The sequence below is a fragment of the Rutidosis leptorrhynchoides genome, chromosome 1 (assembly GCF_046630445.1).
Source record: "Rutidosis leptorrhynchoides isolate AG116_Rl617_1_P2 chromosome 1, CSIRO_AGI_Rlap_v1, whole genome shotgun sequence".
Lineage (NCBI taxonomy): Eukaryota > Viridiplantae > Streptophyta > Magnoliopsida > Asterales > Asteraceae > Rutidosis > Rutidosis leptorrhynchoides.
In genome coordinates, this window is record NC_092333.1 from 413,245,924 (window position 1) to 413,318,012 (window position 72,089).

General features: G+C 32.6%; 1 protein-coding gene across 1 annotated transcript; it reads left to right on the forward strand.

The window, feature by feature from the left end:
• The first annotated feature begins 37,643 nt into the window (after window positions 1-37,643).
• LOC139871868 (uncharacterized) lies at window positions 37,644-44,468 on the forward strand. The gene is made up of 3 exons (XM_071859615.1): window positions 37,644-38,167; window positions 42,863-43,003; window positions 44,000-44,468. The coding sequence occupies exons 1-3, from the start codon at window positions 37,644-37,646 to the stop codon at window positions 44,466-44,468; spliced, it is 1,134 nt and encodes a 377-aa protein (XP_071715716.1).
• Window positions 44,469-72,089: the final 27,621 nt, after the last annotated feature.

Below are 72,089 nucleotides of genomic sequence, written 5' to 3' on the forward strand. Positions count from 1 at the left end.
ACATGAGTTGTAATAGTAATATTAAGCTACAAACTTGAAAGTAAACTAAATAAATAAGATCTTAAGTTGTAGAACTTAGATCTTAGCTAGATCTTAAATATCCTAGACTAGAAAGTCAAGATCTAGTGTTCTTAAGTTGGATCCTTAGTTATAGAACTTGGATCTTCACTTTAATGAAACATAAGTTATGAAACTTAGATTTTCATCTTGTAAAATGTATGTAAGCTTGTAAGCTCTTATTTACAACAAAATTAGAAGACCATAAGCTATATAAACTTAGATCCAACATAAGTGTTTGAAGTTATAACTAGAAAGTTATACTTCCATGTTCTTGAACTTATAAAGTTAACTTTAGTTTCAAGAAATATGAGATCAAGATTAACTAGTAATACTTGACCAAATTTAACAATATTACAACTTTAAAGTACTTACAAAAGAAAGAAATAAACTAAAGTTACAAGTATTATGTTCATGTTTGTTTCATACTTAAGAAGATTCAAATCAAAGTTTGGATCTTAGGATTTAAGTCTACAAAACATGAACACAAGTATGATTATAAAGTTTATGAACTTTAAATCTTATAACATTTAAGTGTAGAACCATAAACTAGTAAGTTTAGATCCTTGTTCTTGGTTCTTCATCATACAAAAGATGGAAGTAACCAAGATTACATGAAGATACAAGTTAGAAAACTTGATCTTTAACATAAACAAGAAACAACAAGTAACAACAAACTACAACTAGTAAATGATGATGATGGATGGCGGTTTTAAGGAAGAAAAAGAAGAGAAAGTAAAGCTTGTTACTTACAAGTTAGAGAGAAAAAGATGAGAGAAAGAAATTGCAAGTAAGTTGTGTGTGTAAAAATGAAATGATACTTGCAAATAAGTAACCAAAAAATAAATTTGAACTCTCCCTCCACTCCTTGATGGCCGACGGTTTTCCAAGCACCAAAGGGGAAAGGTCAAGTGCTACTTTCATGCATGGGAGCTTGGTGTAAGCTTAGAATAGATAAAGTTAGATGTATGGGAAATAGTTACTAGCATGCTTGTAAGGTTTTGTCTCCAACTTAGCTTAATTAATCTATGTTTAGTCTTAATAAGTCTGTGACGACCCGGAAATTTTCGACTAAATTTAAACTTTATCTTTATATTATTCTGACACGATAAGCAATGTTTGTTAAGTTAAATCTCAAGGATTTTAAACTATGTTTATACATTCATTTAAACCTCGACCAAATTCCAATGATTCACGAACCATTAAATGAACATATATGAATATGTATATATATGTGTATATGTTATAAATTGAAAATGTCAACAAAGTATTTAAAAGTATAATGCTTTATATGAATGTATTTGTTTCAATATGATTATCGACGAAATTAAAAAATATATATATTAAATGATTGAATTATCAGAAACATTGAATTATGATTACAAGTCTCTGTTGAGAGGTCCACTATGATTTGAGAAATCTATTCCTCTTAACGATATTTGGAATAATTTGTAAAGCTATTTATAAATAAAAATAAAAAGTGTCATTTACGAAAGTTAGACAAAAGCTATTGGAGAATTGGTTTCCATAATATTCTATTAATCTATTTTCAAACGTACAAAAACGTTTTCAGTTTAAAAAGAACTTTATTATTAAAACGTATATAACTTTTATAAATATCTAGAATCACTTTTGACAACTCATTACTTAACCAGTATAATAAATATAACGATATTTATATTTTATTTCATTAAATATATATAACGATTTAAATTAATATTATATATATTTATACACGTATTATACATACATAGTTTTTATATTTTTACTATACTTTAACTTTACCTTTACTTTACTTTATCTTTACTTTAACTTTAATAATTCACTTTAATAATTCATACTTTAATAATTCATACTTTAATAATTCACTTTAATAATTCATACTTTAATAATTCACTTTAATAATTCATACTTTAATAATTCACTTTAATAATTCATACTTTAATAATTCACTTTAATAATTCATACTTTAATAATTCACTTTAATAATTCATACTTTAATAATTCACTTTAATAATTCATACTTTAATAATTCACTTTAATAATTCATACTTTAATAATTCACTTTAATAATTCAAAAATCTATTATAAATAGAATTCAATAGGTTTCATTATTTCATACAAACTTGAAAATATATTTCTCTAAACTCTCTCAATCGATTTACATATATATATATATATATATATATTTGCTCTATATTATTTCAAGATATTATTAGTATACATAAAATATTACGACGGAGTGATGTCCGAGTGATTTCAAAATAGTTTTTTGAATGAGTCGAAGCTAAGGAAATTATGGGTTATAGCCATGGAGGTGATGGGTATGGTTCATGGGTATGCTCGTGAGGTCAATCTAGTTTTTATCATCTCCGTTGCGTCTACGTACTTTCCTGCAATATTGAATCTCAATATTGATACGTGAGAACTCATAACTTAACTTTTATATATCAATAGTGTATCCCTGACTAGTGCTCGAGTATATAGGATTATGCATGCTTGTACATTCGATATTGTCCTTAGATAGGTTTGTTGAATCCTGAATTAGATACATATGCTACTGAGATAGGGTATATGATATGCATGTCATTGGAAAGCTAGTAAAAAATTAAGAACTTTTCATTTAGATATCGAATGGTTTCGATGAACGGATTTGAAGTTATAGTCAACTGAATTTTAGTATTATTGTTAAAATGATTATTATTACTATCGTCGTTATTATTTTAATAGAAATATCATTGTTATTATAAAATATCATTATTACTATTATGTTAGTATTATCATTTTATCATAATAACATTTTTAGTAAATATAAATATTGTTATTTTTTTATAGAATAATAATAATTATTATTACAAAATAATACAACTTTTACTTATTATTATTATGATCAATATTATTTTATCAAATAAATAGGGGATACAAAGATATTTTTCACCACGCGTAATATAATTACATTAATAATACTTACCACTATAGTTTTATGATATTAAGTGAACTTTATAAATTTTACTACTTAAGATATATAAACGTATATTTTATCATATATAAACGTTAATATAAATTTTTATTAATAAATGACTTTTATTATTATAAAATCTAATAAATATATTTAAATATATAAAACGACTATAGCTAAGTTATATCATAAACACGTATAAATTTTAGAAGTCATTTTGGGTCAAGTTGACTTTTGCATATTAGTCTCGAGCATTAGGATTGTGGTACACTATGACTTGACCAAAAATTGTTAGACAAATATTGACCAACATATAAATATATATATTTAATATAGGTTCGTGAATCCGAGGCCAACCTTGCACTTGTTAAATGACGTTATATGTATTTTTACTACGAAATACAGTATGGTGAGTTTCATTTGCTCCCTTTTATATATATTTTTGGGACTGAGAATACATGCGCTGTTTTTATAAATGTTTTACGAAATAGTCACAAGTACTAAAACTAATTCTACGTGGGTTTAAACCAGAAATATACCCTTAGCTTGGTAACATTAAACTACTTGTCTATGTACGGTAGGCGAATCCTAAAGATAGATCTATTGGGCCTGACAAACCCCATCCTGACTATGGGATGCTTTAGTACTTCGAGGTTATTTTAAACACACCTGATCTGATGTACTTCGGAGGGTAAAACATGAACGTTAAGGCTTGTTACCGGGTGCCTACAACTTATAGAATACTTTTATACACTTGCGAGTGTACATATATTTATAAACGGAAATCTTGTGGTCTATTAATATATTGAAATGATTATTATGATAAACCTATGAACTTACCAACCTTTTGGTTGACACTTTAAAGCATGTTTATTCTCAGGTATTAAAGAAATCTTCCGCTGTGCATTAGCTCATTTTAAGGATATTACTTGGAGTCATTCATGGCATATTTTGAAAGACGTTGCATTCGAGTCATTGAGTTCATCAAGATTATTATTATGTCAATTATAGTTGGATGTATTATGAAATGGTGTGCATTCCGTCAACTTTCATTGTAAAGAAAGTTTGTCTTTTAAAAACGAATGCAATGTTTGTAAAATGTATCATATAGAGGTCAAAATACCTCGCGACGTAATCAACTATTGTGAATCGTTTATAATGTATATGAACGGGTCCTTTCAGTTGGTATCAGAGCGGTGGTCTTAGCGAACCAGGTCTGCATTAGTGTGTCTGACTGATAGTCGTTAGGATGCATTAATGAGCCTGGACTTCGACCGTGTCTGCATGTCAAAAGTTTTGCTTATCATTTTTGTCGGAAATTGCCTGCTTATCATTCTTAGTCTAGACACGTCTTACTGCATTGATTGCATGAATAGTGTATAGACAAAATTCATATCTTAGCGTATCTGCTAATCCATATCTTAGCGTATCTGTTACTGTAAACTTTGCCTGACATATCCCGTAATTTCCTCCGTAATCTACGAAATCTTTTGCGCTATATATATAGATATTCTATGTAATTAGAATACCACCCGACAGCCGAAAAATCATTTCATATCGAAAAATTCTTTATTCAATCGAACAAAATGGAATTCGTCATTAGTTCAAGTCCCTCGAATTCCGATATGGAATCCCACTCAAGCTCCAAAAGCAGTGTGACCGGAATGGATCAACCAATTAGCCATCATCTATTATGAATGAATTGGGGATAGGTTTGTAGCCTCCTCAATAATTGGAGACAAGAAGAAGGTGATCCCTTCCATCCACCACATTGCCCTCTTGGCGATGAACCTGAAGCACTTACCAGCGAACCGGTCTGAAACACCATTTTCTCTCTCATTTTCAGAGTATCTCGTCACGATTATATACTACATCAAATTCTAGATTTTATTTATCCGCTCGTCCGAACCGACAATCACCCCGATGTAATAGAAGAAGTCAACGAGCTTCGCGCTCGAGTAGTGGCTTTAGAGAATATGGTGCAAGGGTTACAAACACCAACAAATAACGAAGTATTAATTCATAATTTCAATTTTATTGAATAAATACTCCGTAAAAGTTATGTAATTTCTAAAGTCTTTAGGGATTATTCAGTTCTAGTTTCAACCGTAAATCAAATGAGTTTAATTTAATATTAACTCATTAAATCTATGTTACATCTGAAGAAAATATGCACATATATATTTTCATAAAGACTGTAATAAAATTCTGTTGTACAAAATATTAATTGTGAAATTTTTTTTTTAACGGGTAGGTAATACCCGAGAGATATATAAATTCACAATTAATATATTACATTTTTCGAATCTGATTAAGCAAATCATCAACTATACTCTCAAAATCTCACAACAATATACATTCTTGTATAGAAATCAAAACAACCATTCTCACCCAAATTTGATTACGCATTCTGATTTTGACAAATCAAAATCCAAGTCATGATTTAACAGAAGACATCACTCTTAGATTCCTACATCTTTCAAAGCTATACTTTGACTTCAAAATCGTGTTAGAACATCATATGTATATTAACGATTACAAACTGTGTTCAAACTCTCCGAATTTTTCGAAGACACTTCAAACAATGAACAATTGAGATGATGATCCAATCACATATTACCCACATTTATGTACCTAAAAAGCTCTCGAAGCCAAAGTCATAGTTCGACGCGTATCTGTGTCAGACCCTTTGGCATTTATTAGCTAAAATGACTTTTCAATTCCTTTTCAAAGTAGACAGTTTTGTCACAGCTCCAGCAAGTCAACTTCGACTTTTCAGTCGGACTAGTCTTATTATAACCTCTATAGATACGTTGCCCTTTCGTCATCGTTACTGGGGACCTTTCATATCTCGCCACCTTAGTAATAAACTTACCAACAACTTCAATTATCTTTGACTTTTCGAAAAATCATTATATTTATTGAAATCACATCATTTACTCATTCGTATCTTGTAACGAGAATTTTCATACGAATCATCAAAAAACAGTAACCAGTATTTTGAAATCTCGCAGCATGTCTACGCCAACAGTTATATGTGTACGTAAAACGTCTATCTCCTGGACTTACATACTTTGAATGTGAAGTTCTGAAAAATATTCTGAACTGCAAACTAGTTCTTGAAATGCTGACGAAGCATCAAAAACTGTAAACGATCTTAACAGTAAAAAGTTTGATGACAAAGAATAGTAAGGTGGTAAAGCTGAGAAAAAGAGAAGGTTTGGAACTGGAAAACGGATTGAACAGACTATGAAGGAGGCTGTGGACAAATCACAAAGACTAAATATGCCTTCAAAGAATCCAAATGATTCAGTGCCTGCTAAAGTCATTAACGAATACCTTACTCTTTATTCTAAACCTTTACAGACAAATCTTCATCATCATCCATCAATATTAGAAATTCTAAGATATTATCATATCTTTCATTATAAATATCCGCGATATTTCTGAAGATATTTTCACAACTAATCTTATCTGAAGTCATTTATCTCTTTGCGCTATCAGTGTTACATCATATAAGAAACTATTAGTTTCTATATTCTATAAACTTTCGAGTTTAAATTATGAATGTTTTGAAGTAGTGTTGGGAACTGAAGCATGAGTTAGTATAATATAATGACACTTGATCAACGTGATTATATTACAGTAAGTCATGCTGAGTTTCTAATGGGACATGATGATTCACAGACCATGCCGTCATCATGTTCCATGTTACACGACTCTTGTATTCTATTTAATCTCTAAAAATATCAAGAATATATTTTCTTGATGATTCGGTCTTTTCAGGGTATTCTGGTAAATTAACAAATCAAGATCGTGCCATTACCATTTCCTTCTTAGAACATTAACTATGTTCATTCTAAAATTCATATCTGCGAATACTTGACCATTACAAACGTTGCTTAATCGCAAGAAGAAGAAACGAAAGGACAAAACTCCAAAATAGAAATTGGAGTATAAATCGCAGCAAATAGAAGGGAGCATTAACTTAGATGTCAATGATTATAGAAGACAAAAGCAGGGGCTTTGAAATATAAGGGAAGATATAAAACCCAACAACCACCCAAAAATTATAAACCGTATATATCGATGCATATAGCAATATAAAGACACGGAAGAACTAAAAACACTATAAAACCGAGAATATAGTAGAAGTAAATAGATTCTTCCGGAGGCAGATGAAAAAGAAGAATGACAGATATGAAAGTGAGGAGTATATCGAGAATCAGTACTGGATGAAGCATATTGACAAATACTTTAAAATATGAGTTGAGGGAGAAAGAATAGAAGGTGTGAGTTGTAAGGAAACGAAGGAGGTGGATTTATAGTGAAATACCCGACAGAGAAATCAAGATGGATTATCGTATTAATTCGAAGAGAAACATAATCTCCTTAATCACCGAAGCATCAAATCCAACATAGATTACAAAGATTTTCTTTAAATTCAGAGATCAATTGTGATGACGTCAAAAGATATGACGAATCACTATAATCTTATTTCCTTCATTTACGATAACTTCCCTCTACGCTTTGAGTAATCGAATTATTTTATCCATACTTCTTAGACATGATAAAACTTCATAATCGTCATAATAACATTCTCATTGTTAGCCATAATGACCTCTATCAAATTTCGGGGACGAAATTTCTTTAACGGGTAGGTACTGTGACGACCCGGAAATTTTCGACTAAATTTAAACTTTATCTTTATATTATTCTGACACGATAAGCAATGTTTGTTAAGTTAAATCTCAAGGATTTTAAACTATGTTTATACATTCATTTAAACCTCGACCAAATTCCAATGATTCACGAACCATTAAATGAACATATATGAATATGTATGTATATGTGTATATGTTATAAATTGAAAATGTCAACAAGGTATTTAAAAGTATAATGCTTTATATGAATGTATTTGTTTCAATATGATTATCGACGAAATTAAAAATATATATATTAAATGATTGAATTATCAGAAACATTGAATTATGATTACAAGTCTCTGTTGAGAGGTCCACTATGATTTGAGAAATCTATTCCTCTTAACGATATTTGGAATAATTTGTAAAGCTATTTATAAATAAAAATAAAAAGTGTCATTTACGAAAGTTAGACAAAAGCTATTGGAGAATTGATTTCCATAATATTCTATTAATCTATTTTCAAACGTACAAAAACGTTTTCAGTTTAAAAAGAACTTTATTATTAAAACGTATATAACTTTTATAAATATCTAGAATCACTTTTGATAACTCATTACTTAACCAGTATAATAAATATAACGATATTTATATTTTATTTCATTAAATATATATAACGATTTAAATTAATATTATATATATTTATACACGTATTATACATACATAGTTTTTATATTTTTACTATACTTTAACTTTACCTTTACTTTAACTTTAATAATTCACTTTAATAATTCATACTTTAATAATTCATACTTTAATAATTCACTTTAATAATTCATACTTTAATAATTCACTTTAATAATTCATACTTTAATAATTCACTTTAATAATTCATACTTTAATAATTCACTTTAATAATTCATACTTTAATAATTCACTTTAATAATTCATACTTTAATAATTCACTTTAATAATTCAAAAATCTATTATAAATAGAATTCAATAGGTTTCATTATTTCATACAAACTTAAAAATATATTTCTCTAAACTCTCTCAATCGATTTACATATATATATATATATATATATATATATATATATATATATATATATATATATATTTGCTCTATATTATTTCAAGATATTATTAGTATACATAAAATATTACGACGGAGTGATGTCCGAGTGATTTCAAAATAGTTTTTTGAATGAGTCGAAGCTAAGGAAATTATGGGTTATAGCTATGGAGGTGATGGGTATGGTTCATGGGTATGCTCGTGAGGTCAATCTAGTTTTTATCATCTCCGTTGCGTCTACGTACTTTCCTGCAATATTGAATCTCAATATTGATACGTGAGCACTCATAACTTAACTTTTATATATCAATAGTGTATCCCTGACTAGTGCTCGAGTATATAGGATTATGCATGCTTGTACATTCGATATTGTCCTTAGATAGGTTTGTTAAATCCTGAATTAGATACATATGCTACTGAGATAGGGTATATGATATGCATGTCATTGGAAAGCTAGCGAAAAATTAAGAACTTTTCATTTAGATATCGAATGGTTTCGATGAACGGATTTGAAGTTATAGTCAATTGAATTTTAGTATTATTGTTAAAATAATTATTATTACTATCGTCGTTATTATTTTAATAGAAATATCATTGTTATTATAAAATATCATTATTACTATTATGTTAGTATTATCATTTTATCATAATAACATTTTTAGTAAATATAAATATTGTTATTTTTTTATAGAATAATAATAATTATTATTACAAAATAATACAACTTTTACTTATTATTATTATGATCAATATTATTTTATCAAATAAATAGGGGATACAAAGATATTTTTCACCACGCGTAATATAATTACATTAATAATACTTACCACTATAGTTTTATGATATTAAGTGAACTTTATAAATTTTACTACTTAAGATATATAAAAGTATATTTTATCATATATAAACGTTAATATAAATTTTTATTAATAAATGACTTTTATTATTATAAAATCTAATAAATATATTTAAATATATAAAACGACTATAGCTAAGTTATATAATAAACACGTATAAATTTTAGAAGTCATTTTGGGTCAAGTTGACTTTTGCATATTAGTCTCGAGCATTAGGATTGTGGTACACTATGACTTGACCAAAAATTGTTAGACAAATATTGACCAACATATAAATATATATAATTAATATAGGTTCGTGAATCCGAGGCCAACCTTGCACTTGTTAAATGACGTTATATGTATTTTTACTACGAAATACAGTATGGTGAGTTTCATTTGCTCCCTTTTATATATATTTTTGGGACTGAGAATACATGCGCTGTTTTTATAAATGTTTTACGAAATAGGCACAAGTACTAAAACTAATTCTACGTGGGTTTAAACCAGAAATATACCCTTAGCTTGGTAACATTAAACTACTTGTATATGTACGGTAGGCGCGAATCCTAAAGATAGATCTATTGGGCCTGACAAACCCCATCCTGACTATGGGATGCTTTAGTACTTCGAGGTTATTTTAAACACACCTGATCTGATGTACTTCAGAGGGTAAAACATGAATGTTAAGGCTTGTTACCGGGTGCCTACAACTTATAGAATACTTTTATACACTTGCGAGTGTACATATATTTATAAACGGAAATCTTTGTGGTCTATTAATATATTGAAATGATTATTATGATAAACCTATGAACTCACCAACCTTTTGGTTGACACTTTAAAGCATGTTTATTCTCAGGTATTAAAGAAATCTTCCGCTGTGCATTAGCTCATTTTAAGGATATTACTTGGAGTCATTCATGGCATATTTTGAAAGACGTTGCATTCGAGTCATTGAGTTCATCAAGATTATTATTATGTCAATTATATTTGGATGTATTATGAAATGGTGTGCATTCCGTCAACTTTCATTGTAAAGAAAGTTTGTCTTTTAAAAACGAATGCAATGTTTGTAAAATGTATCATATAGAGGTCAAAATACCTCGCGACGTAATCAACTATTGTGAATCGTTTATAATGTATATGAACGGGTCCTTTCAGTTGGTATCAGAGCGGTGGTCTTAGCGAACCAGGTCTGCATTAGTGTGTCTGACTGATAGTCGTTAGGATGCATTAATGAGCCTGGACTTCGACCGTGTCTGCATGTCAAAAGTTTTGCTTATCATTTTTGTCGGAAATTGCCTGCTTATCATTCTTAGTCTAGACACGTCTTACTACATTGATTGCATGAATAGTGTATAGACAAAATTCATATCTTAGCGTATCTGCTAATCCATATCTTAGCGTATCTGTTACTGTAAACTTTGCCTGACATATCCCGTAATTTCCTCCGTAATCTACGAAATCTTTTGCGCTATATATATAGATATTCTATGTAATTAGAATACCACCCGACAGCCGAAAAATCATTTCATATCGAAAAATTCTTTATTCAATCGAACAAAATGGAATTCGTCATTAGTTCAAGTCCCTCGAATTCCGATATGGAATCCCACTCAAGCTCCGAAAGCAGTGTGACCGGAATGGATCAACCAATTAGCCATCATCTATTATGAATGAATTGGGGATAGGTTTGTAGCCTCCTCAATAATTGGAGACAAGAAGAAGGTGATCCCTTCCATCCACCACATTGCCCTCTTGGCGATGAACCTGAAGCACTTACCAGCGAACCGGTCTGAAACACCATTTTCTCTCTCATTTTCAGAGTATCTCGTCACGATTATATACTACATCAAATTCTAGATTTTATTTATCCGCTCGTCCGAACCGATAATCACCCCGATGTAATAGAAGAAGTCAACGAGCTTCGTGCTCGAATAGTGGCTTTAGAGAATATGGTGCAAGGGTTACAAACACCAACAAATAACGAAGTATTAATTCATAATTTCAATTTTATTGAATAAATACTCCGTAAAACTTATGTAATTTCTAAAGTCTTTAGGGATTATTCAGTTCTAGTTTTAACCGTAAATCAAATGAGTTTAATTTAATATTAACTCATTAAATCTATGTTACATCTGAAGAAAATATGCACATATATATTTACATAAAGACTGTAATAAAATTCTGTTGTACAAAATATTAATTGTGAAATTTTTTTTTTAACGGGTAGGTAATACCCGAGAGATATATAAATTCACAATTAATATATTACAATTTTCGAATCTGATTAAGCAAATCATCAACTATACTCTCAAAATCTCACAACAATATACATTCTTGTATAGAAATCAAAACAACCATTCTCACCCAAATTTGATTACGCATTCTGATTTTGACAAATCAAAATCCAAGTCATGATTTAACAGAAGACATCACTCTTAGATTCCTACATCTTTCAAAGCTATACTTTGACTTCAAAACCGTGTTAGAACATCATATGTATATTAACGATTACAAACTGTGTTCAAACTCTCCGAAGTTTTCGAAGACACTTCAAACAATGAACAATCGAGATGATGATCCAATCATATATTACCCACATTTATGTACCTAAAAAGCTCTCGAAGCCAAAGTCATAGTTCGACGCGTATCCGTGTCAGACCCTTTGGATTTATTAGCTAAAATGACTTTTCAATTCCTTTTCAAAGTAGTCAGCTTTGTCACAGCTCCAGCAAGTCAACTTTGACTTTTCAGTCGGACTAGTCTTATTATAACCTCTATAGATACGTTGCCCTTTCGTCATCGTTACTGGGGACCTTTCATATCTCGCCACCTTAGTAATAAACTTACCAACAACTTCAATTATCTTTGACTTTTCGAAAGATCATTATATTTATTGAAATCACATCATTTACTCATTCGCATCTTGTAACGAGAATTTTCATACGAATCATCAAAAAACAGTAACCAGTATTTTGAAATCTCGCAGCATGTCTACGCCAACAGTTATATGTGTACGTAAAACGTCTATCTCCTGGACTTACATACTTTGAATGTGAAGTTCTGAAAAATATTCTGAACTGCAAACTAGTTCTTGAAATGCTGACGAAGCATCAAAAACTGTAAACGATCTTAACAGTAAAAAGTTTGATGACAAAGAATAGTAAGGTGGTAAAGCTGAGAAAAAGAGAAGGTTTGGAACTGGAAAACGGATTGAACAGACCATGAAGGAGGCTGTGGACAAATCACAAAGACTAAATCTGCCTTCAAAGAATCCAAATGATTCAGTGCCTGCTAAAGTCATTAACGAATACCTTACTCTTTATTCTAAACCTTTACAGACAAATCTTCATCATCATCCATCAATATTAGAAATTCTAAGATATTATCATATCTTTCATTATAAATATCCGCAATATTTCTGAAGATATTTTCACAACTAATCTTATCTGAAGTCATTTATCTCTTTGCGCTATCAGTGTTACATCATATAAGAAACTATTAGTTTCTATATTCTATAAACTTTCGAGTTTAAATTATGAATGTTTTGAAGTAGTGTTGGGAACTGAAGCATGAGTTAGTATAATATAATGACACTTGATCAACGTGATTATATTACAGTAAGTCATGCTGAGTTTCTAATGGGACATGATGATTCACAGACCATGCCGTCATCATGTTCCATGTTACACGACTCTTGTATTCTATTTAATCTCTAAAAATATCAAGAATATATTTTCTTGATGATTCGGTCTTTTCAGGGTATTCTGGTAAATTAACAAATCAAGATCGTGCCATTACCATTTCCTTCTTAGAACATTAACTATGTTCATTCTGAAATTCATATCTGCGAATACTTGACCATTACAAACGTTGCTTAATCGCAAGAAGAAGAAACGAAAGGGCAAAACTCCAAAATAGAAATTGGAGTATAAATCGCAGCAAATAGAAGGGAGCATTAACTTGGATGTCAATGATTATAGAAGACAAAAGCAGGGGCTTTGAAATATAAGGGAAGATATAAAACCCAACAACCACCCAAAAATTATAAACCGTATATATCGATGCATATAGCAATATAAAGACACGGAAGAACTAAAAACACTATAAAATCGAGAATATAGTAGAAGTAAATAGATTCTTCCGGAGGCAGATGAAAAAGAAGAATGACAGATATGAAAGTGAGGAGTATATCGAGAATCTGTACTGGATGAAGCATATTGACAAATACTTTAAAATATGAGTTGAGGGAGAAAGAATAGAAGGTGTGAGTTGTAAGGAAACGAAGGAGGTGGATTTATAGTGAAATACCCGACAGAGAAATCAAGATGGATTATCGTATTAATTCGAAGAGAAACATAATCTCCTTAATCACCGAAGCATCAAATCCAACATAGATTACAAAGATTTTCTTTAAATTCGGAGATCAATTGTGATGACGTCAAAAGATATGACGAATCACTATAATCTTATTTCCTTCATTTACGATAACTTCCCTCATACGCTTTGAGTAATCGAATTATTTTATCCATACTTTTTAGACATGATAAAACTTCATAATCGTCATAATAACATTCTCATTGTTAGCCATAACGACCTCTATCAAATTTCGGGGACGAAATTTCTTTAACGGGTAGGTACTGTGACGACCCGGAAATTTTCGACTAAATTTAAACTTTATCTTTATATTATTCTGACACGATAAGCAATGTTTGTTAAGTTAAATCTCAAGGATTTTAAACTATGTTTATACATTCATTTAAACCTCGACCAAATTCCAATGATTCACGAACCATTAAATGAACATATATGAATATGTATGTATATGTGTATATGTTATAAATTGAAAATGTCAACAAAGTATTTAAAAGTATAATGCTTTATATGAATGTATTTGTTTCAATATGATTATCGACGAAATTAAAAAAATATATATTAAATGATTGAATTATCAGAAACATTGAATTATGATTACAAGTCTCTGTTGAGAGGTCCACTATGATTTGAGAAATCTATTCCTCTTAACGATATTTGGAATAATTTGTAAAGCTATTTATAAATAAAAATAAAAAGTGTCATTTACGAAAGTTAGACAAAAGCTATTGGAGAATTGGTTTCCATAATATTCTATTAATCTATTTTCAAACGTACAAAAACGTTTTCAGTTTAAAAAGAACTTTATTATTAAAACGTATATAACTTTTATAAATATCTAGAATCACTTTTGACAACTCATTACTTAACCAGTATAATAAATATAACGATATTTATATTTTATTTCATTAAATATATATAACGATTTAAATTAATATTATATATATTTATACACGTATTATACATACATAGTTTTTATATTTTTACTATACTTTAACTTTACCTTTACTTTACTTTACCTTTACTTTAACTTTAATAATTCACTTTAATAATTCATACTTTAATAATTCATACTTTAATAATTCACTTTAATAATTCATACTTTAATAATTCACTTTAATAATTCAATTTAATAATTCATACTTTAATAATTCACTTTAATAATTCATACTTTAATAATTCACTTTAATAATTCATACTTTAATAATTCACTTTAATAATTCATACTTTAATAATTCACTTTAATAATTCATACTTTAATAATTCACTTTAATAATTCATACTTTAATAATTCACTTTAATAATTCAAAAATCTATTATAAATAGAATTTAATAGGTTTCATTATTTCATACAAACTTGAAAATATATTTCTCTAAACTCTCTCAATCGATTTACATATATATATATATATATATATATATATATATATATATATATATATATATATATATATATATATATATATATATATATATATATATATATATATATATATATATATATATTTGCTCTATATTATTTCAAGATATTATTAGTATACATAAAATATTACGACGGAGTGATGTCCGAGTGATTTCAAAATAGTTTTTTGAATGAGTCGAAGCTAAGGAAATTATGGGTTATAGCTATGGAGGTGATGGGTATGGTGTAGTGACCCGAACTTTTCCATGTTTATATATATTAATTGAGATTGATATTTACATGATTAAATGTTTTCAACATGTTAAGCAATCAAACTTGTTAAGACTTGATTAATTGAAATATGTTTCATATAGACAATTGACCACCCAAGTTGACCGGCGATTCACGAACGTTAAAACTTGTAAAAATGACATGATGATATATATATGGATATACATATGGTTAACATGAGATTATGATAAGTAAGTATCTCCATAAGTATATTAACAATGAGTTATATACATATAAACAAGACTACTAACTTAAGGATTTCGAAACGAGACATATATGTAACGATTATCGTTGTAACGACATTTAAATGTATATATATCATATTAAGATATATTAATATATCATAATATCATGATAATATAATAATTTAACATCTCATTAGATATAATAAACAATGGGTTAACAATATTAATTGAGATCGTTAACTTAAAGATTTCAAAACAACACTTACATGTAACGACTAACGATGACTTAACGACTCCGTTAAAATGTATATACATGTAGTGTATTTAGATGTATTAAAATACTTTTGGAAGACTTCAAGACATATATCAAAACACTCATACTTAACGAAAATGGTTACAGTTACTTTCCCATTCTTTTCTTTCATCAAGAATTCTAGTCGTATTCTTACCCGTATTATACACAGCTTCAAAACGTACTTACTATGGGTATATACCAATAGGAACTAGCATGGGATTCCACTCTTGATTATGTCATGTATGACTAATCAATTTTAACTTCTACCATGAGCTAGTCAACTAACTAGAACTCCTTTTAACCCCACTCACCACTCACCAATTAACACTCATCATTCACTCCATTTCACTTCCAAATCTCTTTCTAATTCTCTCTCAACACACCCACACTATTATGAACGTATTTTTCCAGTAGTTAATCATCATCTTCATCAAAAATCACTTCAAGAATCAAGCTATAATCATCATAGGAAGAACACTTCAAGAATACTTCAAAAATCCCTTCAAGTTTACTAATTTACTTCCAAGCTTTCTAATCCATTCCAAGTAATCATCTAAGATCAAGAAACCTTTGTTATATACAGTAGGTTATCTTTCTTATTCAAGGTAATATTCATATTCAAACTTTGATTCAATTTCTATAACTATAAACTATCTTAATTCGAGCAAAAATCTTACTTGAACTTGTTTTTGTGTCATGATCCTACTTCAAGAACTTTCAAGCCATCCAAGATCCTTTGAAGCTAGATCATTTCTTGTCACTTCCAGTAGGTTTACCTACTAAACTTGAGGTAGTAATGATGTTCATAACATCATTCGATTCATATATATAAAACTATCTTATTCGAAGGTTTAAACTCGTAATCACTAGAACATAGTTTAGTTAATTCTAAACTTGTTCGCAAACAAAAGTTAATCCTTCTAAATTGACTTTTAAAATTAACTAAACACATGTTCTATATCTATATGATATGCTAAATTAATGATTTAAAACCTGGAAACACGAAAAACACCGTAAAACTGGATTTACGCCGTCGTAGTAACACCGCGGGCTGTTTTGGGTTAGTTAATTAAAAACTATGATAAACTTTGATTTAAAAGTTGTTATTCTGAGAAAATGATTTTTATTATGAACATGAAACTATATCTAAAAATTATGGTTAAACTCAAAGTGGAAGTATGTTTTCTAAAATGGTCATCTAGACGTCGTTCTTTCGACTGAAATGACTACCTTTACAAAAACGACTTGTAACTTATTTTTCCGACTATAAACCTATACTTTTTCTGTTTAGATTCATAAAATACAGTTCAATATGAAACCATAGCAATTTGATTCATTCAAAACGGATTTAAAATGAAGAAGTTATGGGTAAAACAAGATTGGATAATTTTTCTCATTTTAGCTACGTGAAAATTGGTAACAAATCTATTCCAACCATAACTTAATCAACTTGTATTGTATATTATGTAATCTTGAGATACCATAGACACGTATACAATGTTTCGACCTATCATGTCGACACATCTATATATATTTCGGAACAACCATAGACACTCTATATGTGAATGTTGGAGTTAGCTATACAGGGTTGAGGTTGATTCCAAAATATATATAGTTTGAGTTGTGATTAATACTGAGATACGTATACACTGGGTCGTGGATTGATTCAAGATAATATTTATTGATTTATTTCTGTACATCTAACTGTGGACAACTAGTTGTAGGTTACTAACGAGGACAGCTGACTTAATAAACTTAAAACATCAAAATATATTAAAAGTGTTGTAAATATATTTTGAACATACTTTAATATATATGTATATATTGTTATAGGTTCGTGAATCAACCAGTGGCCAAGTCTTACTTCCCGACGAAGTAAAAATCTGTGAAAGTGAGTTATAGTCCCACTTTTAAAATCTAATATTTTTGGGATGAGAATACATGCAGGTTTTATAAATGATTTACAAAATAGACACAAGTACGTGAAACTACATTCTATGGTTGAATTATCGAAATCGAATATGCCCCTTTTTATTAAGTCTGGTAATCTAAGAATTAGGGAACAGACACCCTAATTGACGCGAATCCTAAAGATAGATCTATTGGGCCTAACAAACCCCATCCAAAGTACCGGATGCTTTAGTACTTCGAAATTTATATCATATCCGAAGGGTGTCCCGAAATGATGGGGATATTCTTATATATGCATCTTGTTATTGTCGGTTACCAGGTGTTCACCATATGAATGATTTTTATCTCTATGTATGGGATGTGTATTGAAATATGAAATCTTGTGGTCTATTGTTACGATTTGATATATATAGGTTAAACCTATAACTCACCAACATTTTTGTTGACGTTTAAAGCATGTTTATTCTCAGGTGAATATTAAGAGCTTCCGCTGTTGCATACTAAAATAAGGACAAGATTTGGAGTCCATGTTTGTATGATATTGTGTAAAAACTGCATTCAAGAAACTGATTTCGATGTAACATATTTGTATTGTAAACCATTATGTAATGGTCGTGTGTAAGCAGGATATTTTAGATTATCATTATTTGATAATCTACGTAAAGCTTTTTAAACCTTTATTTATGAAATAAAGGTTATGGTTTGTTTTAAAAATGAATGCAGTCTTTGAAAAACGTCTCATATAGAGGTCAAAACCTCGCAACGAAATCAATTAATATGGAACGTTTTTAATCAATAAGAACGGGACATTCCAGTTGGTATCCGAGCGTTGGTCTTAGAGAACCAGAAAATTTGCATTAGTGTGTCTTATCGAGTTTGTTAGGATGCATTAGTGAGTCTGGACTTCGACCGTGTTTACTTGAAAAATGATTGCTTAACAAATTTTGTTGGAAACTATATATTTTTAACATGTGAATATTATGTGATATAGTAATCTCTTAACGCGTTTGATATTATGTGATAGATGTCTACCTCTAGAACAAGTCCCATTGACTCACCTAATAATAATGAAGAGTCAAATGTAAATTGGAATGATTCGTGGACTGATTCACAAGTTCCCGAAGAGGAACCGGAAGAAGAGTCGGAACCAGAAGAAGAATCGGAACCAGAAGAAGAATCGGAACCGGATGAAGAAATAGAACCGGTGGGGGAAATAATAAAACGATTAAGTAAAAGAAAATCCTCAACCAACCGACCAAGGTTAATTATGGTCAATGGTGTTTCCGCTAAGGAAGAAAAATATTGGGAGGATTACCAATTCTCCGATGAATCGGATTCCGACGAGAATTCCGATGATGTTATAGAAATTACCCCAACTGAATTTAAAAAGGCAAAAGAAAATAATAAGGGAAAGGGCATAAAAATAGAGAAATCTAATTCCAACCCCGATGAACTTTATATGTATCGTCAACCCCCGAAGTCCTTAAGTTGTAACAATGACCCGGGAACCTCTAAACCACCAGGTTTTTCTAAACCAATGTGGAAAATAACGGCTCGTATTAGGGGAACATCATATATCCCTAGAAACTTGGGAAAACGAACCAAAACCAAAGAAGAAGAAACAAGCGAGTCGGAATAAGATAGTTGTATTCGTGTGGTGTAATATATGTAATATAGTGTGCTTATGCTTTATGATATATGTAAAAAAATTGCTTGTATTAATAAGTATTTTTTTATGAATCTAACTCTTGTCTATTTTACAGTATAAAAACACAAAATGGATAGACAACCCAATATTTTAAGAGACCTACCCGGAGACATGATTGATGAAATCTTGTCTAGAGTTGGTCAGAATTCTTCGGCACAACTATTTAAGGCGAGATCAGTTTGTAAGACATTCGAAGAACGTTCCAAGAATACCTTGGTTTATAAAAGGCTTTCGTTCGAAATATGGGGGATATCACATTGGGAAATCCATAAGTTACGATGTGTTTACTTTGACGCATATATTACGGGGAACCCAAATGCTATTTTACGCAATGGGTTAAGAAATTATTTTGACTCAATATATCCGAATATTGGACTTCGTGATTTAGAAAAAGTGGCTAACATGCAACATAAAGAAGCATGTTATGCTTACGGATTAGTAATGTTCGCTTCTCACCAAAGTGAGAACAAGAACATCGGGCTACAACTATTAAACAAAACGTTTCCACAAGTGACGGAGTCGGTAATTGGGGTAAGAAATGAGGTTTTTAGATTGTTACGGGACTGTTGGACATTACGTAACCCTCGTCCCTTTGACGACGTTACAACACGCTGTCTTATCAACGGCCATAACGGTTATGTTCCACAAGACCAAGGATGGGAAGTAATCCTAGTAAAACCAGAATGCATGACTTGTTTCTGGACGTATGAATTACGTGTCTTTATTGCCTTTGCTGAACGACTTGTGTACTAGCTAGAATTATCTTCACAACCATCTTGTATCAAATTTATTGTGTGCTATATTTCATGCTATATGTAAAATAAGCGGTATTGTAAGTTTGTAAAATATTGTGTAAAAGTTTGAACGCGAAATATTATTATAATCAGTTTTTCATATAGAATTGTAGTAGTTGAATTGTATATTAGCTACTAAGTATGAACTTAACGGGTAGGTACTACCCGAATTTAAACTTATAAAATGCTAATATGAAGAAAAAGCTTTTATAAATGAGTTCATATTATGCTACGAAATACTATTAACTACTCTTAATATTCTGTATGATTAACTTGTTCCATTTAACTATTTTGAAGGAAATGGCACCGACTACTCGACACACCGTGAATATGAATGAAGAGGAATTCCGTACTTTTCTAGCTTCAAACATAGCAGCAGTACAGGCTGCGCTACATACCAACAATAACCTTGGATCTAGCAGTACAGGAAATCGTGTAGGATGCACCTACAAAGAATTCACTGCCTGCAAACCTTTGGAATTTGATGGAACCGAAGGACCGATCGGATTGAAACGGTGGACCGAGAAGGTCGAATCGGTGTTTGCCATAAGTAAGTGTACTGAAGAGGACAAAGTGAAGTACGCTACGCATACCTTCACAGGTTCTGCGTTAACATGGTGGAATACCTATCTAGAGCAAGTGGGACAAGACGATGCGTACGCACTACCGTGGTCAGCATTCAAGCACTTGATGAACGAGAAGTACCGTCCCAGAACCGAGGTCAATAAGCTCAAGACAGAACTTAGAGGGTTACGAACCCAAGGATTTGATATTACCACGTATGAAAGACGATTCACAGAATTGTGCCTATTGTGTCCGGGAGCATTCGAAGATGAGGAAGAGAAGATCGACGCGTTTGTGAAAGGATTACCGGAAAGAATCCAAGAAGATATAAGTTCACACGAGCCCGCCTCCATACAACAGGCATGTAGAATGGCTCACAAACTAGTGAACCAGATTGAAGAAAGAATTAAAGAACAGACTGCTGAAGAGGCCAATGTGAAGCAAGTCAAAAGAAAGTGGGAGGAAAACGGTGATAAGAATCACCAATACAACAACAACAGCAATTACAACAATAATCGCAACAATTATCCCAATAATCGCAACATCAATCGCAACTACAACAAACGGCCCAACAACAACAACAACAACAACAACAGCAACTACAACAATCATCCCAACAACAATAATAACCGCAACAACAACAACAACAATCAGAAGCAGCTATGCCAAAGGTGTGAAAAGAATCACTCGGGGTTCTGCACCAAATTTTGCAACAAGTGTAAAAGAAATGGTCATAGCGCGGCGAAGTGTGAGGTCTATGGACCAGGGGTTAATAGAACGAAAGGAACAAATGGTGTCGGAACGAGTAATGGCGGAGCAAGTAGTGTCGGAGCAAGTTATGCCAATGTAGTTTGTTATAAATGTGGAAAACCAGGCCACATTATTAGAAATTGCCCGAACCAGGAGAACACGAATGGACAAGGCCGTGGAAGAGTTTTCAATATTAATGCGGTAGAGGCACAGGAAGACCCGGAGCTTGTTACGGGTACGTTTCTTATTGACAATAAATCTGCTTACGTTTTATTTGATTCGGGTGCGGATAGAAGCTATATGAGTAGAGATTTTTGTGCTAAATTAAGTTGTCCATTAACGCCTTTGGATAGTAAATTTTTACTCGAATTAGCAAATGGTAAATTAATTTCAGCAGATAATATATGTCGGAATCGAGAAATTAAACTGGTTAGCGAAACATTTAAGATTGATTTGATACCAGTAGAGTTAGGGAGTTTTGATGTGATAATCGGTATGGACTGGTTGAAAGAAGTGAAAGCGGAGATCGTTTGTTACAAAAATGCAATTCGCATTATACGAGAAAAAGGAAAACCCTTAATGGTGTACGGAGAAAAGGGCAACACGAAGCTACATCTTATTAGTAATTTGAAGGCACAAAAACTAATAAGAAAAGGTTGCTATGCTGTTCTAGCACACGTCGAGAAAGTACAAACTGAAGAAAAGAGCATCAATGATGTTCCCATTGCAAAAGAATTTCCCGATGTATTTCCGAAAGAATTACCGGGATTACCCCCACATCGATCCGTTGAATTTCAAATAGATCTTGTACCAGGAGCTGCACCAATAGCTCGTGCTCCTTACAGACTCGCACCCAGCGAGATGAAAGAACTGCAAAGCCAATTACAAGAACTTTTAGAGCGTGGTTTCATTCGACCAAGCACATCACCGTGGGGAGCTCCTGTTTTGTTTGTCAAGAAGAAAGATGGTACATTCAGGTTGTGTATCGACTACCGAGAGTTGAACAAACTTACCATCAAGAACCGCTACCCACTACCGAGAATCGATGACTTATTTGATCAACTACAAGGCTCGTCTGTTTATTCAAAGATTGACTTACGTTCCGGGTATCATCAAATGCGGGTGAAAGAAGATGATATTCCAAAGACTGCTTTCAGAACACGTTACGGTCATTACAAGTTTATGGTCATGCCATTTGGTTTAACTAATGCACCAGCTGTGTTCATGGACCTTATGAACCGAGTGTGTGGACCATACCTTGACAAGTTTGTCATTGTTTTCATTGATGACATACTTATTTACTCAAAGAATGACCAGGAACACGGTGAACATTTGAGAAAGGTGTTAGAAGTATTGAGGAAGGAAGAATTGTACGCTAAATTTTCAAAGTGTGAATTTTGGTTGGAAGAAGTTCAATTCCTCGGTCACATAGTGAACAAAGAAGGTATTAAGGTGGATCCGGCAAAGATAGAAACAGTTGAAAAGTGGGAAACCCCGAAAACTCCGAAACACATACGCCAGTTTTTAGGACTAGCTGGTTACTACAGAAGGTTCATCCAAGACTTTTCCAGAATAGCAAAACCCTTGACTGCATTAACGCATAAAGGGAAGAAATTTGAATGGAATGATGAACAAGAGAAAGCGTTTCAGTTATTGAAGAAAAAGCTAACTACGGCACCTATATTGTCATTGCCTGAAGGGAATGATGATTTTGTGATTTATTGTGATGCATCAAAGCAAGGTCTCGGTTGTGTATTAATGCAACGAACGAAGGTGATTGCTTATGCGTCTAGACAATTGAAGATTCACGAACAAAATTATACGACGCATGATTTGGAATTAGGCGCGGTTGTTTTTGCATTAAAGACTTGGAGGCACTACTTATATGGGGTCAAAAGTATTATATATACCGACCACAAAAGTCTTCAACACATATTTAATCAGAAACAACTGAATATGAGGCAACGTAGGTGGATTGAATTATTGAATGATTACGAATTTGAGATTCGTTACCACCCGGGGAAGGCAAATGTGGTAGCCGATGCCTTGAGCAGGAAGGACAGAGAACCCATTCGAGTAAAATCTATGAATATAATGATTCATAATAACCTTACTACTCAAATAAAGGAGGCGCAACAAGGAGTTTTAAAAGAGGGAAATTTAAAGGATGAAATACCCAAAGGATCGGAGAAGCATCTTAATATTCGGGAAGACGGAACCCGGTATAGGGCTGAAAGGATTTGGGTACCAAAATTTGGAGATATGAGAGAAATGGTACTTAGAGAAGCTCATAAAACCAGATACTCAATACATCCTGGAACGGGGAAGATGTACAAGGATCTCAAGAAACATTTTTGGTGGCCGGGTATGAAAGCCGATGTTGCTAAATACGTAGGAGAATGTTTGACGTGTTCTAAGGTCAAAGCTGAGCATCAGAAACCATCAGGTCTACTTCAACAACCCGAAATCCCAGAATGGAAATGGGAAAACATTACCATGGATTTCATCACTAAATTGCCAAGGACTGCAAGTGGTTTTGATACTATTTGGGTAATAGTTGATCGTCTCACCAAATCAGCACACTTCCTGCCAATAAGAGAAGATGACAAGATGGAGAAGTTAGCACGACTGTATTTGAAGGAAGTCGTCTCCAGACATGGAATACCAATCTCTATTATCTCTGATAGGGATGGCAGATTTATTTCAAGATTCTGGCAGACATTACAGCAAGCATTAGGAACTCGTCTAGACATGAGTACTGCCTATCATCCACAAACTGATGGGCAGAGCGAAAGGACGATACAAACGCTTGAAGACATGCTACGAGCATGTGTTATTGATTTCAGAAACAGTTGGGATCGACATCTACCGTTAGCAGAATTTTCCTACAATAACAGCTACCATTCAAGCATTGAGATGGCGCCGTTTGAAGCACTTTATGGTAGAAAGTGCAGGTCTCCGATTTGTTGGAGTGAAGTGGGGGATAGACAGATTACGGGTCCAGAGATTATACAAGAAACTACCGAGAAGATCATCCAAATTCAACAACGGTTGAAAACCGCCCAAAGTCGACAAAAGAGCTACGCTGACATTAAAAGAAAAGATATAGAATTTGAAATTGGAGAGATGGTCATGCTTAAAGTTGCACCTTGGAAAGGCGTTGTTCGATTTGGTAAACGAGGGAAATTAAATCCAAGGTATATTGGACCATTCAAGATTATTGATCGTGTCGGACCAGTAGCTTACCGACTTGAGTTACCTCAACAACTCACGGCTGTACATAACACTTTCCACGTCTCGAATTTGAAGAAATGTTTTGCTAAAGAAGATCTCACTATTCCGTTAGATGAAATCCAAATCAATGAAAAACTCCAATTCATCGAAGAACCCGTCGAAATAATGGATCGTGAGGTTAAAAGACTTAAGCAAAACAAGATACCAATTGTTAAGGTTCGATGGAATGCTCGTAGAGGACCCGAGTTCACCTGGGAGCATGAAGATCAGATGAAGAAGAAATACCCGCATCTATTTCCAGAAGATTCGTCAACACCTTCAACAGCTTAAAATTTCGGGACGAAATTTATTTAACGGGTAGGTACTGTAGTGACCCGAACTTTTCCATGTTTATATATATTAATTGAGATTGATATTTACATGATTAAATGTTTTCAACATGTTAAGCAATCAAACTTGTTAAGACTTGATTAATTGAAATATGTTTCATATAGACAATTGACCACCCAAGTTGACCGGCGATTCACGAACGTTAAAACTTGTAAAAACGACATGATGATATATATATGGATATACATATGGTTAACATGAGATTATGATAAGTAAGTATCTCCATAAGTATATTAACAATGAGTTATATACATATAAACAAGACTACTAACTTAAGGATTTCGAAACGAGACATATATGTAACGATTATCGTTGTAACGACATTTAAATGTATATATATCATATTAAGATATATTAATATATCATAATATCATGATAATATAATAATTTAACATCTCATTAGATATAATAAACAATGGGTTAACAATATTAATTGAGATCGTTAACTTAAAGATTTCAAAACAACACTTACATGTAACGACTAACGATGACTTAACGACTCCGTTAAAATGTATATACACGTAGTGTATTTAGATGTATTAAAATACTTTTGGAAGACTTCAAGACATATATCAAAACACTCATACTTAACGAAAATGGTTACAGTTACTTTCCCATTCTTTTCTTTCATCAAGAATTCTAGTCGTATTCTTACCCGTATTATACACAGCTTCAAAACGTACTTACTATGGGTATATACCAATAGGAACTAGCATGGGATTCCACTCTTGATTATGTCATGTATGACTAATCAATTTTAACTTCTACCATGAGCTAGTCAACTAACTAGAACTCCTTTTAACCCCACTCACCACTCACCAATTAACACTCATCATTCACTCCATTTCACTTCCAAATCTCTTTCTAATTCTCTCTCAACACACCCACACTATTATGAACGTATTTTTCCAGTAGTTAATCATCATCTTCATCAAAAATCACTTCAAGAATCAAGCTATAATCATCATAGGAAGAACACTTCAAGAATACTTCAAAAATCCCTTCAAGTTTACTAATTTACTTCCAAGCTTTCTAATCCATTCCAAGTAATCATCTAAGATCAAGAAACCTTTGTTATATACAGTAGGTTATCTTTCTTATTCAAGGTAATATTCATATTCAAACTTTGATTCAATTTCTATAACTATAAACTATCTTAATTCGAGCAAAAATCTTACTTGAACTTGTTTTTGTGTCATGATCCTACTTCAAGAACTTTCAAGCCATCCAAGATCCTTTGAAGCTAGATCATTTCTTGTCACTTCCAGTAGGTTTACCTACTAAACTTGAGGTAGTAATGATGTTCATAACATCATTCGATTCATATATATAAAACTATCTTATTCGAAGGTTTAAACTCGTAATCACTAGAACATAGTTTAGTTAATTCTAAACTTGTTCGCAAACAAAAGTTAATCCTTCTAACTTGACTTTTAAAATTAACTAAACACATGTTCTATATCTATATGATATGCTAACTTAATGATTTAAAACCTGGAAACACGAAAAACACCGTAAAACTGGATTTACGCCGTCGTAGTAACACCGCGGGCTGTTTTGGGTTAGTTAATTAAAAACTATGATAAACTTTGATTTAAAAGTTGTTATTCTGAGAAAATGATTTTTATTATGAACATGAAACTATATCCAAAAATTATGGTTAAACTCAAAGTGGAAGTATGTTTTCTAAAATGGTCATCTAGACGTCGTTCTTTCGACTGAAATGACTACCTTTACAAAAACGACTTGTAACTTATTTTTCCGACTATAAACCTATACTTTTTCTGTTTAGATTCATAAAATACAGTTCAATATGAAACCATAGCAATTTGATTCATTCAAAACGGATTTAAAATGAAGAAGTTATGGGTAAAACAAGATTGGATAATTTTTCTCATTTTAGCTACGTGAAAATTGGTAACAAATCTATTCCAACCATAACTTAATCAACTTGTATTGTATATTATGTAATCTTGAGATACCATAGACACGTATACAATGTTTCGACCTATCATGTCGACACATCTATATATATTTCGGAACAACCATAGACACTCTATATGTGAATGTTGGAGTTAGCTATACAGGGTTGAGGTTGATTCCAAAATATATATAGTTTGAGTTGTGATCAATACTGAGATACGTATACACTGGGTCGTGGATTGATTCAAGATAATATTTATTGATTTATTTCTGTACATCTAACTGTGGACAACTAGTTGTAGGTTACTAACGAGGACAGCTGACTTAATAAACTTAAAACATCAAAATATATTAAAAGTGTTGTAAATATATTTTGAACATACTTTAATATATATGTATATATTGTTATAGGTTCGTGAATCAACCAGTGGCCAAGTCTTACTTCCCGACGAAGTAAAAATCTGTGAAAGTGAGTTATAGTCCCACTTTTAAAATCTAATATTTTTGGGATGAGAATACATGCAGGTTTTATAAATGATTTACAAAATAGACACAAGTACGTGAAACTACATTCTATGGTTGAATTATCGAAATCGAATATGCCCCTTTTTATTAAGTCTGGTAATCTAAGAATTAGGGAACAGACACCCTAATTGACGCGAATCCTAAAGATAGATCTATTGGGCCTAACAAACCCCATCCAAAGTACCGGATGCTTTAGTACTTCGAAATTTATATCATATCCGAAGGGTGTCCCGGAATGATGGGGATATTCTTATATATGCATCTTGTTATTGTCGGTTACCAGGTGTTCACCATATGAATGATTTTTATCTCTATGTATGGGATGTGTATTGAAATATGAAATCTTGTGGTCTATTGTTACGATTTGATATATATAGGTTAAACCTATAACTCACCAACATTTTTGTTGACGTTTAAAGCATGTTTATTCTCAGGTGAATATTAAGAGCTTCCGTTGTTGCATACTAAAATAAGGACAAGATTTGGAGTCCATGTTTGTATGATATTGTGTAAAAACTGCATTCAAGAAACTGATTTCGATGTAACATATTTGTATTGTAAACCATTATGTAATGGTCGTGTGTAAACAGGATATTTTAGATTATCATTATTTGATAATCTACGTAAAGCTTTTTAAACCTTTATTTATGAAATAAAGGTTATGGTTTGTTTTAAAAATGAATGCAGTCTTTGAAAAACGTCTCATATAGAGGTCAAAACCTCGCAACGAAATCAATTAATATGGAACGTTTTAATCAATAAGAACGGGACATTTCATATGGTTCATGGGTATGCTCGTGAGGTCAATCTAGTTTTTATCATCTCCGTTGCGTCTACGTACTTTCCTGCAATATTGAATCTCAATATTGATACGTGAGCACTCATAACTTAACTTTTACATATCAATAGTGTATCCCTGACTAGTGCTCGAGTATATAGGATTATGCATGCTTGTACATTCGATATTGTCCTTAGATAGGTTTGTTGAATCCTGAATTAGATACATATGCTACTGAGATAGGGTATATGATATGCATGTCATTGGAAAGCTAGCAAAAAATTAAGAACTTTTCATTTAGATATCGAATGGTTTCGATGAACGGATTTGAAGTTATAGTCAACTGAATTTTAGTATTATTGTTAAAATGATTATTATTACTATCGTCGTTATTATTTTAATAGAAATATCATTGTTATTATAAAATATCATTATTACTATTATGTTAGTATTATCATTTTATCATAATAACATTTTTAGTAAATATAAATATTGTTATTTTTTTATAGAATAATAATAATTATTATTACAAAATAATACAACTTTTACTTATTATTATTATGATCAATATTATTTTATCAAATAAATAGGGGATACAAAGATATTTTTCACCACGCGTAATATAATTACATTAGTAATACTTACCACTATAGTTTTATGATATTAAGTGAACTTTATAAATTTTACTACTTAAGATATATAAAAGTATATTTTATCATATATAAACGTTAATATAAATTTTTATTAATAAATGACTTTTATTATTATAAAATCTAATAAATATATTTAAATATATAAAACGACTATAGCTAAGTTATATAATAAACACGTATAAATTTTAGAAGTCATTTTGGGTCAAGTTGACTTTTGCATATTAGTCTCGAGCATTAGGATTGTGGTACACTATGACTTGACCAAAAATTGTTAGACAAATATTGACCAACATATAAATATATATAATTAATATAGGTTCGTGAATCCGAGGCCAACCATGCACTTGTTAAATGACGTTATATGTATTTTTACTACGAAATACAGTATGGTGAGTTTCATTTGCTCCCTTTTATATATATTTTTAGGACTGAGAATACATGCGCTGTTTTTATAAATGTTTTACGAAATAGTCACAAGTACTAAAACTAATTCTACGTGGGTTTAAACCAGAAATATACCCTTAGCTTGGTAACATTAAACTACTTGTCTATGTACGGTAGGCGCGAATCCTAAAGATAGATCTATTGGGCCTGACAAACCCCATCCTGACTATGGGATGCTTTAGTACTTCGAGGTTATTTTAAACACACCTGATCTGATGTACTTCAGAGGGTAAAACATGAACGTTAAGGCTTGTTACCGGGTGCCTACAACTTATAGAATACTTTTATACACTTGCGAGTGTACATATATTTATAAACGGAAATCTTGTGGTCTATTAATATATTGAAATGATTATTATGATAAACCTATGAACTCACCAACCTTTTGGTTGACACTTTAAAGCATGTTTATTCTCAGGTATTAAAGAAATCTTCCGCTGTGCATTAGCTCATTTTAAGGATATTACTTGGAGTCATTCATGGCATATTTTGAAAGACGTTGCATTCGAGTCATTGAGTTCATCAAGATTATTATTATGTCAATTATAGTTGGATGTATTATGAAATGGTGTGCATTTCGTCAACTTTCATTGTAAAGAAAGTTTGTCTTTTAAAAACAAATGCAATGTTTGTAAAATGTATCATATAGAGGTCAAAATACCTCGCGACGTAATCAACTATTGTGAATCGTTTATAATGTATATGAACGGGTCCTTTCAAAGTCATTAACATAAGAGTGGGCTTACAACTACTCCATTAAGAAAGTAGGGTGAGCTTCCAAGTCCATGTACATTAATAAAAACCCAAGTCCAAGTAAGTATGCAACAATTAAATAAATAAAGCCCAAGTAATTAACTACTTGCATTAGTTAATTAAAAATGATTAATAATAATTAATCATGAACGTAAATAATATTTAAAATATTATTCGTGAAAAGTACGTGTGTCACAAAGACGAGTCGGGACATGTAAAGTCAATTACGACAACAAGTAGATGTATAAAAATACATTTATTAAAGCGCAAGTATTAATAATAAATATTAATAATAAAAGTTGGAAAAACCAGGGTCGTTACATTACCCACCTGTTAAAGAAAATTTCGTCCCGAAATTTTAAGCTGAGGTAGATGGAGGAGTTGGGAAAAGGTGAGGATACTTCTGCATCATTTGATCCTCTCGTTCCCAGGTAAACTCTGGTCCTCGTTTGGCATTCCATCGGACTCGGACGATCGGGATCCTATTATGTTTCAAAGTTTTGACCTCACGGTCCATAATTTCGACAGGCTCTTCCACGAAGTGGAGTTTGTCATCAATTGTAAGTTCTTCCAATGGTATGACATGCTCCGGTTCAGCAAGACACTTCTTCAAATTCGATACATGAAAGGTAGAATGAACTGAGCTCAATTGATTCAAAAGATCCAGACGATAAGCAACGGGTCCAACACGCTCCATTGAGTTATAGTATATTGTGAATCACAATGGGAGTTTCTCCTGGAGTGACAGAATAAAAGATATGCATATATGTGATGCAAGTAATAATGTTCTAAAGCTAAAGGTCAGGCTGTAGACTAGACTTTAATGCACCCTATAAATCTGGGTTATCCATGAAATTTTAGCCAACATGGCCTAGATGGCCCACTCATCAAAATTTGATTTTATAAATTGGCCCGAACAATTAAACGAGCGCGATCCGAGAAAAATATCGCTACGCAAATTAAATACGCGGGAAGAATAATAATTCAAGAAATAAAATATAGGAATATTTTATTAACTCATACGACATCGGAATATCGTATTAAAATAATTCGGATTTGGAAATCTCGAAAGTCTAATCGTTGGTTTGGAAACCGAGACGATTCATCGAATAAAAACGTTATACGTAGGAACGTACAAACACATAGTCACACCTTTTTATTTAATAGATAATATAGGAATATTAGAATATAATTTAGTCACATAAAATGACTTCATAAAACCCTTCAAAATTTTGAGACTCATAATAACAAGTTTGCTTATCGAGGCGAAACCATTCAATCATATAGATAATTGACTTTTGAAATTTTCCGGCAAGAAATGATAAGTAAAATTTAAAATAAACACGTGCGATCAAAGTCCAGACGCACTAATGCATCCTAACAACTACCGGTTAGACACACTAATGCAAATTCTAGTTCCCTAAGACCAAAGCTCTGATACCAACTGTAACACCCCGTCAAAAACCATTAACGGCGATGTTAACTCTGGTCCCAGTGCTTGGCTTGACTTCTATGTAACAGCAAAGTTTTACAGCGGAAGCAAAAAGTACCTGAGAATAAACATGCTTAAAAAGTCAACACGAGGTTGAGTGAGTTCATAGATTTGTCATAATTAATGATTTTGATAATAGTAATAGATCACAAGATTTCAATTTCTATAAATATCCTTACACCGCAGTGTAATAAAAAGATTCTACAACCATGGGCACCTGGTAACAGCCTTAACGATAATAATATAATAATGAATACCCCTGATGTCTATAGAGCACCGAATCAAGTGCCATAAATACCCTCGAAGTACTAAACATCCGTTGACTGCTAGTACGACTAGCCCAGATGGGGTTGTCAAACCCGATAGATCTATCAATAGGATTCGCGCCTATGGTACAGAGACCAATAGATTAAGTTACCAAGCTAAGGGAATATTTGTGATTCTAACCCAAGTAGAATTAAGTTTAGTACTTGTATCTATTTTGTAAAACAGATATAAAACATTGCATGTATTCTCAGCCCAAAAATATATATATAAAAAGGGAGCTATAAAAACTCACTATACGATACGATAGTTTGTAGTAAATATGCATATGAGCGGCACTGAACAAGTGCAGAGTTGACCTCGGATTCACGAACCTATATCAAGTATATATATTAACACATATACTCGTAATCGAATAAGTTAATATATTATTTCAATTGTTATATATTTCTATATATATATTTATATATATTCTATATATAAGTATTTATTTGATAAAGTATTTTTAATAATAATAACAATGATAAAAATGATAACTTTAATAAAAATGATAATTTTGATAATAATAACAACAATAATAATAATTAAAATTTTAATAATAATGATACTTTTAATAATAATACTTATAATAATGATAATAACAATAGTTTTTGATTTTAGTAATAATGATAAAAATAATAATTTTGATAATTATTAATACTCATAAATTAAAAATAATATTAATATTCGTAAAAGGATAATAATAATATTAGTAATAATAATAATAATAATAATACTAAGTGGTAATACGTAAATAATAATGATATTTGTAGTAACAATAATAATAATAGTCTTAATTATAATTATAATCGTGTTAAATGATAATTAATACTTTTTGTAATTAATAATTATAACACTTAATGATAATAATAGTAGTAACTTAATAATAATTCTAATAATAATAATAATAATAATAATAATAATAATAATAATAATAATAATAATAATAATAATAATAATAATAATAATAATAATAATAATAATAATAAGAAAACTACCTTAGGAGCTCTTCAAAAAAACATAAATGCCCAAGACGGGACTCGAACCCACGACCTCCTGCTCACCTGACACTCGCCCAAACCAAATAGTCTAACTTGTTTTTCTGGTTTAATATGTGTTTTAATTATATTATATATATATATATATATATATATATATATATATATATATATATATATATATATATATATATATATATATATATATATATATATATATATATATATATATATATATCCTGTATTTAAATGTTCTTCTTCTTCATCATCATAATCAAGTCGACCCAGGATTAAATCCAATTCATAATTTCGAGTTACAAAATCGATTTAGGACTTGAAATTAAGTTATAAATAACCTGAGTTTAGTTAAATCAAACAACAAAACAAAACAAAACAATATATATATATATATATATATATATATATATATATATATATATATATATATATATATATATATATATATATATATATATATATATATATATATATATATAAATCAACTGCTGCTGTTGCTCGCGGTTAAAAAAATAATAATAATGATTTTGAGATTGAGAACGTTTTAGCTTATGAATCCTACATGAAATAGGTTGCAAATCGTTTATAGAAATTATCTGAATCATCAATTTTAACAGAAACGTTAAAACAAAAGTGAATTTTATGATGAACACGAAGTTTGACTTTTTAAACTTGAACTTTGACTTGAAAATTCGACTTCGATAACAAGAATTGGATTCTGAAAATTTACAGATAGTTTAAGTAATTAATTCCTAACAAGACTGCATTAATGGTTTTTGAAATGGATTTGGAGAATTTTGGCAAAAAAATTTATAGAACAGAGGTATCGCAGAAAAAAAATATATATATATTTCTATTAAGTTTCATCAAAAGCAGTTGTATTTTGATAATTGATAAAATGACTGAATGTTTATATATAATGGTTTATGGATTCAACATAAGACAAGATTAAAACCAGTAGCATAATTAAAATATATCACGATTAATCAGAGAAATAGAAAAACGGATCACTTAAATATATAAAATTTAAAAGCAGATAAAATAAATAATAAAAATGGAAAGCAGATATGATTATAAAAAATATAACAGCTCAGTACCTTGTTTTTGACTTCTTTATTTTATTTTATTTTTATTTTTATTGATATTATTATTAAATATATTAATAATAATAATTGTAAATATGATAATAATAATAATAATAATAATAATAATAATAATAATAATAATAATAATAATAATAATAATAATAATAATAATAATAAATAATAATAAATAATAATAATAATAAAGATAACAATAATTATTAATATTAGTTAATAATAATACAAATAGTAATAATAACATTAATGATAATAATAATAATAATAATAATAATAATAATAATAATAATAATAATAATAATAATAATAATAATAATAATAATAATAATAATAATAAGTTGTAAGATAACAATACTAATAATGATGCTAATATACTTTTAATAAGAATAATGATAATAATAATTCTAAATAAAAATGATAATTTTTAGTAATAGCAATAATGATTATATTAATGATAAAAATTAATAAGGTGTATTATAATGATAACACCCATTATAATAATAATAATTTTAGTAATAATGGTATTACTAATAATGTTAGTAATGATATTAGTAATTATATAAATAATAATATTTAATAACAATAATAATAAAGATAACACTAGTAGTATTTAATATCAATATTAATAATGAAACTAATAATAATTGTAAATGATAATGATGAGTGATAATAATAATAATAATATTAATATAACAATTTAATATTAATACATAATTATTTACAAATAATGGTTCGTGAATCGTCGGAATTAGTCGAGGTTAAATGAAATCATATAAGAATTAGGTTTAAATTTAGTCGGAAATTTCCGGGTTGTCATAGTTGGAGTTTGTATGTCAAGTGCTCTTGGCGGTATACATGGGATTTCTTGACGATGTTGGAATGGTAATTGGTGTAGAGTTTCTTCAAAGTCTTCAAGTGCTAGATTGCTAAGTAATAGATGCGTAACAAATGATGATGAGTGGTGTTTTAATGATTGAGGATATTGTTGTTGAGAACGTGAATTTTTATTTATTTAGATTTTGATTTGAATTTTAATTTGTATTTTGATTTAGATTTGAATTGATGTTGAGGTTTTTTATTGTAGGGGTGAATGAAGAAGAAGGGAATGAAGATGATGGTTATAAGTGAATGAAAAAGAAAAGAAATTATAGCAAATACAAAAAATTGCCTAATTGCTCATCATGTGCAATGCTCATGTATTTATTTAACGAAACAAATCAACTGACGTTAGATTTGGGATCATGGATATGCATTTTACAAATTATAGGACTACCGGTATAATTTTAAAAAATAAGGACTACTGGTATAATTTAGGGTAAAGGTGTGCGAGTTTAACTTTAAAAAAATTAAAAAGTTGATGTACATACATACACCCATGTATCATTGAATTTTTTTTTAAATAGTAATATTTATAGGGTATATTACAAAAATGATTTTTCAAAATCAAAAATTACAAAAATAGGGAAACCGGCATTTCAAATGCCGGTTTGCAATGTGTCACTCCAAACCGGGCATTTCAAATGCCAGTTCGCCTACGTGGCATTTTTTATAATTTTTTTTTGTTAGATCTTACAAACTCGTGATACACTCATTTTGTTTTGAAATATTTTAAAGCTCGTGTTGTTTTGAAATGTTTTAAAACTCGTTTTATTTTGAAAAGTTTTTTACTCATAAAATTTAGTTAACTACATGTATGACTCCGTATCAAAATATATCGAATTGAATTAACACATGTAGAATTATGTAATGTGAACGAAATAGATACAAATTGTCAGCAGTTCATTTTCTCTGTGCTCACATGTTCAATAATTGGTTTTGAACTTCATTTTGTAATTTGTTATTTGCTTCACAGGTATCTGATTTCGGACTTGCCAAGTTAGCTGCTGATTTCAACACTCACGTAACAACACACGTTATGGGAACTTTTTGGGTATGCACATATGTTAAAAATGAAGTGTTTTGACTAGTAATGAAATATATAATAAATATATTATTACAAGATAGTGTAATCTTGTTGCAGTTATTTGCGTGCAGGGAAGTATGTAAGTGTTATAAAAGTTTTATACTCGTAAACTTTAATTAATTATATGTATTACTCCGTATCAAAATATATCGATCTTTCAAACCTTTCAAAACAAAAAGCTTTAAAATATTTAAAAACAAAACGAGCTTATAACGAGCTTGTAAAAAAAAAAAAAAATGTCACGTACGTACGCCAGCATATGAAATGCCGGTTTGAAGTGACACGTTGCAAACCGGCATTTGAAATACCGGTTTTCCTATTTTTATAATTTTTTTGAAAAACCATTTTTGTAATATACTCTATAAATATTACAATTTAAAAAAAAAAATCTGTATCATTCTAAATAGTACTCCCTCCGTCCCATATTTATTGTCACCAGACAAAAAACACAAAGTTTAAGAAAATCCTACTAACTTCATTTCTCCACCAATGAAACATCTTCTCTCTCCAGATCCACCAATGAAATATCTTCTTTCCTTTTCATTTATGGAAGTGGACAATTAATTTAGGACATTCCAAAATAGAATAGTGGATAATAATATAGGGACGGAGGGAGTATGTGAGATGTGACATTAGCTGTATATTTAATGAAAACAAAATAATCACTTCACCATTTACACTTTATCAAAGGTGGATTTCGTCGTTTTAATCTTCTCCCAAACATTAAAAGCGAACTCTTTAACAACACGAAAAGACGAATAAATAAGCAATAAAGAAATATGACATAATCTTGAATGTATATTAACAAACCAATATAATAACACCATCACATATCTTAGTAAAATAAAAAATTCCATTTGACTAATCATCAATCTATTATACTAACCCTTTTCTCCTTCTCTTTGAGTATGGAATAGAACTGTCATCTGATCATAATGCATCTCTCTAATTTCTAAATCAAAAGTCAGCTACTAATTTCTCTTTTCAAACCCTAAAAATTTTGTCTTTTTCGTCACCCACAAAAACTAACTCAAACCCACATGATATAAGCCAAAAACAAACAACCCCATCTAGGTTAATCTTCATTTTCTAGGTACAAAAAAGTAAGGACTCAAATGTACTGTCAAACAACGAATTTTTTGACTTTCTTGATAAGTTGTTGAAGTTTATTGGATAAGGTTTTCGCTATTCAGCTACTAGTGAAGGAGAGTATATCGTAATGGAGAATAATTTTTATGGCGATTTGGCGGATATATTCCGGCCAGGCTATGTTAGTTCGATCGATCCTCCGGGGATTGTTTCAGATTGGCAATACTTTGATCAACCTGATCACGAATCACAAATGATCCAAAAGTCAACAATAATTGAGGATCATGATGAAGGTTTTCGTCAACCCTGCTTTACAAATCTTTTATTAGATCCACTTATTAATCATGAAGGAACATCATCAACTCCATGTTATTTTGGAACAACAACAAGTTTGGATAATGATCAACAAAAATCAACTACAACAACAAGATCAATACCATTAGGGTTTGATCAAAACAATGGTAACATATTTTCAAAGATGGTGCAAATATTACCAAATGTTGCAAATTCAACTGATCATACAACAACATCAAATTATGAAATGGTAACATGTTCTTCAAATTCTTCTTCTGCACCTAAACGTGGGTTACAAGAAGCTTCTACTAGCACAACCTTACAGATCTCATCACCACGAAATCCGGCCATCAAAAGAAGGTAAACAACGAGATACCTTGCATTTATAATTTTTTTATATTTGTATTTTTATATTTAATTTAATTCTTTGTTATGGGAAACTGCTTCAAATGAATGAATGAATTAATATATAATAGGATCATATGCATATTGCTTCATTACTCATACTTCCATATAATTTTTTACTCGTTTTCACAACTACGATGACATTTTTTTAATCCCGGCTATACATACATGATAGGTACATATATATATAGATTAGATGTTTATGTTAATTATATAAGCTAAATAAAAATAATAATCGAATGACATATATATGATTAAATCTTAATGATGTATCATAGAAATTTAAGTTTTTTATATCTCAAAAGATTCTTTATGGTAAATTTTATTTTAAAAGTTTAGTATAATTATCTGTCTATGATTAATTGATTAAATATGTGAATTATTCATATCATATCAAGAATAAATTTTTTAGTGTTACGATATATTATGTCGTCAATATTTTACAGAAAAACATATCATTTCAATAGAAAAAAATTTTAAAGTTTTTTGTTGTAATGTGTTGTTTGTCATTTGTTAGTTTGATTTGGTTTTTTCGTATTTATTCTTGATTTTGAATGTGTTACGTGATCGTTTTAGTGATCTAGTTACTCAAGGCTCAGGTTTAGTTAACTTTTGTTCTTTGTTTAATAATAGGGGTTGTTTACTTCTTTCGAGCCCTGGAATGTTTTTTATTCGATTGTATCTTAGGTCGTCTTGTTCAACTATTGACGAAAAAATGTTATTTTTAATGTTATCGTTATTTTAACGTAAAAAAAAAAAAAAAAAAAAAAAAAAAAAAAAAAATGTCATATATGTGATTCGTGATTTTAGAGGCCTTTGCGAAATAGAGAACATGTTTTAGTCCAGGACATCATTCTCTTGTTGACTTTTTTAATGGTCATTTTTTACAAGCATTTACAAATCTAGTTTTGAAAAAAAAAATTATAAAAGTAGTAAAACCGACATTGTAAATGCCGGTTTTGTCCTAATCATCAGTAACCGGTATTAGGATTGCCTGTTTATCCCACGTGTGCCCTAGCTGATTGTACTGAAACCGGCATTTCAAACGCCAGTTTCAATACAAATCTATTTGTACTGAAACCGTCATTCCAAACGCCAGTTTTCAGTACTTTTCTAATATATAATCCATTATTGTTGAACCATTGCTGCAGGACTGCAATTCTATCCTAGTGTATTATTACAATCAATTTTAGTTTGAATTTGCAGGTCTTTATTTATAGAGTTCGTATGTTGAATGTATTCAACACACTAAACTCTCTTGATCTCCAAAATCATTCAACATTTTTTCAATCAGTTAATTTTCAAAAACACTAAACACATTAATCATTAAATATAATGGCTAAATTTCGTAGATTTATGGTTCATTTTGATTGGTGTGGTGGAATTGCATTTCGAAATGATTGGCAAAGTGGTGATGATACATCACTTAGAACCACTTTTCCACTATACCAAAAAGTTAACTGTATGGCGTTAAATGAAATGTCTTACCGATATGTGGGTGCCGATCTAAGATCTTGTACGTTGAAAATGATTCTGTGGAATGAGTTCTTCGGTTATGTATGTCCGACTAAAATTTATGAATGTATTTTTTTGCTCGGAAAAATCCACAATATAATGCTCAAATTGAAATTCGGTTTGAGCAAGTCCTTCCGACACAACGATCCGGTTTTGTGGATCAGTTGTAAAATATAATCCATTCTTCTTAAGTTCTACAAATCGGGGACGGTGGCGCATCCACATCCAAAAACTGGCGTTTTGGTGCATCCACATCCAAAAATCAGCCTTAGAAAGGCCGATTTGCAGACATGTCAGAGAAAAGTACAAAAATCGTCCTTGAGAATGTTGGTTTTAGTAAACATTCAGCAACGGATATATGACACGTAGGATAACCACATGCGAAGGATCTATTATAAACATTGATGTTGTCACCTTTTACTGAAACCGACTAATAATTATTATACAAAATACGACTATTTTATATAAATTAAAGTTCTAAAAAATATAAATATTACATAATAATCTTAAAAATTTAAAAATATTACACAAACGGTTTCTTAGTCGAAATCCGTATAATAACGCCCATGAGTATCGTAAAAAGGCACAGCGGGTTCGTCTTCTCCATCTTCGGCATTTTCGGAGATATAACATCAACCTAAAGTTTCTTTATCTTCTAAACTAAGTAAAGAGAAATTCGATTTGAACACGCATCGACGTCTTTTTATACCGTACCATTGTTCATTGGTACGAAGGTACGTAGCGAACAATTCCAGAACACAATCATAATACAATACGTCAATGTGTTCGAATGGTACATTTTCTTTCAAAATGCTAATAAGTCCTGTAAACTAAAGTCGCTATCGTCAATGTCTTGGAACGAAGCTTTCGAACCACGAGTATAATCGTAAACTTTATTTTCATTACAAAATTGACTACCGTAGTACACGTCGAATGAGACAATGATCGGCGGAAGGGTCTACATTTTTGAGTGAGTGAAGTGAATTTTATGAAAATCACATCAAAACTTACTCATTTATGCAGTTCAGCACAAACCGTCATTTGGAATGTCGATTTCAGCGACTGTCAGAAAAGCAGACCAAACCGGCATTTGAAATGCCGATTTAGGGTACGGGTGGCCAAAAACTAGGTCACAGGTTGAAAGTGGTGTCATGTAGGCACAAGCTGTCATTCGTAAAGCCAGTATTGTGTAACAAGTGAAAAAACGGCATTCACAATGCTGGTTTTACTACTTCTATAAATATTTTTTTTCAAAAACTAGATTTCTAAAATATACTTGTAAAAAATCACTATTCAAAAAAAATATATCTTGTTTTAGTCGGTGCTGGAACTTGAAGATTTATATTGGGAGGACCAAGATCAGGGAAATTTTAAATGTCTATTTTTACCCATAGTAAACCCTTTAAAATTGTACTAACTGGTGTGTTTTTAAAACAAGTATAAAAGTGATAATTGTAGCCCCTTAAGTTTAGCGTTTGAGATTTTAAATAAACTAAATATGAGTACGTATGAAAACAATACGATTAAAATGATGATAGCTCGCAAATTTTGGGAGCCTTCACCCTATATTTTCTTCATACTACATAGTCTCATTTGTTGATCAGGTTGTTAAGGACTTTGAATGCCTAACATTTGTTCAAGGTTGAACATTTCTTGTTCTTTATGTTGGGTTACGAGGACTTGACAACAGACTTCGTCGAATGAGCTACATGATGAAGTAGCATCGGATGAACCCGAACTCTATCGTCTTTTCAGCTAAGACCCCGACAAGGTGTATACCAGATTCGATCGTCAGCAGTGGCGATCTAGCCAAGGTTGGAGAACTCAGATCTCGGGAAGATCTCGTTTGAACATTTTTTGGGAGATCTCGTCATATTGGATAAATCTCGGGGAGATCTCGGACGTTGACTTACGTTGACTTTATAGTTTTTTTCATATAAATATATAGATAAATATATGTATATTTATATAAATTTTTATGAGATTTTACAAGAAAATTCGAGAAAACCGGAGAAATTGCTAGATTATGCGAGAAAATTCGAGAAATGGGCAAGAAAATCCGAAAACTGAGCAAGAAAATTCGAGAAATCATGGCTTTAACCAAGATTGACCCCGTTGACTGAGAAATCTTGAGAGATGAACATCTCGTCTCGACCAACTTACAAAAATGAGATCTTTGAGAGAAATAAGGGGATTTACAACACTAGATCTAGGATTGGTGGTCACTGGTGTCACCGGCTAAAACCCCCAAAAAAAAAAATTACTAGATGGCTTATTTCAATGGTGTCACACAAAAAAATTTACACTCTTCACTGGCATCACTAGTTAAAAACCCAAAGAAATTTTCACTACATCACGTATTTCAAAGGTGTCCCGTGGAACCACGGATAACATAGTATATCCGCCCCTGATCGTCAGCGAATAAATGTTCCAAGTACGGGTTGGCTAGTATTTTGTTCGCCCTCATCAAATTGATTGCTGACTGATCTCCGTTTGTTGACGTCTCCGGCTGCTCAAAACATCTTTCAGGCGAAGAACTTGAGGTAGTCTATAGCAACACGCCATACAGTTTCATATTCATACTCGAACGACTTGCCTATTTGCTCCGTCCCAAATCTATTGTCTCCAGACAAAAAATACACAGTTTAAGAAAAAAGTACCTGATACATGTACTTTTCTGTTAACTTTCCAGTTTTACCCCTTATTTTTTACCCATCTTTTTGTCTTACATGTATAAAGTAGGGGCACAAAAAAAATTTATCACATTATTTTTTTCTATTTATAAAAGTGGACAATTAATTTGGGACATCCAAAAAAGGAAAGATTGACAATAGATATGGGACGGAGGGAGTAATACATATTTAGAACCATTTTTATCATGTAGAGGACAATGTAGCATTAATTTTTGCTAAAGCTTGCGAGTTCTCTAACATTTTAATAGTTATGAAACTTTTAGTATGTGTGTGGGTTCGATCTTGATCATCCTCATATTGAACTAATATATATCGGATTGAACCAATGTTTTGTTATAGCTAAACAAATTATACATGTTCAATTTTAAAAGATCCGAGCTCTACTTATCTATAAATCTTAACTTTTCATCATTACTAAATTCAACCATTGTTAAATGAGTAGGAAGAGCCAAGCAAAGAAAGTGGTGCACATACCTGCACCAGCACCTGCAAATAGTAGATCCACCGGTGAAGTGGTTCCATCGGATTTATGGGCTTGGAGAAAATATGGTCAAAAGCCCATTAAAGGATCTCCATATCCAAGGTACAACTTTATAATTCACCCCTTCATTTATTTAATTTAGGGAAAATAAATGAAGAATATATAGTGCAATAAACTAGATTATAATGTATAATTTTTTATTTTTTCATTCGTTGTTGCTCAACAACTACAATTTTGTTTAGCATGTGTTGGGCTTCTCATTGGGTGGCACAATTAATAGAGCAACGTATAGTACACATTATTTTATAATTGATTGGTTGAATAAATTACATAACTTGTAATGTTCAAATTCATCAATTCATCAATAAATATTAAATGAAAATAATATAAAATAGTATTCTTACAATATAAAAAAGTCACATTTTAAGGTAAAGTCAATATATTCTAGTTATCCAACTTATATAAAACTTGTTTAAATACTCTTGACTTTTGTGTTAAAACATGCATGGAAACACATGAATTCATGACCATTACGTAAAACTTTAGCACTAATATCCTAACCCAAAACGCCATTAACATTAATTTTGTATACATACGAACACTATTCATTTTATAATTATATATTCCGTACTACGTATATTACAATATAATGACCCACAATTTTATCTCTATCATAAATTTACACCCATGACACATTTCTCACATCGCGTTGGGAGTAAAGGTGAGAGGGGGGTTTTACCGTCCATGCCCCGTATCGGATTGGTGCAGGTTTCCTTCTGGGCACGCAGTTGGGGGCGGGTATAACTTTGTAGAAAATGAACGCGTTGGTGGTTAAGTCCCCCTGGATGATCCTAACAGCTGTTCAATGAAAAAACAAAAAAACAAAAAACAAAAAAAAAAAAAAAAAAAAAAAAAAAAAAAAAAATTATTACAATTTAATGACTTAATCTGTGAAAAATATATTGTCCAACATAAAATGAAAATGAACTTACCTTCCTTTACACTAGTAGACTTGTTGTATCATTGCAACCCAATATATACTCTAAAATAAATCATTTAACTTTCTCTAATCATTAATTAATCATGATTTTCATTCAGAGGTTACTACAGATGTAGCAGTTCAAAGGGTTGCTCAGCAAGAAAACAAGTAGAAAGAAGTAGAACAGATCCTAACATGCTAGTAATCACCTACACTTCTGAACATAATCATCCATGGCCCACTCAAAGAAACGCTTTAGCCGGGTCAACCAGAACACCACAACCACCAAAAACGGAACCACAAACGCAACAACAAACCACCACAGAAGATGAAGGGTCAACAATAGTGTTAGGGCAACTTAATGCTCAAGTGAAAAATGAATTACAAGTATTAGATGCTAGTATTCCTCAAGGGTATCGGCCCGAGTTACCGGGCCGTGGTGGTGGTGGCAACGAACAAACGAGCGACTTCTTTTTGGGGTTAGGAGAGATAGAGGGTGATCCTATAAGCATATTGTTGAATCAAGGTTTCTTGAATGGTGATGAAGAAGCGGAAAATTATAACAAGGATTTAGACCCTTTTGGTTAAGGAGCACTCAATATTATGTTAACTAATTGAATTAATTAATTTGATTAATTTGTCCAAAAGAAATTCTTTTATTTGTTTGGTGTTTGTATTATTGAGTAAAGTATTTTTTTTATTTGATTAATTTGATGGGTACCCCTTTTTTAGTTTCCTGGTTTTTGTTGGGCGATTTTTGATACAGGGTTTCTACATCAAACGCTAATAATTCACATGGAAGAAATTTGAGAAGTGTTTTTGTACTATCGTGTATCTATTGTTTAATATTGTAATTTTACGGCTTCTTGTTAAAAAAGGTTGTAGATTAAAAATAGGGTTAAAGTTGTAAATACGGTATATACTTTTACTTTTGTTCTAATATATGCTATATACTCAATACATTACCAGTGTAGGTCACATACTTTCAAAAAGTGTTCTAATGTATTGGTGGCCCTGCTGAACTGTAAATCAATTTTTTAACATTTGTTCTTTAAAATTATATGACTACAAATAGGTTATATACTTTCATTTGTGTTCCGATGTAGGCTATATACAAAAATGATTTATTTCGATGTAAGCTACAGTATATACTATCACTTTTGTTTGCTCATTTTTGTTTTATCCGTTTAACAAGTTCAATGCGTTCATATTAGCACACTTTTTGAAAGTATATAGTTTACAATGGTATTTTATTGAGTATATAGCCTACATTAGAGTAAGAGTGAAAGTATATAGCATATTTACAGCTTTAACCCTTAAAAATATTTAAAATAGTTGATTAGATTTAATTTAAGTGTTATAAAGAGGGGATGTTTTGTAATATAGGAAGAAAAGATGGATGATATTTTATGAAAGTTGAATTTATATTAAGTGAAATTTGATTGTGTTTATTGTACATGTCGATTTGCAAGACCCATTGCTTATTTATAGGCTTACTAAGTCGGTGATGAAGCTTCTAGCTTCTCTAGCCTAGTAATATCTAGTAATCACCTGCTAAATATCTACTACTTAAATATCTCTTAACACTAATTAATTCTAGATTATTCTAGAAATACATTAAAGTTTAATGGTCATCCTTAATGTATTTCGATGTTACTCTGAGCTTGTTGCGTAAGAACTCGAACTTTGGTCTTAATAGTGCTTTGGTGAATATATCTGCAATTTGCTCTTCAGTCTTGCAGTATTTTAATTTGATCTCTTTTTTGGCAGATACTTCTCGTAGAAAGTGATATTTGATGGCAATCTGTTTTGTTCTGCCATGAAAAACTGAATTTTTTATCATTGCAATTGGTGACTTGTGTCGCAAGATTTGTGTAGCTTCATCTTGTCTCTCACCCATGTGTTCAAGTATTCTTCTTAGCCATATAGCTTGATTAGCTGAGTTTGTGGTTGCTACATACTTGGCTTCAGCTGACGATTGTGTCACCGTTTCTTGTTTCTTTGATTCCCATGAGAAGACACCAGATCCAAGTGTGAATGCGTATCCTAAAGTACTTTTCATGTCATCCACGGATCCGGCCCAATCACTATCTATGTATCCATGAAGCTTCGAATCTGTAGTGGGCTTATACCATATTCCATAGTCTATGGTACCTTACAAGTATCTTAATTAATATTCTTTCTGAAGTTCCATAATGTATTTGAGTAGGGTTTTGAATGAACGTGGATAGCGAACTCGTTGCGTACATGATGTCATGTCTTTTTGCTATTAGATATAGTAGGCTTCCAATGAGACTTTTGAATCTTGAGGTGTCTGTTTTCTCATATCCATTATCTTTTCTCATCTTCTCATTGACAACTAGAGGCGTGACTACGGTTTTACAACCATATAATTTAAACTTTTTAAGGAGATTTTATGTATATTTTTTTGGCATATGAAGATGCCTTCAATTTCTTGACTAATTTCAATGCCAAGAAAATAATGCGTCAATCCATGATCGCTCATCTCGAATGTCTTTATCATCTCTTTTTTAAACTCTTTTATCATTCTCTCATTGGTTATAGTATATATAAGATCATCGACATACAAGGAAATAATGAGGGTGTCATAATTACCTTGGGTTTTGATGTAGAGTGTTGGCTCCCTTTGACACCTCCTGACTCCAGAACTTGTGAAATAGCTATCAATGCGACTATACCTAGCACGTGGTGCTTATTTTTGTTCATATAAGGCTTTCTTGAGCTTTAGGACTTGATCTTCTTTTCCTTTCTGGATGAACCCTTGTGGTTGCTCTACGTATATTTCTTCTTCTAGAAATTCATTTAGAAAGGCTAATTTCACATCTAGTTGATAAATCTTCCATATTTGTTGAGCTACTAATGCCACAAGTGCTCTTATAGTATCCAATCGAGCTACGGGTGTGAAGGTTTCATTGTAGTTGACTCCTGGTGGTTGTGAGTAACCTTTAGCTACTAGCCTTGCATTATGTTTTTTTATAAAACCATCAGGGTTGAGCTTCATTTTGTAAACCCACTTAACTTCGGTGATTTCTTTTTCTTTGGGATGATCAACTAACTCTCATGTACTGTTTTTCTCGATCATTTTGATTTCTTCGTTCATAGAAGACACCTACTTTTTATCCTTGGCTGCAACTTCATAGCTTTTGGGGTTCAATAGTTGTGAAGTTTCAAGTCTCATATACCCCTTTCAATGTTTTAACTCTTCTAGGTGTTGACTCTGGACCTGAATCAACTTGCGATATAGGTACGGTTGTCGTCGTAGAAGATGGCGTAGTAGGGCTCGTTTCTCCGGTACTTTCATCACCAGAATGCTCCATTTGTAGTGGTTGTCTAGCTAAAGTTTCCATAGATATTCGTGGTAGATTTGTTTGTTTTTTAACTTTGTCTTTCTCCCAATTTCAAGAAGCGTCTTCGTCATACTCCACGTCCCGGTTGATCACGATGTTTCTGGTCTTCAGATTATAGACTCGGTAGCCTTTTGACTATGTGTTGTAGCCCAAGAATATTCCTTTTTCAAATTTTTCTTGGAGCTTGTGACGCTTCTCCTTTGGAATATGGATGTAGCAGATACATCCAAATATTCGTAGATGTTTTTGACGACGGTTTCCTTCCACTCCATTCCTCAATTGGAGTCTTGTTTTCTACAAATGTTGTTGGACATCAAATTAATATATATATAGCTGTGTATACAGCTTAGCCAAGAAACCGTTTAGAAGGCCTTTTCATGTATCATTGTTTTCGCCATTTCCATTACAGTTCTGTTTTTTACGTTAAGAGACACCATTTTGTTCAGGGGCGTAACTAGCAATGAATTGACGTTTAACTCCTTCATCTTCACATAATTTATTGAATTGCATAGAGGTGTATTGTTTTCCTCTACCACTCTTTAGTGTTTTTATATAATGGTCACTACTCTTTTCTACGAAATTCTTGAGCTTCTTGAATCATAATACTTCTAATTTTTCACGCATGAATAAACCTACATCATTCTAGAATAATCTTCGATGAATAGAATAAAGTACCTGTTTTGGTTACAAGACGGGGTCCTCATTGGTCAACATACGTCAGTGTGCACCCGTTCTATTATACCTTTCGCTCTCCAAGCTTTATCAGGAGGGAAATGTTTTCGATGTTGCTTGCCCATCATACAACTTTCACATGTGTTTGTGATCTCTTCTATTTTCGGCAAGTCTCTCTAATTTTCTCTGTTTGAGAATTTTTCGAGCGTGAAAGTTAAAGTGGTCAAATCTTCGATGCCATAGCCATGATTCTTCAACTTGAACTTTCATGTTCGTATCTCTGATATACTACCAACAAAGCGAAAAATTGTGATTCTCTATTGGCACTTTAGCTATTAATTTATAGTTGTTTTTCTTATCACGAATAACACATGAATCATCTTCGAAGAGCAAAGAGTAGCCATCCTCCATCATTTTTCTTACACTTAGCAAGTTACTTGCTAGGCTTGGTATTAGAAGAACCTCATTAATAGAACGAGTTCAGGTAGTATCTACGAGTGCTCTATTCCCTATTTTGACACAGGACTTTACGGAGGTGTTGATACTATGAAATAGTTTCTTATCTCATGGCATGTGGTTGTTGCACCCACTATCAATGAACCAAGTGTCATCTCTTAGTTCATTTACAGACAAGCATAGAATAATTGATTGTTGTTCTCATGTATATCTTAATTTTCTTTCGTGTAGTTTGCCTGATGATTTTGTTTTAACCATCGATCTTTTTCAAGATGTCCAAATCTTTTACATTCATTGCATTGTGGCTTTCTTTGTGAAAAAAATCTTTCTACAAGTGGTTTGTCTTTTTACAAATGTCACGTGGAGGGTAGCCTTTTCTTCTTTGACCGAACCTGGTTCTGAGTTTTTCTCCTCCTATTGAATTTTTTTTCAAATTTTCTTTTCCTCTCGTTATTAAATTTCCGAGACCTTAATTTGAGTTTAGAATGAAAGGCACTTTCGAGTGAGTTTTCCTCTCTTTTCCTCTCAATGTCTTTTGACTCTTCAATAGCGGTAATGACATGATCGTATTTTTCATTCATACTTATAAGTATTTTTTTCAACGATCCTTTCATATCCGTTATAGAATCTCCATAAGCTCTCATTTGATTCTGAAAGGACCCGTTCATATACATTATAAACGATTCACAATAGTTGATTACATCGCGAGGTATTTGACCTCTATATGATACATTTTACAAACATTGCATTCGTTTTTAGAAGACAAACTTTCTTTACAACGAAAGTTGACAGAATGCACACCATTTCATAATACATCCAACTATAATTGGCTTAATAATAATCTTAATGAACTCAATGACTCGAATGCAACGTCTTTCAAAATATACCATGAATGACTCCAAGTAATATCCTTAAAATGAGCTAATGCACAGCAGAAGATTTCTTTAATACCTGAGAATAAACATGCTTTAAAGTGTCAACCAAAAGGTTGGTGAGTTCACAGGTTTATCATAACAATCATTTCAATATATTAATAGACCACAAGATTTCTGTTTATAAATATATGTACACTCGCAAGTGTATAAAAGTATTCTATAAGTTGTAGGCACCCGGTAACAAGCCTTAACGTTCATGTTTTACCCTCTGAAGTACACCAGATCAGGTGTGTTTAAAATAACCTCGAAGTACTAAAGCATCTCATAGTCAGGATGGGGTTTGTCAGGCCCAATAGATCTATCTTTAGGATTCGCGCCTACCGTACATAGACAAGTAGTTTAATGTTACCAAGCTAAGGGTATATTTTTGGTTTAAACCCACGTAGAATTAGTTTTAGTACTTGTGCCTATTTCGTAAAACATTTATAAAAACAGCGCATGTATTCTCATTCCCAAAAATATATATAAAAGGGAGCAAATGAAACTCACAATACTGTATTTCGTAGTAAAAATACATATAACGTCATTTAATAAGTGCAAGGTTGGCCTCGGATTCACGAACGTATCAATATTGAGATTCAATATTGCAGGAAAGTACGTAGACGCAACGGAGATGATAAACACTAGATTAACCTCACGAGCATACCCATGAACCATACCCATCACCTCCATAGCTATAACCCATAATTTCCTTAGCTTCGACTCATTCAAAAAAACTATTTTGAAATCACTCGGACAGCACTCCGTCGTAATATTTTATGTATACTAATAATATCTTGAAATAATACAGAGCATATATATATATATATATATATATATATATATATATATATATATATATATATATATATATAAATCAATTGAGGGAGTTCAGAGAAATATATTTTCAAGTTTCTATGAAATAATAAAACCTATTGAATTCTATTTATAATAGATTTTTGAATTATAAAAGTGAATTATTAAAGTATGAATTATTAAAGTGAATTATTAAAGTATGAATTATTAAAGTGAATTATTAAATTTAAAGTAAAGTAAAAGTAAAGTAAAGGTAAAGTTAAAGTATAGTAAAAGTATAAAAAACTATGTATGTATAATACGCGTATAAATATATAATATTAATTTAAATCGTTATATATATTTAATAAAATAAAATATAAATATCGTTATATTTATTATACTGGTTAAGTAATGAGTTGTCAAAAGTGATTCTAGATATTTATAAAAGTTATATACGTTTTAATAATAAAGTTCTTTTTAAACTGAAAACGTCTTTGTACGTTTGAAAATAGATTAATAGAATATTATGAAAACCAATTCTCCACTAACTTTTGTCTAACTTTCGTAAATGACACTTTTTATTTTTATTTATAAATAGCTTTACAAATTATTCTGAATATTGTTAAGAGGAATAGATTTTCTCAAATCATAGTGGACCTCTCAACAGAGACTTGTAATCATAATTCAATGTTTCTGATAATTCAATCATTTAATATATTTTTTTTGTCGAAAATCATATTGAAACAAATACGTTCGTGTAAAGTATTATACGTTTAATACTTTATTAATATTCTCAAGTTATAATATATATATACATATACATATCTATTTATATATAACGGTTCGTGAATCGTCGGAATTTGGTCGAGGTTATAATGAATGTATGAACACAGTTTAAAATTCTTGAGATTTAACTTAACAAACTTTGCTTATCTTGTCGGAATAATATAAAGATTAAAGTTTAAATTTGGTCGGAAATTTCCGGGTCGTCACAGTACCTACCCGTTAAAGAAATTTCGTCCCCGAAATTTGATAGAGGTCGTCATGACTAACAATGAGAATGTTATTATAACAATTATAGAGTTTTATCATGTTCAAGAAGAATGGATAAAATAATTCGATTACTCGAAGCGTATGAGTGAAGTTATCGTAAATGAATGAAATAAGATAATAGTGATTCGTCGTATCTTTTGACGTCATCACGATTGATCTCAGAAAAGAAAATCTTTGTAATCTATGTTGGATTTGATTATTCGGCGATTAAGGAAATTATAATCCTCTTCGAATTATTGCGATAATCCATTTTGATTTCTCTGTCGGATATTTCACTATAAATCCACCTCATTTGTTTTCTTACAACTCACACCTTCTCAACTCATATTTTAAAGTATTTGTCAATATGCTTCATCCAGTGCTGATTCTTGATATACTCCTCACTTTCATATCTGTCGCTCTTCTTTTTCATCTGTCTCCGGAAGAATCTATTTACTTCTACTATACTCTTGGTTTTATAGTGTTTTTAGTTCTCCCGTGTCTTTATATTGCTATATGCATTGATATATACGGTTTGTGATTTCTGGGTTGTTGTTGGGTTTTATATCTTCCCTTATATTTCAAAGTCCTTGCTTCTTCTATAATCATTGTTATCCACAGTTAATGCTCTCTTCTATTTGCTATGATTTATACTCCCATTTCTAGTTCGGAGCTTTGTCCTTTCGTTTCTTCTTCTTGCAATTAAGCACCGCTTGTAATGGTCCAGAATTCGCAGATATAAATTTCGGAATGAACATTGTTAATGTTCTAGGAAGGAAATTGTAATGACACGATCTTGACTTGTCAAATTACCAGAATACCTCGGAAAAGGCCGAATCATCAAGAAATATTTTCCTGATATTTAGAGATCAAAGAGAATACAAGAGTCGTGTAACATAGCACATGATGACGTTATGATCTGTGAATCATCATGTTCTATTTAGAAACTCAGCATGAATTACTGTAATATAATCACGTTGATCAAGTGTCATTATATTATACTAACTCATGCTTCAGCTCCCAACACTTCTTCAAGAATATTCCTATTTTAAACTCGAATGTTTCAGAATTTAGAAACTAAAATAGTTTCTTTTATGATATAATACAGATAGCGCGAAGAGGTAAATGATTTCAGATAAGAATAATTATAAAAATATCTTCAGAAGTATGGATGATATTTATAATGAAAGATACGATGATATCTTAGAATGTCTAATATCAGAGGATGATGAAGGATATTGTCCGCAGGGGTTTAGAGTCAGGAGCAAGGTATTCGTTAATGACTTCAGCGAGTACTGAATCATTTGGAATCTTTGAAGGCAGGTTCAGCCTTTATGATTTGTCCACAGCCTCCTTCATATTTTGCTCAATCCGTTTTCCAGTTCTAAAGCTTCTCTTTTTCTGAGCTTTGCCAATATACTATCCTTTATCATCCAACTTTTTACTGTTAAGGTCATTTACAGTTTTTGCTGCTTCATCAGCATTTTTCAAAATTTCGAGAACTGGTTCGCAGTTTAGGGTGTTTTTCAGAAATTTCTAATTCAAAGAATGTAAGTCTTGGAGGTAGACGTTGTGTGTATATGTAATTGTTGATGTAGACATGCTGCGAGGTTTCAAAATACTGATTGCTGATTCTCAATAATTGGTATGGCAATTCTTGTTATAAGGTACGAATGAGTATATGATAGGGTTTCGATAATTATAATGATTTTTTTTTGGAAAGTCAAAGATCAATGAAGTTGTTGGTAAGTTTATTGCTAATGTGGTGAATATAAACGATTCTCCGGTAACGTTGACGAAAGGGAAACGTATCTATCGAGGTTATAATAAGACTGTTTTGATTGAGAAGTCGAAGATGACTTGCTGGAGCTATGACAAAACAGTCTATTTTGAAACGGAATTGAAAAGTTATTTTAGCTAGTAAATGCCAAAGGGTCTAACACGGATACGTGTCGAACTATGACTTGGGTTTTGAGAGTTTTTCAGGTGTATAACTGTGGGTAACATGTGGTTGGATCATCATCTCGATTGTTCCTTAGTTAAAGTGTCTTCAGGAATTTTGAAGGGTTTGAGCACATATTGTAATCGTTAATACATATTGTAACATCCCGCATTTTTCCGTTAAATTATTTTAACGCTCGTCTTTTTATTTTAAAAATATCCTTCGTAACTAAATTCGTATCCTCCGTTAGCTAACATTCTTAATATTTTTCCGTTATTGGATTTTAACATCCTCCGTTAATACGCGTTTTAAAATATTCCGTTTAGGTAATTCCCGCACCCGACTACAAACTCGAGGGACTAAAATTGACACGGGGCAAACTAGTTGACTATGTTAACTAGTCCACCCCAATCACCACCATTCAACCATCTCCATCTCTTTCTCTCTTTCTCTCTAGCAAGAACACACACACATTTACCAAATTCATTCAATCATCATCTAAATTCGATCTAGGAGGCTTACAACAAAATAAATTACATATTCGTGATCCTCTCTTCATCCTCTTCATTTTGGTACCAACTTCATCTCGTTTGGGTAACATTTCTAAAACTCTAGATTTCTCTAAATTCGTGTTTTTGACTTGAAATGGTGTTAGTTAGTGTCTATGGCTCATTGTGATGTCGTGTATATGATTATTATGCTCGATCTCGTTGTTTTAGTGTAACTAGCATGAACTTGAATTTTGGTGTGTTGTTCTTGAATTTTGGATGATCATATGTTGTTAGATGTTAAAAGTTCATGTTCTAATTGTGTTCCTAGTATCACTAGCTTCAATTTGATGTGTAGGTTGCTTGAGAAAACTCCATAAACTTGATTAGTGATTTTTGGTGAATTTGGGTTAGGGTTTGATAAGCTTGAAATGAATATTTGATGCATTGAATGACATGAATTGTTGTTAGTAAGTGTTTAGATGCAATGTATGCTTAATTACCTTCGAAACGGCATATCGTATGTGTAAATTGGATTCCCGAATCATAAAATACGTTTTACGAACTTGAAACTTTGAAAATAAACCTTTCTTGATCAATTGACGAGTTTTTGGTTATTGTAATTGATGTTTTTGCTTGGTGAAAGGTAGTTAATTGTATTCCTTGTCAAAAGAGCTTTCCAATGATATAAGATGCGTATTCTAAGTGTTTACGGTTTGCGTTTTGTGCTAAATTGAATTTTGGATCAAGACTTGAACTTTTGAAACTGACCAGGTACCAGGCCACGCCTAATGTCGCGGCGCGACAGACCTGGCCGCGGCGCGGCATAAGCCGGGTCCAGGATTCTGTCCCACTTGCTCGTTTTACATAAAATGTTTGGCATGCTAAGGACCTCCAATTCACGTGCAACTTGTTTTAATATGCTTATATATGAATAACTAGCATAGAAAAATAGTCCGAGGCCCGACCAGAACATGTTGACTTTTCGTTGACTTTGACTCGACCCAAGTTTGACTTTTTGTCAAACTTAACCAATTGATTATGAAATCTTCCTAACATGATTCTTTACTTATATCTTGCATGAAACTTGGCAATTTGATTCACATGCTTTATAATCGAGTCGTAACGAGCCATAGGACTAATTGAACATCTTTGACCATTTGTGTTTACCGTTATTGATACAACCTATATGTTTAGGTCAAGACTAGCTTTGTCTTTGCACGCATTTACTTGTTGGAGTACTTTATTAACTCTTGCACTCAAGGTGAGATCATAGTCCTACTTTTCAACAACTTTTATACTTTTAAATCGTGGGCTGAGAAACATATACATTACGTACTTATATACATTTCACACGTATATATATTTTTCATACTTTTATACATTGAACACAATTGTGAATACAAAGATACAGACGAGTTTGAACAAAAATCCTCAATTCAATTATCATTAGTTACATCAGATGGTGTAAGCGAGACTATGTTGTGTGGATCCATACGGGTTTGACTAACCCTCATTCGGACGGCTCGCTACCGTTAAGCGAATGAAATATATTTTGGTACGGTGTATGTTCTAACACTTTTATGCTGAGGTAAATGATACAGTTAAGCTTTGATAATTGGGTGCTCGGTAAACAACAATACTTATGGAAATTCAAACGATTTGGAAAATCGATTTATACTATAAATTGTGGTTCAACTTATTTTACTTACATACTCACTTACTAGACCTATGATTTCACCAACGTTTTCGTTGACAGATTTCTTCCATGTTTTCTCAGGTTTTGAATGCTTAGTGATACATGCTTCCGCTCATACTTTTGATACTTGCATTGGATGTCGAGTATACTTGCATACGTGGAGCGTCTTTTTGACTACTTTTAAACTGTGTCGCACGTGTTTCATATGAACTTTAAACCTTGTTATGTACTTGTTATGGGAACTACTTTTGTAAAATTGAAACATCCTTATTTATGAAACGAATGCGACATATTTTCGTTTAAACTTTGTCATAAAGACTTATGATCATGCAATGGGACCATACGTAGACGACGCCATCATTTGACGATTTTTCGGGGTCGCCACAAGTGGTATCAGAGCATTGGTTGTAGGGATTTAGAGTTCATTTGTGTCCACCCCGAGTCATAGGGTACATAGGTGAATCTAGACTACAACCGGCATATAGACTGGAGTAGGAATTACTTGACTATTTGTGCATTATACTCGAACTCTTCCATCATATCTAACTCGTATTCGATCTTGATCTTACGTTGATAAATTTTGTTGACGCGCCACCTTGACTTTATGATGTAATGTTAAATGCACATGTAAATCAGGGTAATATAATTTCCGGTATTATATTACGATGATTCACATGGACGTTCTGACGTTATGACATAAAGAATTTAAGGCGAGTCAAGCAAAAATTGTCTCTCTATCCTTATTCCATATCACGGTTAGTATTATTGAGAATACTAACCAACGATATTCTTGTGTTTTGAAGGAACAATGGCTCGTCGACGCGCTCCTATCGAAACTCCTGAACAAGCCCTCCAACGTATGATAGCCACCGCCGTGGATGCGGCCATGGCCGGTCACTTATCCAACAACAACAACAATAACAACAATCACAACAACAACAACAACAACAACAACAATGGAGCCGGTAATTAAAACGAAGGGTGCTCCTATAAGAACTTCATGGGGTTCAAACCTCACACTTTTGATGGGACCGGAGGACCGGTTGTGCTCACCCGATGGTTTGAGCAAACAGAAGCCGTTTTTAGCATAAGCGGTTGTCGGGACCAAGACAAGGTCAAATACTCCACCCACACTTTCTCTGGTATCGCCCTCACATGGTGGAATACGTATGTGCTATCGGTGGGTATCGATGAAGCCCACACTCTCTCATGGGCCGACTTAAAGAAAAAGATGATCACCGAATACTTCCCGCGCGAAGAGACCCGTAAGCTTGAACACGAACTAAGAACTTTAAAAGCGGTCGGGAATGACCTAAAGGCCTATAATCAACGATTTTATGAGCTAGCCTTGATGTGCCCAAACCTCGTGAGTACCGAATCATTAAGAGTTGAACTTTACATGGATGGTCTCCCCAAGAGCATCAAACAAGGAGTAATGTCATCCAAACCCACTACTCACCAAGAGGTCTTGAATATGGCCCGTCAATTGATCGAAACGGTAGACGAAATTGAAGTGCCGGCATCTAAAACCGAGGATGAGTCGGGTGACAACAAAAGAAAATGGGAGGTCCCCCAATCGAGCAACTACAACAACAATCCCGCCAAGAAACCTTTCACCTCCAACAACAAGAAAGGCTATGCCGGTAGTCTACCATCTTGCAACAAGTGCCACAAACATCATTATGGCGAATGTAGCAAACCATTTTGCAACAAGTGCCGCAACCGTCATTATGGTGAATGTGGTAAGTTAATTTGCCACCGTTGCCAAGGAAGTGGTCATACGGCCAACGATTGTAGGACTGCCGCCCCCGTCGCCCAAAAGGCGCCCAATGCACACCGGACGGGCGTTTGTTTCGAATGTGGCCAACCGGGTCATTTTAAGAATGCGTGCCCAGAGAAGAAGACCAACCCCAATGCACGCGGCCGAAATTTCAACATTAACACCGAGGGAGCCCGAGATGACAACTAGTCACGGGTACGTTTCTTCTCAACAACCTTATATTTCATGTTTATTCGATGCGGGTACCGTTAGACGCTTTATAACCGAGACTTTGACTCGTACTCTATGCACTCCACCACCCCTCCCTAGACATTACTTGTGCCATTCAAGTGACCAACGGAAAACTATTGTGTACCGACAAATTTATCGGAGAGTGTACGTCAAACTTATTGGGTAGGTAATTTGAACTTTGATTTGACATCTATAGAACTAGGGAGCCCAAAACCTATACGTTAGGAAGGGAATGTTTTCCCCACATATATGTGATTTTAGTGAACTAAATAATTTCCGTTTAAGAACCGATATCCTCTTCCCCGTATCAACAACCTCTTGAACCGTTACACGGATCTCGCGTATATTCTAAAATCGACCTTCATTCTGGTTATCATCAATTGAGGGTTAAGGTAGAAGATGTCTCCTAAACCGCTTTCCGAACTCGCTACGATAGTTATAAATTTCTTTTAGTGCCGTTCAGTTTATCTAAGGCTCCGCCCGTATTCATAGACCTCCGGAACCGCGTATGCAAACTTATCTAGACAAATTCGTTACCGTACTTATAATTTTAAGCTATTCAAGTGGAAAGGAAAAACGAACAACGTCTCCGTCTTACGCTCGAACTCTTGAGAAAAGAGCAACTCTATGCCGAATTCTCCAAGTGAGAATTTTGGTTAAACGAAGTCCAAATTCTAAACCATATTGTTAGTGGTCAAGGTATTACAGTAGATCTCGCAAAAAAAAAAAAAAAATTGAATTAATTAATTAATTTTGGAGAAACCCTCACGACTCCGAGTTGTATTCGTAAAATTTTGGATCTCGCGATTATTACCGAAGATTAATTTCCGATTTTTCCCGTATCGCTCGTCCTCTAACCTCGTTAACGTACTAAGGAAAAAAAAATAAAAAATTTAAACATTTTCCGTGTCCGGACTTTGAACGTGATTTTTCACACCAACCTTACTAGATAAATTCGTGTGGCACAAAATGGAACTCAAATATAGAAATACTTCTACGTGAACGCCTGAAAGGCAACCCCTCTCGACTCGAAATCAAGGAAGCTGAAATTCGTTATTTTACACGGAGAATTTGAATACTTATTTATGGATCCGATCAATCTTCTCGTCATCGCGTACCACGATACATAGCTCTGCTATTTCACTATTACCGTCTGATATTACTGAGACCAAAGATAACACACAATCCCAGGATACCCCTTTCTTCTTTGACTTAACGTCCTTGTGCTTCTGTTATACGGCCAACTACTACTCAACCCCGAGCTATACAACTACGTGTACTATCTCGTTTCCCACCAAGTCTCAACATTTGGCCACTAGATGCGCGATATGGCTACCTCAAAATGTGAACTCATCCTATTCTAAGTTCTCATTTCACTCCTATCTTTTCGCTCGTACTTCCGTATACGAAAACCTTTTTATATAATTTCTCAATGGAGAGAGAGACTCTTCACGTGTTACTAGTATTCGCCACGAGGGTGACTAGCCCTTACGAACATTTTTCAGTAGCCGACAAGAAACCTGTTCCAACAAACGCTTTCGAACCCTAACTAACTTGTCCAAGCATATCTTAAGAAATTATATTCCAACACGGTGTATCATTGTCAATTATCCCGGATCGAAAATACTCGTTACACATCTTGTTTACAAGAAGCCTTCGGAACACGTTTAGACGTGAGTACTGCGTATCTTCCACAAACAGACGAGCTAAGCAAACGAACAATTTACATCTTGGAAAGACATGTTACAAACTTGTATTGTCGTCTTTAGTTGATCCCTCTTACAACAGTAGTTACCACTCGCGTGTTAACGCGCACTTTTCGAAACTTTATATAACCACAAATGTTGTTCTCTTATTCATTGGACCGAAGTAGGTGACAAGCAAATCATCAGATCCGAAATCATTCAAGAAACAACCTTTGAGATAGTTCAAGTCCGAGAAGGGCTCAAGACGGCCCGTGGTCGCCAAAGGAGTTATACCAATGTTAGATGAAAATCTCTCAAATTTAAAGTCAGTAACCGTGTAATATTGAAAACCACACCTTGGAAAGGTGTAATCCGTTTCGGGAAATCGAGGAAATTTATATCCGCAATATTGATCCTTTTGAAATCTTGGGGCGTCTTGGAACCGCTTCCTACCGTTTAGAACCTCCGACTCAATTAAGTTTCCGTTTACCTTACGTTCCATGTAACAAACTTAGATACGTGTCCTGCGGAACAGGAACGTGCTATCCTTCTAGATAAACTTACTATTGATGACAACTCCTCTTCGTAGAAAGACCGGTTGAAATTGTGGATCGTAAAACCAAGCCTTAATACAACATAAAACCCCGACTGTCCAAATTCGTGGGAATGCCCAAGGACGTATCTTCACTTATTCATAGCATTGACAATGCAAGGTCTCAAGGAAGAGACATCGACTATTACTTCCAACTAAATTTCGGGACGAAATTTCTTTTAAGGTGTGGGTAATGTAACATCCCGCATTTTTCCGTTAAATTATTTTAACGCCCGTCTTTTTATTTTAAAAATATCCTTCGTAACTAAATTCGTATCCTCCGTTAGCTAACATTCTTAATATTTTTCCGTTATTGGATTTTAACATCCTCCGTTAATACGCGTTTTAAAATATTCCGTTTAGGTAATTCCCGCACCCGACTACAAACTCGAGGGACTAAAATTGACACGGGGCAAACTAGTTGACTAGGTCAACTAGTCCACCCCAATCACCACCATTCAACCATCTCCATCTCTTTCTCTCTTTCTCTCTAGAAAGAACACACACACATTTACCAAATTCATTCAATCATCATCTAAATTCGATCTAGGAGGCTTACAACAAAATAAATTACATATTCGTGATCCTCTCTTCATCCTCTTCATTTTGGTACCAACTTCATCTCGTTTGGGTAACATTTCTAAAACTCTAGATTTCTCTAAATTCGTGTTTTTGACTTGAAATGGTGTTAGTTAGTGTCTATGGCTCATTGTGATGTCGTGTATATGATTATTATGCTCGATCTCATTGTTTTAGTGTAACTAGCATGAACTTGAATTTTGGTGTGTTGTTCTTGAATTTTGGATGATCATATGTTGTTAGATGTTAAAAGTTCATGTTCTAATTGTGTTCCTAGTATCACTAGCTTCAATTTGATGTGTAGGTTGCTTGAGAAAACTCCATAAACTTGATTAGTGATTTTTGGTGAATTTGGGTTAGGGTTTGATAAGCTTGAAATGAATATTTGATGCATTGAATGACATGAATTGTTGTTAGTAAGTGTTTAGATGCAATGTATGCTTAATTACCTTCGAAACGGCATATCGTATGTGTAAATTGGATTCCCGAATCATAAAATACGTTTTACGAACTTGAAACTTTGAAAATAAACCTTTCTTGATCAATTGACGAGTTTTTGGTTATTGTAAATGATGTTTTTGCTTGGTGAAAGGTAGTTAATTGTATTCCTTGTCAAAAGAGCTTTCCAATGATATAAGATGCGTATTCTAAGTGTTTACGGTTTGCGTTTTGTGCTAAATTGAATTTTGGATCAAGACTTGAACTTTTGAAACTGACCAGGTACCAGGCCACGCCTAATGTCGCGGCGCGACAGACCTGGCCGCGGCGCGGCATAAGCCGGGTCCAGGATTCTGTCCCACTTGCTCGTTTTACATAAAATGTTTGGCATGCTAGGGACCTCCAATTCACGTGCAACTTGTTTTAATATGCTTATATATGAATAACTAGCATAGAAAAATAGTCCGAGGCCCGACCAGAACATGTTGACTTTTCGTTGACTTTGACTCGACCCAAGTTTGACTTTTTGTCAAACTTAACCAATTGATTATGAAATCTTCCTAACATGATTCTTTACTTATATCTTGCATGAAACTTGACAATTTGATTCACATGCTTTATAATCGAGTCGTAACGAGCCATAGGACTAATTGAACATCTTTGACCATTTGTGTTTACCGTTATTGATACAACCTATATGTTTAGGTCAAGACTAGCTTTGTCTTTGCACGCATTTACTTGTTGGAGTACTTTATTAACTCTTGCACTCAAGGTGAGATCATAGTCCTACTTTTCAACAACTTTTATACTTTTAAATCGTGGGCTGAGAAACATATACATTACGTACTTATATACATTTCACACGTATATATATTTTTCATACTTTTATACATTGAACACAATTGTGAATACAAAGATACGGACGAGTTTGAACGAAAATCCTCAATTCAATTATCATTAGTTACATCAGATGGTGTAAGCGAGACTATGTTGTGTGGATCCATACGGGTTTGACTAACCCTCATTCGGACGGCTCGCTACCGTTAAGCGAATGAAATATATTTTGGTACGGTGTATGTTCTAACACTTTTATGCTGAGGTAAATGATACAGTTAAGCTTTGATAATTGGGTGCTCGGTAAACAACAATACTTATGGAAATTCAAACGATTTGGAAAATCGATTTATACTATAAATTGTGGTTCAACTTATTTTACTTACATACTCACTTACTAGACCTATGATTTCACCAACGTTTTCGTTGACAGATTTCTTCCATGTTTTCTCAGGTTTTGAATGCTTAGTGATACATGCTTCCGCTCATACTTTTGATACTTGCATTGGATGTCGAGTATACTTGCATACGTGGAGCGTCTTTTTGACTACTTTTAAACTGTGTCGCACGTGTTTCATATGAACTTTAAACCTTGTTATGTACTTGTTATGGGAACTACTTTTGTAAACTTGAAACATCCTTATTTATGAAACGAATGCGACATATTTTCGGTTAAACTTTGTCATAAAGACTTATGATCATGCAATGGGACCATACGTAGACGACGCCATCATTTGACGATTTGTCGGGGTCGCCACACATATGATGTTCTAACACAGTTTTGAAGTCAAAGTATAGCTTTGAAAGATATAGGAATCTAAGAGTGATGATACTGGTTATATTTCAAATTGAATTATGCGATTTCAAAATCAGAATATGTAATTGAATTTGAATGAGTATGATTGTTTTGATTTATATAAAAGAATGAATATTGTTGTGAAAGTAGGGAGTATAGTTGATGATTGCTGAATCAGTTTCGAAAAATGTAATATATTAATTGTGAATTTATATATCTCTCGGGTATTACCTACCTGTTAAAAAAAATTTCACAATTAATATTTTGTACAAAAGAAGATTATTACAGTCTTTATGAAAATATATGTGTATATTTTCTTTAGATGTAATATAGATTTAATGAGTTAATATTAAATTAAACTCATTTGTTTTATGGTTGGAACTAGAATTGAGTAATCCCTAAAACTTTATAAATTGCATAAGTATTTCTTCAATAAATTGAAATTATGAATCATTACTTTGTTATTTGTTGGTTTTCGTGAAATTCTTGTGAACTTCGCAAGGTATGAATGATGTTATTTGAAAAGTTTCGAGTACATCGATGATGAAAGTGTAAAATCAAACATATATTCAAATAATACACTTGATTTATTATGAATTGGATTTTTTATTGAATTGAGACAGAGATTGTAATTAACGATGGTTAAGTTGCGGACGAAGGACGTACATCATTGCATATTTGTAATATGAATTATCTGAGTAGTTAAGATTCACACATAATAGCTTAGTACGGGAAGATTTATTATGGTTTAAAAATTTATACATATAAAATATACATATAAATCTTTCGATTGGAAATGAGTTAATACTTCATAACTCATTGATACAATATATTTGTTGTTAATTCGTAATGATGTTCACAATGATTCTTGAACTGACAGAGTTTGTGATGTTACAGTTGCTGTTGATTCTGACGACACTGACTGTATTGATGATGCTACGGTCCTGTTGATGCTGTTGGTAAAACAATTCTAGCTTGTAAATCGTACACCATTTTCGATCAAAGTTTCTACTCTACCATCTCCGTTCACTCATCCGATTTACGGTCAGAATTAAATATTCTCTAAGATTTTGGAGATTACATAACTGCCGCAGAGATATCTCTTCAATGAAGTTTATGAATTAATACTTCATCGTTTGTTGTTGTTGATATTCCTGGATATTTACAGGGCGTATGACGTTGATGTTTGAGATACATATTGTGATGTTGCAGTGTGGGATGTGAATGTTGTTGTTGGTGGTGGTGATGGTACTGTTGGTGTTGCTGATGGTGGTACTGTTTATGCTGCTGGTGCTGCTGCTGGTATTTGTAACCTTTGCACCATATTCTCCAAAGCCACTACCCGAGCGCGAAGCTCGTTGACTTCTTCTATTACACCGGGGTGATTGTCGGTTCGGACGAGCGGATAAATAAAATCTAGAATTTGGTGTAGTATGTAATCGTGACGAGATACTCTAGAAATAAGAGAGAAAATGGTGTTTCGGATAGGTTCGCTGGTAAGTGCTTCAGGTTCTTTGCCAAGAGGGCAATGTGGTGGATGGAAGGTGTAGTGACCCGAACTTTTCCATGTTTATATATATTAATTGAGATTGATATTTACATGATTAAATGTTTCCAACATGTTAAGCAATCAAACTTGTTAAGACTTGATTAATTGAAATATGTTTCATATAGACAATTGACCACCCAAGTTGACCGATGATTCACGAACATTAAAACTTGTAAAAACTATATGATGACATATATATGGATATATATATATATATATAGTTAACATGATACTATGATAAGTAAACATATCATTAAGTATATTAACTATGAACTACATATGTAAAAACAAGACTACTAACTTAATGATTTTTAAACGAGACATATATGTAACGATTATCGTTGTAAAGACATTTAATGTATATATATCATATTAAGAGATATTCATACATGATAATATCATGATAATATAATAATTTAAAATCTCATTTGATATTATAAACATTGGGTTAACAACATTTAACAAGATCGTTAACCTAAAGGTTTCAAAACAACACTTACATGTAACGACTAACGATGACTTAACGACTCAGTTAAAATGTATATACATGTAGTGTTTTAATATGTATTTATACACTTTTGAAAGACTTTAATACACTTATCAAAATACTTCTACTTAACAAAAATGCATACAATTACATCCTCGTTCAGTTTCATCAACAATTCTACTCGTATGCACCCGTATTCGTACTCGTACAATACACAGCTTTTAGATGTATGTACTATTGGTATATACACTCCAATGATCAGCTCTTAGCAGCCCATGTGAGTCACCTAACACATGTGGGAACCATCATTTGGCAACTAGCATGAAATATCTCATAAAATTACAAAAATGTGAGTAATCATTCATGACTTATTTACATGAAAACAAAATTACATATCCTTTATATCTAATCCATACACCAATGACCAAAAACACCTACAAACACTTTAATTCTTCAATTTTCTTCATCTAATTGATCTCTCTCAAGTTCTATCTTCAAGTTCTAAGTGTTCTTCATATATTTTACAAGTTCTAGTTACATAAAATCAAGAATACTTTCAAGTTTGCTAGCTCACTTCCAATCTTGTAAGGTGATCATCCAACCTCAAGAAATCTTTATTTCTTATAGTAGGTTATCATTCTAATACAAGGTAATAATAATATTCAAACTTTGGTTCAATTTCTATAACTATAACAATCTTATTTCATGTGATGATCTTACTTGAACTTGTTTTCGTGTCATGATTCTGCTTCAAGAACTTTGAGCCATCCAAGGATCCGTTGAAGCTAGATCCATTTTTCACTTTTCCAGTAGGTTTATCCAAGGAACTTAAGGTAGTAATGATGTTCATAACATCATTCGATTCATACATATAAAGCTATCTTATTCGAAGGTTTAAACTTGTAATCACTTGAACATAGTTTAGTTAATTCTAAAATTGTTCGCAAACAAAAGTTAATCCTTCTAACTTGACTTTTAAAATCAACTAAACACATGTTCTATATCTATATGATATGCTAACTTAATGATTTAAAACCTGGAAACACGAAAAACACCGTAAAACCGGATTTACGCCGTCGTAGTAACACCGCGGGCTGTTTTGGGTTAGTTAATTAAAAACTATGATAAACTTTGATTTAAAAGTTGTTATTCTGAGAAAATGATTTTTATTATGAACATGAAACTATATCCAAAAATTATGGTTAAACTCAAAGTGGAAGTATGTTTTCTAAAATGGTCATCTAGACGTCGTTCTTTCGACTGAAATGACTACCTTTACAAAAACGGCTTTTAACTTATTTTTATGACTATAAACCTATACTTTTTCTATTTAGATTCATAAAATAGAGTTCAATATGAAACCATAGCAATTTGATTCACTCAAAACGGATTTAAAATGAAGAAGTTATGGGTAAAACAAGATTGGATAATTTTTCTCATTTTAGCTACGTGAAAATTGGTAACAAATCTATTCCAACCATAACTTAATCAACTTGTATTGTATATTATGTAATCTTGAGATACCATAGACACGTATACAATGTTTTGACCTATCATGTCGACACATCTATATATATTTCGGAACAACCATAGACACTCTATATGTGAATGTTGGAGTTAGCTATACAGGGTTGAGGTTGATTCCAAAATATATATAGTTTGAGTTGTGATCAATACTGAGATACGTATACACTGGGTCATGGATTGATTCAAGATAATATTTATCGATTTATTTCTGTACATCTAACTGTGGACAACTAGTTGTAGGTTACTAACGAGGACAGCTGACTTAATAAACTTAAAACATCAAAATATATTAAGAGTGTTGTAAATATATTTTTAACATACTTTGATATATATGTAAATATTGTTATAGGTTCGTGAATCAACCAGTGGCCAAGTCTTACTTCCCGACGAAGTAAAAATCTGTGAAAGTGAGTTATAGTCCCACTTTTAAAAGCTAATATTTTTGGGATGAGAATACATGCAGGTTTTATAAATGATTTACAAAATAGACACAAGTACGTGAAACTACATTCTATGGTTGAATTATCGAAATCGAATATGCCCCTTTTTATTAAGTCTGGTAATCTAAGAATTAGGGAACAGACACCCTAATTGATGCGAATCCTAAAGATAGATCTATTGGGCCTAACAAACCCCATCCAAAGTACCGGATGCTTTAGTACTTCGAAATTTATATCATATCCGAAGGGTGTCCCGGAATGATGGGGATATTCTTATATATGCATCTTGTTAATGTCGGTTACTAGGTGTTCACCATATGAATTATTTTTATCTCTATGTATGGGATGTGTATTGAAATATGAAATCTTGTGGTCTATTATTATGATTTGATATATATAGGTTAAACCTATAACTCACCAACATTTTTGTTGACGTTTTAAGCATGTTTATTCTCAGGTGATTATTAAGAGCTTCCGATGTCGCATACTTAAATAAGGACGAGATTTGGAGTCCATGCTTGTATGATATTATGTAAAAACTGCATTCAAGAAACTTATTTTGTTGTAACATATTTGTATTTTAAACCATTATGTAATGGTCGTGTGTAAACAGGATATTTTAGATTATCATTATTTGATAATCTACGTAAAGCTTTTTAAAACCTTTATCTATGAAATAAAGGTTATGGTTTGTTTTAAAAATGAATGCAGTCTTTGAAAAACGTCTCATATAGAGGTCAAAAGCTCGCAACAAAATCAATTAATATGGAACGTTTTTAATCAATAAGAACGGGACATTTCAGTTGGTATCCGAGCGTTGGTCTTAGAGAACCAGAATTTTGCATTAGTGTGTCTTATCGAGTTTGTTAGGATGCATTAGTGAGTCTGGACTTCGACCGTGTTTACTTGAAAAATGATTGCTTAACAAATTTTGTTGGAAACTATATATTTTTAACATGTGAATTTTATGTGATATATTAATCTCTTAACGCGTTTGATATTATGTGATAGATGTCTACCTCTAGAACAAGTCCCATTGACTCACCAAATAATAATGAAGAGTCAAATGTAAATTGGAATGATTCGTGGACTGATTCACAAGTTCCCGAAGAGGAACCGGAAGAAGAGTCGGAACCGGAAGAAGAATCGGAACCGGAAGAAGAATCGGAACCGGATGAAGAAATAGAACCGGTGGGGGAAATAATAAAACGGTTAAGTAAAAGAAAATCCTCAACCAACCGACCAAGGTTAATTATGGTCAATGGTGTTTCCGCCAAGGAAGCAAAATATTGGGAGGATTACCAATTCTCCGATGAATCGGATTCCGACGAGAATTCCGATGATGTTATAGAAATTACCCCAACTGAATTTAAAAAGGCAAAAGAAAATAATAAGGGAAAGGGCATAAAAATAGAGAAATCTAATTCCAACCCCGATGAACTTTATATGTATCGTCAACCCCCGAAGTCCTTAAGTTGTAACAATGACCCGGGAACCTCTAAACCACCAGGTTTTTCTAAACCAATGTGGAAAACGACGGCTCGTATTAGGGGAACATCATATATCCCTAGAAACTTGGCAAAACGAACCAAAACCGAAGAAGAAGAAACAAGCGAGTCGGAATAAGATAGTTGTATTCGTGTGGTGTAATATATGTAATATAGTGTGCTTATGCTTTATGATATATGTAAAAATTGCTTGTATTAATAAGTATTTTTTTATGAATCTGACTCTTGTCTATTTTACAGTATAAAAACACAAAATGGATAGACAACCCAATATTTTAAGAGACCTACCCGGAGACATGATTGATGAAATCTTGTCTAGAGTCGGTCAGAATTCTTCGGCACAACTATTTAAGGCGAGATCAGTTTGTAAGACATTCGAAGAACGTTCCAAGAATGCCTTGGTTTATAAAAGGCTTTCGTTCGAAAGATGGGGGATATCACATTGGGAAATCCATAAGTTACGATGTGTTTACTTTGACGCATATATTGCGGGGAACCCAAATGCTATTTTACGCAATGGGTTAAGAAATTATTTTGACTCAATATATCCGAATATTGGACTTCGTGATTTAGAAAAAGCGGCTAACATGCAACATAAAGAAGCATGTTATGCTTACGGATTAGTAATGTTCGCTTCTCACCAAAGTGAGAACAAGAACATTGGGCTACAACTATTAAACAAAACGTTTCCATAAGTGAAGGAGTCGGTAATTGGGGTAAGAAATGAGGTTTTTAGATTGTTACGGGACTGCTGGACATTACATAACCCTCGTCCCTTTGATGACGTTACAACACGCTGTCTTATCAACGGCCATAACGGTTATGTTCCACAAGACCAAGGATGGGAAGTAATCCTAGTAAAACCAGAATGCATGACTTGTTTCTGGACGTATGAATTACGTGTTTTTATTGCCTTTGCTGAACGACTTGTGTACTAGCTAGAATTATCTTCACAACCATCTTGTATCAAATTTATTGTGTGCTATATTTCATGCTATATGTCAAATAAGCGGTATTGTAAGTTTGTAAAATATTGTGTAAAAGTTTGAATGCGAAATATTATTATAATCAGTTTTTCATATAGAATTGTAGTAGTTGAATTGTATATTAGCTACTAAGTATGAACTTAACAGGTAGGTACTACCCGAATTTAAACTTATAAAACGCTAATATGAAGAAAAAACTTTTATAAATGAGTTCATATTATGCTACGAAATACTATTAACTACTCTTAATATTCTGTATGATTAACTTGTTCCATTTGACTATTTTGAAGGAAATGGCACCGACTACTCGACACACCGTGAATATGAATGAAGAGGAATTCCGTACTTTTCTAGCTTCAAACATAGCCGCAGTACAGGCTGCGCTACATACCAACGATAACCTTGGATCTAGCAGTACAGGAAATCATGTAGGATGCACCTACAAAGAATTCACTGCCTGCAAACCTTTGGAATTTGATGGAACCGAAGGACCGATCGGATTGAAACGGTGGACCGAGAAGGTCGAATCGGTGTTTGCCATAAGTAAGTATACTGAAGAGGACAAAGTGAAGTACGCTACGCATACCTTCACAGGTTCTGCGTTAACATGGTGGAATACCTATCTAGAGCAAGTGGGACAAGACGATGCGTACACACTACCGTGGTCAGCATTCAAGCACTTGATGAACGAGAAGTACCGTCCCAGAACCGAGGTCAATAAGCTCAAGACAGAACTTAGAGGGTTAAGAACCCAAGGATTTGATATTACCACGTACGAAAGACGATTCACAGAATTGTGCCTATTGTGTCCGGGAGCATTCGAAGATGAGGAAGAGAAGATCGACGCGTTTGTGAAAGGATTACCGGAAAGAATCCAAGAAGATATAAGTTCACACGAGCCCGCCTCCATACAACAGGCATGTAGAATGGCTCACAAACTAGTGAACTAGATTGAAGAAAGAATTAAAGAATAGACTGCTGAAGAGGCCAATGTAAAGCAAGTCAAAAGAAAGTGGGAGGAAAACGGTGATAAGAATCACCAATACAACAACAACAGCAATTACAACAATAATCGCAATAATTATCCCAACAATCGCAACTACAACAAACGGCCCAACAACAACAACAACAACAACAACAGCAACTACAACAATCATCCCAACAACAATAATAATCGCAACAACAACAACAATCAGAAGCAGCTATGCCAAAGGTGTGAAAAGTATCACTCGGGGTTCTGCACCAAATTTTGCAACAAGTGTAAAAGAAATGGTCATAGCGAGGCGAAGTGTGAGGTCTACGGACCAGGGGTTAATAGAACGAAAGGAACAAATGGTGTCGGAACGATTAATGGCGGAGCAAGTAGTGTCGGAGCAAGTTATGCCAATGTAGTTTGTTATAAATGTGGAAAACCGGGCCACATTATTAGAAATTGCCCAAACCAGGAGAACACGAATGGACAAGGCCGCGGAAGAGTTTTCAATATTAATGCGGTAGAGGCACAGGAAGACCCGGAGCTTGTTACGGGTACGTTTCTTATTGACAATAAATCTGCTTACGTTTTATTTGATTCGGGTGCGGATAGAAGCTATATGAGTAGAGATTTTTGTGCTAAATTAAGTTGTCCATTGACGCCTTTGGATAGTAAATTTTTACTCGAATTAGCAAATGGTAAATTAATTTCAGCAGATAATATATGTCGGAATCGAGAAATTAAACTGGTTAGCGAAACATTTAAGATTGATTTGATACCAGTAGAGTTAGGGAGTTTTGATGTGATAATCGGTATGGACTGGTTGAAAGAAGTGAAAGCAGAGATCGTTTGTTACAAAAATGCAATTCGCATTATACGAGAAAAAGGAAAACCCTTAATGGTGTACGGAGAAAAGGGCAACACGAAGCTACATCTTATTAGTAATTTGAAGGCACAAAAACTAATAAGAAAAGGTTGCTATGCTATTCTAGCACACGTCGAGAAAGTACAAACTGAAGAAAAGAGTATCAATGATGTTCCCATTGCAAAAGAATTTCCCGATGTATTTCCGAAAGAATTACCGGGATTACCCCCACATCGATCCGTTGAATTTAAAATAGATCTTGTACCAGGAGCTGCACCAATAGCTCGTGCTCCTTACAGACTCGCACCCAGCGAGATAAAAGAACTGCAAAACCAATTACAAGAACTTTTAGAGCGTGGTTTCATTCGACCAAGCACATCACCGTGGGGAGCTCCTGTTTTGTTTGTCAAGAAGAAAGATGGTACATTCAGGTTGTGTATCGACTACCGAGAGTTGAACAAACTTACCATCAAGAACCGCTACCCACTACCAAGAATCGACGACTTATTTGATCAACTACAAGGCTCGTCTGTTTATTCAAAGATTGACTTACGTTCCGGGTATCATCATATGCGGGTGAAAGAAGATGATATTCCAAAGACTGCTTTCAGAACACGTTACGGTCATTACGAGTTTATGGTCATGCCGTTTGGTTTAACTAATGCACCAGCTGTGTTCATAGACCTTATGAACCGAGTGTGTGGACCATACCTTGACAAGTTTGTCATTCTTTTCATTGATGACATACTTATTTACTCAAAGAATGACCAAGAACATGGTGAACATTTAAGAAAGGTGTTAGAAGTATTGAGGAAGGAAGAATTGTACACTAAGTTTTCAAAGTGTGCATTTTGGTTGGAAGAAGTTCAATTCCTCGGTCACATAGTGAACAAAGAAGGTATTAAGGTGGATCCGGCAAAGATAGAAACTGTTGAAAAGTGGGAAACCCCGAAAACTCCAAAACACATACGCCAAATTTTAGGACTAGCTGGTTACTACAGAAGGTTCATCCAAGACTTTTCCAGAATAGCAAAACCCTTGACTGCATTAACGCATAAAGGGAAGAAATTTGAATGGAATGATAAACAAGAGAAAGCGTTTCAGTTATTGAAGAAAAAGCTAACTACGGCACCTATATTGTCATTGCCTGAAGGGAATGATAATTTTGTGATTTATTGTGACGCATCAAAGCAAGGTCTCGGTTGTGTATTAATGCAATGAACGAAGGTGATTGCTTATGAGTCTAGACAATTGAAGATTCACGAACAAAATTATACGACGCATGATTTGGAATTAGGCGCGGTTGTTTTTGCATTAAAGACTTGGAGGCACTACTTATATGGGGTCAAAAGTATTATATATACCGACCACAAAAGTCTTCAACACATATTTAATCAGAAACAACTGAATATGAGGCAGCGTAGGTGGATTGAATTATTGAATGATTACGACTTTGAGATTCGTTACCACCCGGGGAAGGCAAATGTGGTAGCCGATGCCTTGAGCAGGAAGGACAGAGAACCCATTCGAGTAAAATCTATGAATATAATGATTCATAATAACCTTACTA

Coding starts and splice junctions, on each gene's coding strand:
- LOC139871868 (XM_071859615.1), top strand. CDS start 37,644: ATGGAGAATAATTTTTATGGCGATTTGGCGGATATATTCCGGCCAGGC. Junction 38,168..42,862: donor AATCCGGCCATCAAAAGAAG/GTAAACAACGAG, acceptor TTAAATGAGTAG/GAAGAGCCAAGCAAAGAAAG. Junction 43,004..43,999: donor AAAGGATCTCCATATCCAAG/GTACAACTTTAT, acceptor ATTTTCATTCAG/AGGTTACTACAGATGTAGCA.